This window comes from Cuculus canorus, chromosome 24 (genome assembly GCF_017976375.1).
Source record: "Cuculus canorus isolate bCucCan1 chromosome 24, bCucCan1.pri, whole genome shotgun sequence".
In the NCBI taxonomy this organism is placed as follows: domain Eukaryota; kingdom Metazoa; phylum Chordata; class Aves; order Cuculiformes; family Cuculidae; genus Cuculus; species Cuculus canorus.
Window position 1 is genome coordinate 2,669,635 of NC_071424.1, and position 50,551 is coordinate 2,720,185.

Below are 50,551 nucleotides of genomic sequence, written 5' to 3' on the forward strand. Positions count from 1 at the left end.
TTTCGGGGCTGCCCCATCCCTTGGGGTTGTTCAAGGCCAGGTTGGAAAAGCCTTTGAGCCTCCTGATCCAGTGGGAGGTGTCCCTGCCCGTGGCAGGGGGTGGAACTGGATGGGCTTTGAGGTCCCTTCCAACCCAAATCATACCATGATTCTATGATTCCCTTTCCCCACAGACATGGAAGCACAGTGAGCTGAGGCATAGGGAAGACAGTTGAGAAGCAACCTGGGTTGGGGACGTCTGGGGTCAATACCCCGTGTCATTCTGGGGACAGCGTGTAACTCTTTATCCCTTGCTTCCCCTTCTCTTATGCCTGGAGCAAAGGCATAGCAGGAAGGGCAGATAATGGAGAGGGAGAGGAATAGCCTGATGTATCACCAGGTCTGAAAGCAGAACGCTCCTCAAGTCCCCAGAGTTGAAAGCCAACGAGAATATGTAATAAAGCGCAGTTTCAGGCTGATAAAGTTAGAAGTAGAACATTGGAAAGACACTGAGCTCAAGGAAAACTCAGACCGATTAAAGTGCTTTAAATCAGTTTTCTTGGTTGTTTCTACTTCACTTGCAAGACATCGTTATAATTACTTGGCATCAGTAAGCCATTACTCAGAGGTTCTGGACCAGGGTAGCAGAAGACATGATTGTCTCATAAACCTAATGAGCCATATTGATCACTGGAGGATAAGAACCGAGCTATAAACAGCCCATATTCTGTATTTGTCTAGTTGTTGGATCTGTATTTGCCGCCTGCGCTTGACAGTGAGTTATGTGGGGATGCTGCGTGCTGTTACTTCTCGCACAAAGCACAGTTAAGCAGTTGCATCCCCTTCCCTTATAACCAAAATCCATAGCGGATGGAAAGTGATTTTGAACCCTGCTTCAAATGCTGTCTCAGTCTAAGATGGTGTTGGTGGGAAGCACAGCCTCGTACATTTGTGAGCGGATGACAGCAGCCGTGCAGGAGTTCCAACTCCTCGGAAGTCCTTTGCAAGAGGAAGGTCCATCACCCATCAGTACAGCGATGCTCTGGGCTCTAAATCTCAAGAGATTTGTTGTTCTTGTTTATTTTTCTCCCTGAAATCAAGGAAAACAAACCTTCTGGGATCCTCCGTACCTTGTGTTACACTGGCTGCCCACCTTGAACTCCGAGGGGCCCACGGCGTGACTTTGCCTTGTGTGGTTCAGGGATGGTGCTGGTGAGCAGCAAAGCACGCAGGAGCCGGCTCCGCAGGCTCAGCTCTCCCCTGCACCACAGCGCTTCCCAAATGGCTTTACCCTTCCCGCTCTTACCGTAGCTCTTTTTTCATTGGGAATGACCCTGAACTGCAAAATTTGGGCCTTACTCTGCATTTTGTACCTTCAAATGAGTGACCTTTGATGTTGTGTTGATTAATTATTCATGTACTGGGAGCCCTTTGGTGCCCCAGATAGCGATGGGGGCACGCGGGAGTCCCGGCCCCGGGGACCCTGCTGTCCCTGCTGGAGGTGGAAGCCTCAGGTTTCCAGCTGGGTCGGACTCAGCACATCGCTTGTCACCGAATCCCAGGGTTTCGTTGTTCGGATCAGTTTGGATGCTCGAGGGACGGAGCTCAGCCTGGCCAGCAGCACAGGCTGGTCCTCGCCTGCTCCCCGGAGATGTGTTTAGAGATGCTGGCTGCACAAAACAGTCAAAATGAGGCAGTAAGAAATTAAATATGCTTATTAGAGCTAAAAATAGCAGCTCTGTTCTTTGGTGATGCATGAAAAAAAGCCCCTTGTACCAGAAAAATACTTTGGGCCGCTGCCAGGCAGTACGCACAAGGAACCTTTCGCTGCCTCGCGGGGAGCGGGTGGCTCTGCCTCGGAACCAGGGAGGGCTTAATTTTAGCAGCAGATCAATGTAGGCTTCTCTGCTGGAGAAGGAGACGGCCGGCTGTCCGGGCAGCGTGGCAGGTGCAAAGAAGCCAGCGTTAAATATTCATCAGTGTTAGACAAAGAGCTGTTTCATCTCTGTCGCTTGGGTGATGCGGATGGAAAATCTGTGTGGGTTCTTGAGGGGCAGCAAGGCTGAGGACGGGCTCAGCGCCTCGGGGGCACACGTGGCACGGCGCCGTTGAGGACACTGCCGTCGTTGAGGAGTTCCTCGTCCTCCAGCGAGCCAGAAGCCTCGGGCTGACGCTTCGGTGAGTTGTGGTGACTGATGGGCCCATGGATGAGGGGACAAACGTGGGTGGAGGCAGCACATTCTCATGCAGGGTGTTGGGTACCACTTTGAATCTGCTGTCTGAGGAGCTCAGTGATCCTGATAATTAATTAATTAACCTCAGCAATGCCCCCTTTCTTGCACTGCCTGTACTGTCCACCAACACTACTGTCTTCATATTGTAGTGGAGACCCCATCGCTGGATACATTCCAGGCCAGGTTGGATGGGGCTCTGAGCAATCTGATGTGGTTAAAGACGTCCCTGCTCCTGCAGGAGGTTGGACTGGATGACCTGTAAAGGTCCCTTCCAACCCAAACCATTCTCTGATTCTCTTCCATGATTCTATACCTGATGTGGGGAAACTGAGACCGGCAGGAGTGACACATCTCTTCTGTGCCCTCCAAAAAGCCACAGATCCTGTGCTGTCTTAGTCACCAATCCAGTCAGTTAGCATGCATTGCTCCTAAAGACTTGTGCCGATCAGAAAAGCTGCTTTTCCCCCAGTAGCTGCTCTCCATCAGATACAGCTTTGAATCCTATTTCTGTCTGCGTGAGGCAGCAGAGACAAACTAGCTCCACCGCCCTGGGCAGAAGGTGCAATGCTGCACCCCTGTGGGAACTGACAGCCTTGGACATCAAACCTGAGATCGCTGGGTGGGTGCACACGAGGTTTTTGTGATCTCCAGCATCCCCTTCTATGGCTCAGGCACTGAAAGAGAGGAGGGGGAAAGTGTAGGTGTTGTATCAGACTTCTTTCTCAGCCCTGTGGCAGTGGTGGTGCTGCAATTCCTTGTGATGAGGAACAGGGAGAGCTGAGATTTCTCCAGCTTGTGGGGGTCCTGGAGTTGTGTTTTGTAGATAAAGAGCAGTCAGCGTTGTCACTTCTTGCAGACAGGTTAATCCTCTAAACCTGAAATGCGTTTCATCTGGAAGTAGGTGTATTTGATCATACAAGGGGGGGGGGAATATTAAATAGGAGCCCCATGCTAATAGGAAATTATGCAAATCACCTTATATGTTAGACTGATAAAGTTTGTGGTTGCAATTTCAACTCACGTTGCCTAAATGCAAATTCTGAAGTAATCTGCTAAATGTGAGCAAGCCTGACGTGCATGATAATATCAAGCCAGTTCCCCAGGTCCCCTGTGCTGTGGGGCCGGAGCAGTGCTCTCGGCACGAGTGTTTGGCTTCTTGCAGCGGCTCCAGGGGTCTCTGGAGCAGCCGCTGTGCCCCCAACATCCCTTCTTGCCCCGCCTGTGGTCAGTGAGGCACGGTGAGCTTCTCACAGACCCTCCAAAGCGCCCAGCAAGACGCAGCACTCGGAGCTCTCTGGTTGTGTTAGGGCAGCTTATAATCACCCATTAGCAATATGAAGGATCTTCCCTTCTTCTGCTGCTTCCTTCTGCGCTGGATGGAGCAAAAATGTCCATTAGCTGCTCTTAATTCAGTTCCTACTGATACAGAACTGAACCTCCCATATTCAGTTTCCTCAGCGTGGAGAAGAGAAGGCTCCGTGGAGACCTTAGAGCAGCTTCCAGGACTGAAAGGGGTGCCAGGAAAGCTGGGGAGGGACACTGGATCAGGGAGTGCAGGGATGGGATGAGGGGAATGGCTTTGAGCTGAAAGAAGAGAGATTGAAGTGAGATCTTAGGGAGAAATGTTCTCCTGTGAGGGTGGGGAGGCCCTGGCCCAGGTTGCCCAGAGCAGTGGTGCTGCCCCATCCCTGGAGGGGTTCCAGGCCAGGTTGGATGGGGCTTGGAGCCCCTGATCCAGTGGGAGGTGTCCCTGCCCATGGCAGGGGGTTGGACTGGATGGGCTTTGAGGTCCCTCCCAATCCAAACCATTCTATCATTCTGCAATATTACACCTATCATAACCGCACGATACATCGTTGGGGATATTATCCTCAACTGCTCCCGCTCTCTGCCTGGGAGGGGAGTGTGGGGACCTTCCACACTGGTTCACAGGCCCATTGGCTGCCTCCACAGTGGCTCTTGGCTTTACTTGCGTTGGCTTTGTGGCAATGTGTCCTCGGAGCAGCCTTTGCAGGGGTGGTTTTTCAGGAAGACCTTTCCACTCAGCTGCAGCAGAGCTGCCAGAACAATTCCGCATGCATGCTAGCGAGCCCAGGGGCTTTGGGCACTGAATTACCAAAGGCTCTGAGATGCTGGCAGGCTGTCTGGCATTTATCAGGGCGGCCACACGAGCGTCCTCTCGTTATTAAACTGAATGAGTCATTTTTTCAATAAAATATTCTGGATGCTAGAAAAAGGGTTTCCTGGGTAATAAAAATCCAGCTGTATTTTCTCAGCAGATGTAATAAAATGAGAACTTGACCAAGTTCTGAAGCGGCATCCGAGATGCCATCCATCACGAGTGAAGAGGCTGGAGCTCCCCGTTGCGCGGCAGCGTTGGATGCTATGGTTGCTTTCCCGGGATCTAGTGATTTCCTGAGCCGTGTAAGAAGGCTTGAGCCTGGCTCCTCTCAAGCTGATTTAATGCTGTTGTGACTTTGCTGAAGTGCAGGGTAATTTATGCTTCCTGGGAAAAGAATATGCATTTAATGAGAGTTTTAAACGTCACAGCTACCAGATTGAAACAGTCGCCCCGTGTCTGTCCCCGGTGTTTCTCACGCGTACCTGTAACGCTTTATCTCGTTCGCTGCTGTGTTCATATTTAAGCAACGACTTGCCCTTGCGCTCCATCTCCTGCCCTGACATCTCACTGGGGCCATCCCGCTTCACCTCTGCTCCTCCATCTGGGGGAGGAAATTTATCTCCACCGGTTGCCGTATTAATGTTTTAAGATCTAACTCTGAAGAGTAAGAAATATTCTCGAATGTCTGGCCCTGCTGCTTCCTTCTGCCTTGTATTATTAAACACGTTAGGGGGGGAATATCAGCCTCAGCTTCTGCTGCTGCCCAGGTCTGGGTTGGGTTGCATTGTTTTCAGAAATAGTCTTTTCCTGCACTGCCATTGGGAAAACAGCAAGTGCCTGAGAGAGGAAAACTAAACACATCCTGGTGTTTGACTCCATTGTTTATCTTGTGTTTGAACCTCTTTGCTGAGTGCCCCTGTGGAAGGGCTCTTGGTTTCCCTCCCATTTATGTCCAGCAGCTCTTGGCGGTGACCGTACCCTTCAGTGTTGTGCTCACAGGGTCTCACTGAGGGATTGAGGGCACCCTCAGCAACTTTGACAATGACACCAAACTGTGTGGCACGGTCGACACGCTGGAGGGGTGGGATGAATCCAGAGGGAACTGGACAGGCTGGAGAGGTGGGGCGGTGTGAACCTCATGGAGTTCATCAAGGCCACGTGCAAGGTCTTGCACCTGGGTCAGGGCAATCCCAAGCATAAATCCATGCTGAGCGGGAGAATGGATTGGGAGCAGCCCTGAGGAGAAAGACTTGGGCTGCCGGGGGAGGAAAACCTCGACATGAGTTGGCAATGTGCGCTCACAGCTCAGAAAGCCAACCGTGTCCTGCGCCGTATCCAAAGCAGCGTGGCCAGCAGGCAAGGGAGGAGATTCTGCCCCTCTGCTCTGCTCTGGTGAGACTCCACCTGGAGCCCTGCGTCACTTGTGGAGTCCCCAGCACAGGAAGGTCAGGGATCTGTGTCTCCACCTTGCTGCCCACCAGTCGTGCCCAGGGTTGCACTGGAACAGAGTAAACACGTAATTAGTGAATGTGATGGAAGCGTCATGCCTGTGAGCAGCACAGAGCAGAAATTGTTCTTGTGAGCAGCCTGCAGGACGCTGCACTACGGTTTAATCGGGTATGAAATCACATTGATCTCATAGCTGCCTTCCATAAGTTATTTATAAGTGAAGTTCTAATACAGACTGGGGCTCTTATTATTCCTCCTGACTTGCCTCATTGCCCGTGGCCTTTAAAATGTTCCTTTCACATCTTCTTCCATTCCCCTTCGCCAGCTCAGCAATAATGAAAGCAGGACCTGTGCCCTCGGTGACTTCTGCTCGTCTGGCAGAGCCGCATTAGCACTGGCTGACGTCTGGAAAAACAGGCTGTGAGTTTGCCGAATCTCCTCTGCCTCTGGTTCCCAACATCCCTGCAAGCAGCTCTGCATCTCCACAGCATTTAATAAATGGGACGAAACCACCTCGCGGTACGCTCGTCCTCGGTTTAAGTAGCCACTAGTGAATTAACCCAGAATTTCTGGCCATAACATGGTTTTCATTTGAGGGGAGGGAGGAGTTGGGTACAGCAACTGCTGGTGGTTGAGAGGCTGCCGGAGGACGGGTGCTGCGAAGCGCTTGCCTCACTGTTTTCTTTCTGCCCCATTGATCCCCATTAGGAAAACCCTCAACGCGGTGCTGCCTACCGAGAGAAACCCTTCTCGGCACATTAACGTAACAGCAAAGCTGGCACACGGAGAGCCCGGGAAAGCCAAGAAACGTGGAGTCAGAGGGAGCTGCTTGAGGATTTTGCTGTTGCTGGCAGACGGTGCGGAGAGCGCAGAAACGCGCAGAGGTTAGGGACAAGGCGAGGGCCAAATTTCTGCGTGCAGAGGACACGGCATGAATGCAAGTGGATAATCTGGATAATGCAATGCTGGGATGTGAGAGGCACGCATGGGAGCAGCTTTTGGAAAGCCTGGACTCCCAGCTTCGCCTGGGCTGTGGCAGGAATTTAGTGCTGAGCATCTTAAAGGTGGGGCAGGACCAGAACCCCACCCCACCTCAGCTCTTGCAAAGCTGGATCCAGCCTGGTCCCAAAACCATTCCCATTCCCCTCTGTTTCTGTGAATTCTGCTCCTTCATAGCGAGGTCCAAAGCCAAACAAACCTGCCTGTGTGGTGGAGGCCATTTGCTCCCCAGCGCTCTCAGCGTAGCCAGGCACCAGCGGGCTGAGGTGTTAAGTCAGTGCCTTCCTTTTGGATGTCTGGGTGTTTGTTTTAGTGTTGGTGGGTGCACTGTGCTGTAGGACCATTAATCAAGGATTGGGATGCTTACAGCCCGTGTAGAGGCATCTTTTATTAACTGCTGTTTAAATTAAGATCGTTTTGCTCATCACAACGGGTTTGACCAAGCCTCCCAATCCCAAATCTCTGAGCTGTGCAGCAAAGCTGGGGAACCTTACCCTGCGTGTGAATGTTGCAGATGGAGGCTTTCTTCTGCTGTGAAAAATGCAGGAAGAGACGCTCCAAGGCTTCAGACAGTAATGTAAAATAATAAATGAGTTTCCAGGAGGGAGAAATAAAACAACAGTAACCAGCTTGCAGGTGCAGCTCAGCTCAGCTCCACTCAGCTGCCTCAGAGGTCCGATTCCCTCACCCAGGGCTGGAGCCCCAGCTCAGCCCTTCTGATGCTGCTTCTGTGGGGCGCAATGTGCTCCTCATTGAGAGGAAAAAGGGGTGTAGAGCTGTGCTACCAGACGGCCAGTGAACACAGCCCAAACCAAGAGCATCTCCAGATGCATCCTAGTTGAAAATCCAGCCTGGGTCCTTTCTCCAGGGAGCACCCGTCTGCAGAGGATGAATGGTGCGCAGCCCTGAAAGGTTACCTTGGCTATTAATTGCTGCAGAACACCTTTGGATAGAATATTTATAAGGAAAAATGTTAACGAGTTCTCATCCCAGCTAGATGTGCCCCAGCGTGGTGCAGCCCCGGGGGGGTTGCAGGGCCCTTGTGAAAAGAGCACAGGCCCCCAGCACACGCTGCAGGTTATTTTCTCATCATAAGCCTCTCGATTAAAAAGGAGGAAAAAAAATCATTGTGATTGCAATGTCCAATTGTCAAATATGGTCAGCCTGGAAATCAATCCAATAAAAATGGAAAGCAGGGTGCTGGGGGCAGGGAGGGAGCCTGGCGGAGGCAGGGAAAGGGTTTGTTTGGAGACTTTAATTAAAATGCCATAAGAGGTTTTCAGGACGCACAGCACCTCTTCCTGCTTTGGTGAAGAGATAAAAGCATCTCAGTAAATGCTGACACACTCTGGAAAGGTTTTACTGTTCCCAGGATGCCTGGGAGATGTCGTTTGCAGAATCCTCCTCGGGTGCAGAAGGGCCTGGGGCTGCTTCCAGGGAACCAAAGCCACAGTATCCCTTCGACCCACAGCATCCCCTTCCCTCCCACTTGAGAGGGATGACTGGAAAATGTTAGCCAGCCACCTCGCTGCTTGGTCAGCTTGGGGACACTTTGTCCTTCCCGTTTCTTGTCCTGGTTTTCATGCTTCTCTGCTCTCCTGCCTGCGGAGGCACAAAAATCAATCAGGGTCCCTGGGCTTTGGCAAGCAATCGTCCTTAAGAGAAAGCAATTTCCCAACACGCAGAGTGCAAGGTAATTCAAAGGAAGCGAGACCATGGGCTGTGGTGTTGGGTGAGGGTCATTTCCGAGCGTATTTCTGTTTTCTACTTCTTTTATGCCCTGCTCTGGCAAGAAAAGCATTATGAGCTTTGCAGAGAGAGCCCAGCGTGGTAAATGAGGTGGCAAACAAACTCCTGCTCCTTATCAAAGCGTTCAATCACTGTCGGGAAAGTCATCCACTAAACCAGCAGCTCCCGGAGTGTTTTTTTCCAGTAAATTGCTAACGAGGTTAAAGAGAGCTGGGTGACATTTCTTCTCACTGCCTGTAATTAATGTTTTAGGTGCAGCAAGCAGCTCCTTGCTGAGGCCAGCGAGGCTGGAGAGCCGGCCCGTGGGAGGGAGGCGATGCCATGTGCTTGGAAGCTGTGGGATGCAGGGACGGGCCCTGCACTCCTCCAGCGGTGCCTCCAGCCCAGCGAAGGGACGTCACGTCTGTATGAAAGGCCAGTGGAAGAGTAAATGCTCTTGGAGAGAAAGAGCAATTATCTGAAGAGGTAAGAAAGCTGGGGATAGGTCCTGGGCTGGGTCCGTGCAGGGCTGGGCGAGGAATTCGTCTGTCTGCTTCACTGGAGATCGCGTGGGCAGAGCAAAGCTGGGGGTGAACAAGTCCTTACTGGAGAGATACCAGCCAGGCTGCTCAGCTGCAGAGGGACACGGGCGCAGGCAGGGTCCTGAGGGGGGTTTGTGTTTAAATATTTATGTATAAATACATATGATACGTGTGGATAAAGGAGCAAAATTTGTTTCCTTTCGATTTAACTACATCCCTTCAGCGGGTATCCCCCCATTTATCAGAAATGCCAACAAAATGGATTTTCGTAGAACAAATCATTTATCGGATCAAAGTTGCACGAAGGTTGCAGCGAAAGCAATCATTTGGTAACAACAAAGAATCAGCTTCCCAAATGAGAAATCTCCCTCTTGTGTCGTAAACCAGGCATTTCTGCGTTACCTTTGGAGGAGCGATGGCTCTTAAACCTCACATAATGTAACATGAGCCTCTCTGAAGTGCTGAGAAAGCCAATTGAGATGTAGCCAGAGTGCCAAGGAATTAAAGGAGAACACTCAGCAAATGAAGTTGCAAATTGCTTGGTTGGAAAAAGGGTTTTCCAAACATCCTTTGAACTGGAGCTGCTTCTCAGCTGCTCTAACACCCTCGCTCCAGCACTTTGCACACTTTGTTGGAAGGGAGAACGCTGGAGGGACGTCAGCAGTGACAGCCCAGCTTCACAGCAGGGGAACCTTGGCCAAGAGTCACTTTCCTACTGAGCTGAGCGTCTTTTCTTACAAGGTCATAACGGAAGCTGGGAGCAGCACCAAGATCTCCCGCTTGGGTTTTGCAATGACATTCGTACTAACGATGGGTGCCTGCAGCTCCAGCTCCTATGGCCCAGGCAAGGGCTGGGCATCGGCCAGCCCAGGAAGGGCCAACTCTGCACAGGGACAACTCTCTGTGGCCAGATTTCCTCAGGGACAACTCTCCACAGGGATAACTTTTGTAAGGACAACTCTCCTTAGGGAACCAGTGGAGATAGGGCCAGACTTAGGGTTAGAGTTGTCTCTGCAGAGAGTTGTCCTAGACCCTTGGCAGCCTAACTCCCGCACAGCATGCTCCATGCTTAGAATGATAGAATGATTTGGGTTGGAAGGTCCATCAGGACCTCCAAGGAAGGACCATCAGCTTCATTAAGGTTGTTGGGTGGAGATCTTTGCAGCTCGAAGACAACAGGGAAAAACATAAAACACTGAGGAACAAACCTGATAGCTAATGGTGACAATAGCAAGGAGGAAAACTCATCAGCCGCTAACTGATGGGTCATTAAGAAACCCCAAGCTCAGCCTCTCTGATAAGAGAGGGGAATTGACAGTTGACAGATGTTGGATGAGGCTTTTTGGTGATCCTGGCCTGACTCCGGGTGGCTGGTCCATGCTATCAGGGATGCCAGACTGGCAGCTCTTGGGCTGGGAGCTCCTCCGTGATGAGGGGCTGAGCAGCCACCAGACAGAACCACGGCCCCAGAGGATGGATCCAGCGCTCCCACAGCCCATCATTCCTCCCCGGGTGAGCCGATGTTGGTCAAAGGACTTTTTAGTGCTGAGGATAATCTTGTGGACCACAGTGTTCCTAAGGGAGGGTATTTACTCAAGGGATAGTGCTGAAAGGGCTTTCCCTTTTTTGCATCCTTCCTTTGGCAGACTGAGCCTTTGTTTGCTTACATATCATATATTTTTATGAAATGCTTCATTCCCGTTTCCCTCAGGCATAATTGGATTTTTCTCAATAAGCAACAGAATAAAAAAAAGGGGGTTTATAGCATCTCTTCAGCATTACTTGTTTAAAAGCAAACAATACCCCAACGCTTAAAACCAAGGGTGCATTTTTAAAGCAAGGCAAGGCAGTAATTTCTACTTTAAAAGCCCAACAAGTTTTATGGAGCTATTTTACACGGCTCCAAGAGTTTCAAGACAGAAGAAAAAAATTACACTGTCGAAAGCAGACCGTATTTTTATAGCAGCAAAATTTCTAGAATGAGACTATAGTGTCGCACGCTATGAGCAGATACAGACAGCCCAGAACCACCTGCATGTCCTTGTGCTTATCCTGGTGTAAGGGCAGGTACTGCGGTGATGCCACCCTCACCTTGGCACTTGGCTGCTGTTCCCTTACATCAGAAATCTACCCTGCATGCCCTCTCGGGCAGGTACCTTGTTTTTCTGCCCAGATTTGACTCACCTGGCAATCAGCTGCATGCTGAAAATAATACACAAAAAAAGGAGGTGGCCAAACCACCTGTGGTCATGGGCTCCACCTCTGCAGCTGGGTTATTCCCCCCAAATCCAGACCATCAGGCAGCCAGATATATTTTTCTGTATGGTCAGAGGGTCTCTGCTAAGAAGTGTTTTTTCTCCCACCTGCGTTTCAGGGCTGCAGTTGTTTAGTTTCTCCCCCTGAGACTACTGAGGATGTTTCAGACTCTCTTCAGCTGCGCTGGGGTCATGAATGTCCTCACCCAGCCCCAGAACAGAGCCGCTTTTGGTGCCAGATGTTCCCTGATGTAACTCATGCATCTGTGACCTTTACACGCTCGATTCATCACCGCTCAGTCAGCAGCCTCATGCAAAGCTCGTTCCACACAAAGCTCTCTTTTCTCCTGCGTTTCCAAGAGTGGGATTGGGCAGTGACAGAAATGTTTGCAGCAGTGTCAGGAAAGAAATGCCAAGCTAGAGATGTTATCGTACAGGCCATCTATGCCAACCTGGAAAAATAAACTCTTCCTTGCTATTTTCAGATGCAAACATAAATAGCGTTTTAGTTCTGTGCTGTGGTACTTGGGAAAGTAATAAAGGCAACCGTTCCAGCCCTCGGCAGCGAGCGCTGCGGACACGCGGGGGAGCTGCGGCCACACCAAGGAGGGAGCGCTTCCCAAACCCACTCGTGTTCCAGCCGTGGGGATTCCTGGCCGGCCGCTGAGCTCAGCTCCAGTGGGCTCAGGGGCTGAAACTCCCACTGCGGTCCTGAGTCGCGCCTGCAAGCATTCACCTCCAGTTTTAAAAACCTTGGAAGCATTTGATTTCAAAATGCTGCTGACTTCTTAAAGCCAAGGCAGAAGTGGAGGTGGTTGGGAAAGCCTCCATCAGAGCGTGACCATTGCCGTGTTGTGGGAGTGGGAATTCCTGGCCCTGACCCCTCCAATGGCTCTGAGTCTCTACTTTACATTTTCTCTAAAGCCCTTTTTTGCAGGGAGATGAGGTGCTGTGCCAGCTTCCAGCTGAGATCTCCCTGGCAGGCTCTGTGTCCTGCACTCGCAGGATGTGGTGAGTTAATTCCGCTTCTGTTTCGCCTGCTTTCCTCCATCTGTGGCACTCCATTATCCCCCTTCCCCTTTCTCCAGCCACAGCCAGTGACCCTTCTGGAGACGCAGATCCCCCTATGGCCGCAGCTACCTCTTTCCCTGGAGCTGCCTGGCCTTCTCAGAGCATCCTCCTGCTCTTACACCTTCTCTGGCCCTTCCTTGCTCTTCCAAGGGCTTCACCCAGCGCCATCCCTTCTCTAGGGGGAATGGAAAATAGTGCATAGCAAGGGAAGAAAAGCCTGCGAGGCAGGAACCTTGATAGGAGCCACTCCGTTTTTCATGTACATGATGAAAGGGTGTCTGCCTGAAAACCATATTCCAAGGATAAAAGAGGAGACAACAGGTGGAAAGCAGAGAGCCAGGAGCAGCACAGTAATCACAATTAGAGGGTTTAATGTACCTGCTGCTGCTGGGCAATGCCACAAGGGCGCTTAGAGCCCAGCATGGTTCAGGACAGGTAACCCACAGGCATTCTTTTCTCCTGGGCTCAGAGACAGCGAGACCAGAGGCACTGCTGTATTTATTAAAGCTAGGAATGAAGGCATTGTGCTCAGACAACCCTGTCTAGACAAAATCATCTTCTTCTGAATATACTAGAGAGGAGACTGCCACAGTTAGTGGTGAGGTTTAGTACTGGAACTGTCACTGTGTAATGTATGTGATGCTTTTTTTTTTTTTTTGCAGTGGATTCAGAAATTCTTTCGATTCAGAAATTGCTGCTTCGGAAGCTGCTGGTTTCGTAGCCCATCACAGCACTGGAGATGGGCTGTAGCAGCCTCCAAACCCAGCGCTCCCGGCAGAAGAAAAGGCCACGAAAACCCGTTTTCAGCTCGTCAGGACTGAGTGCGTTAGCCATGCCGAGAACATCACGTAGGAAGGGCAGAGACAAAACAATATGCCATGTTCCCCACAGAAGGGTTAGTTCTCGTTTCAGCTGCGACGCTGGCTTAGCAGACTGCTGGGTAAGCAGCCCCGCCAGTGAAAAACCTGCTGCCCTCAACAGCATCAGCTGCTCAGCATCTGCCCCGCTCCAGCTTTGGCACCCACGGGCGACACTGCCTCCAGCAACAGCCTCCACCGTGGTCTGGGCTTGTTCCTAGAGATAAACCTAAACACACTGAGCTTTCCATGGCACCTGCCTGCAGTGCCAGTGTTTGCCATCGCAGCATCGCCCAGCCCTTGTGAAAGATGAAAGTTGTGGCAAACACGTAACGTGCCCACACTGCTGGCCTGCCCGGGTGAGTCACACTGCACAACAGCGCGTGTTGTTACACTCCTTCGCAAATAAAACACAGGTGTAATGAAACAGCCTGAGGGAAACCATCGGTGTTGAGAGAGTGGGGCTGAGCTGTGCCCCTGTGCTCGGCGCTGGTGAGGCTGCACCTCAAATCCTGGGTTCAGTTTGGGGCTCTTCACTACAAGAAGGACAGTGAGGGGCTGGAACGCATCCAGAGAAGGGAACAGAGCTGGGGAAGGGGCTGGAGCCCAGGGGTTATGGAAACAGCTGAGGGACTTGGGGTTGTTTATCCTGGAGAAGAGGAGGCTGAGGGGAGACCTCATCACTCTGTGCAGCTCCCAGAAAGGAGGTTATGGGGAGGTGATTGCTGGTCTCTTCTCTTAAGTGATGGGATGAGAGGAAACGGCCTCAAGCTGCACCAGGGGAGGGTTAGATTGGATATTAAGAAAAGTTTATTTGCTGAAAGAGTGGTGAAGCCCTTGCAGAGGCTGCCCAGGGCAGTGGGGGAGCCGCTGCTGCGTCCCTGAAATGGTTCAGGAACGGTGTGGCCGTGACAGTGGGGGAGAGGGCTTACCTGGCACAGTGGGGTAGCGCTGATGTTGGACTGGGTGAGCTGAGAGGGCTTTTCCAAACTTGATGATTCTGTGAGGCTGTGGGGGCTGAGACTGGGTCTGGCAGGACTGGGACTGGAGATGCTTAGTCCAGGGGCTGAGTCTGGGACCAGAGGCTGAGTCTGGGGTCTGAGACTGGGGCTGAGGAGGCTGAGACTGGGACTGAGGCTGAAACTGGGACTGAATCTGGGACTGGAGGGTGAGACTGGGGCTGTGGAGGCTGAGACTGAAACTGGGGTTGAATCTGGGACTGGAGGGTGAGTTTGGGACTGTGGAGGCTGAGACTGGAGAGTGAGACGGGCTGAAACTGGGACTTGGGGGTGAGGCTGTGGCTGAAACTGGGACTGGAGAGGGGGACTGGAGCTGAGATTGGGACATGAGGGTGAGGCTGGAGGGTGAGACTGGGACTGAAGGGTGGGACTGGGACTGGAGGGTGGGACTGGGGCTGAAACTGGGACTGGAGACTGAGTTTGGACTGGGGAGGCTGAGACTGGGACTGGAGGGCGGGACTGGGTCTGTGGAAGCTTAGTCTGGAGACTCAGCCTGCGGCTGTGGAGGCTGAGGCAGTGCCCCCTCCCATTCGCCGGAAGTGACGCGCCAATCACAGCCTCTCTCTCCCCGCGCCGCGAACAAAAGGGCTTTTCAGGCGCGTGGCCCCGCCCCCCTGCCCGAGCACACGCTCCCATTGGCCGAGGCTCCTGGCCCCGCCCACCCGCACCTCCCCCGCTTCCCATTGGCCGCTCGGAGTGCCGCCTCCGCTCCCATTGGTCCCCGCCGCCGGCCCCGCCCCCTCGGCCCCGCCCCCGCCGCTCCCATTGGCCGCGGCGCTGTCGCTCGGCGGGCGGGCGGCGGCACCGGCGGCGGCAGGTCGGTGCGGGACCGGGGCGGCTCCGGGCACTGAGGAGAGCGGCGGGCGGCGGTTCGCGAGGCCCCGGGTCGGGTCGGGGGGCGGCCCCCGGGATCCAGACCTCCCCCCTTCCGGTTCTCAGATTCCCTGCGCCGGTAGCCAGACCGTCGCGGTACCCGGACCCCCCCTGCCCGTTCTCAGATCTCATCCCGGTACCCAAACCCTCCCGGTAGGCAGACCCTCCTCCCGGTTTCCAGACCCTCCCCCGGTCATCCCTCCCTCCCGGTGTCCAGATCGCCCTTCCAGTACCCAAACCCACCCCTCCCCCTTCCGGTTCTCAGATCCTTCCCGGTAGCCAGACCCTCCTCCCGGTGCCCAGACCCTCTCCCCGGTAGCCAGACCCCCCCTCCTCCCGGTACCCGGACCCCCCTTCGTTACCCAAACCATCCCCGGTGCCCAAACCCCCCCCATCCCCGGTAGTCAGACCCTCCTCCCGGTACCCAGACCCCCCCCTTCCTCCTCTCCGGGGCACACAGGGGGCTGCAGGACCTGGGTACCGGTACCGGGGGAGCTGCAGGACCGGGGGGGGCTGGGGGTGCTACACTTGTTGCCTTAGGTTTTGATAGAGTCTGCGGGACTGGGGTGATAGGGTGGGGGATGCTGGTCCCGGACGCCTCCTCCTGCATCCCCAGGACCCAGCAGGGTCTGTAGGACCCGGGGTCGGGGCGGGGGGGGATGCTGGTCCTGGACACCCCTTCCTGCTCCCTGGGACCCAACAGGGTGTGGAGGGTGGGGGGATGCTGATCCCAGCCCTCTCTGCAGGACCAGGAGGATGGGGGGATGCTGATCCCAGCCCTCCCTGCAGGACCAGGAGGATGGGGGGATGCTGATCCCAGCCCTCTCTGCAGGACCAGGAGGATGGGGGGGGGGGCACTACTTCTGCTCCCCGTTACCTGGCGAGGTCTGCAGGACCAAAGTGGTGGTGGGATGGTGGTCCTGGACCCTCCCTTCCTGCCCTCTGGGATCCAGCAGGACCAGGCAGCCCCGTGGTTGTTCGGTGGTTTGGTTATTCAAGGACTTCACGTGAAATTTGGGTGTTTACTTCATCCCAAGTAGCAGTTCAGGGACTAAGCAGATGCGGAGGGTTTGGGGGGTCAGTGTCCGTCCTTTCAGCTCTGGGACACAGAGGTGGAGACATAAATGCTGCTCATCACCTCATTCCCTCCAGCTCTGATGCAACGCCGGCTGGCGTTGTGGATGCACAATTATACAGCGTGTTGGCTTTTTACGATATAAAGGCATGGTGTAATTATTTTAACTGGAGCATCACGCTGCACATGCAGCAGCGTTTTTAAATACTTGCCCATCCAGAGTTTTCACACTGCTTGTTTAGGTTCTTATATGAATGTGCTTACACCCATGCAAGCTCCAGGAAAATATCAATTCCTTTTCAGGGACAGGAAAATAAAATGAAGCTGATTTGGGATTATAGACATAGAGGCTTTGTGCATTGGCGTGGCCGTAAACCCCCCCGGCTTATGAAAGGAGAGGAAACATCCTCCTCCAGAGGAAAACAGGAACGACGAGCTGCGTTCTTCACAATCTCTTTAAAGAAGTAGAAGAGTTGGCAGCGTATCTTGAAGCTTCCACTTGACAGAGTCCCTCAGGCTCCGGCTGCTCCGTGGTCAGTGCCCGCTGCCTGGTGACTCAAGCTTGCTCAGGGGTCAGTGGGTGAAGTTGGTTAACTCGATTCGTGCTTGTATGTGTGTGAGCCCGAGCGAAATATAACCTGGAATGGTTTCATAATCGTCGGAGCGTGGTTCGGCGCGCGGAGGAGCTGCCATGGGCTGGAAGCTTATCTCTCTTGTTCCTGAAGTGGCACATGCCAAAGATAACAGCCCCTGGTTTGTTAGCTAGCATGATTGCACACACACTTAAACTTGATATTTGTTTTCAGTTAAATACTGGCAAATAACTTCTGAAAGAGGAGTTTTTGCTCTTTCAGGGGTAGGTGTGCATCTGCTGTGGACACAGCCCAGAGCATAGCTGAAAGGAAGTTTACCTTTAGGCAAGCAGTGTGTTGTTATCTTTGTTTATGCTCCAAACTCTTGCTTATTGTCCAAAAATGGTGGTATATCTTCGCCTCGGGGAAAATATTTACACCATCAGCCAAACTGCTGTGATCCTTGCGGTTTGTGATCCGTGCGGTTGCACTGGTCAGGATATCTCGCTGAACGCGGAGGGGGGAACGTGCTAGCCCGGAATGCCCTGGGTGGTTTGAGTTCTTAATGCTGTGATGCTCTTCTCTTCTGGTTAAAGCCTTTGAAATAATGGGTCAGGCTCTGAGGAGCTGATCCGCTTGGCACAGCTGGACTGTGGGCAACGAGGAGAACTGGGAACTGAACAGGGCTGGCGTGATCTTTTAGTAAAAAGCAGGAGGCACAGGGATGTTTAACTGGAAAGCAGTCTTAGAAAGGTCAGCTCAGGAGCCTGTGCCTTAAGGACCAGGAAGGGATTCCGATTCACATCGGGTAGGAGGAGCTCTGATATGTGCTTGTTAGCTCCGTGACCCAGAGATGCTTCTTGTTGTAAAATAGTGATGTGATAGGAATAGAGCTTTTTCCCATTCTCCAGCTCCCTGGTATTGAGTGGCGCTAGGAGGGATTGCCTGGGATCTTTCCGGCTCCAGTTTAACGGGGATCTGCCAGCCGTGCTCTCGTGCCTTGGAAAATTCGCTGTAAATCAGTGCAAGATCCAGGCGCAGTTCAGTGGGGCTTTGGGGGTCCACTCGCAGTCGATCGCCTCCGCAGCACAGGATAAACTTGCAAACAGGGCACGGAAAGGTCTTTTATAGCACGCAGCGAAGCTGAGGCTGTGCCGCTTGCGTGGCTTTAATGTTACCTGTTTTTATGTGAATTATCGCCGTGCAAACTGGCTCCTGCTCTTTATTCCGTAAGGATTTTTACCCAGGTATTTTAGGACAGGACTGTTTATGCTGTTGAGCTGATTAAAGACTACAGCCAGTGAAGGACGTTAAGAATAGCACAGCTTATTTCTGTAACACCACGAAGTACAAATCACAATGGGAGTGTTTAGAACACAGAATAGAAATGATCGCTGCCCGGACTGACAGCTCTAGAATGTAAAGCCACAGTTGGTAGCTGTCCTCGCCTTCCAAGCGTGCCCTTCGGTAGCTGTTGGAGAGGTGCAGCTGCAGGCTTCCGTGCCATCTTTTTAAGAGAAAAGCACAGCTGCAATCACAGTGAAAGTCCACCTTCAAAATTTACTGCCCCAGGTGACGGAGTTGGATGATACACTTTGTTCTGAGGTCTCAATAAATTAACTTTTTAGTTCTGGCTTAAAATGTCACAAAACGTATATAACTTGAGGAGTGGTGAAAAAAAGTCGCTGCCGTTTGCTCTCGGCACTGATTCAGTCTGAGCAAGGACCAAGATGGTTTTGAAAGGAAGCCGGGCATCTGCTGAGCCAGTCATTCAGGTGTTCCAGATCCCAGACCTGGTTTAAGTACCAACACAAGCACGGTAAATGTTAACAGCGAGAAACAGCTCCTCTCTGTCTCACTCTGTATGGCTCCTTATTTATGCATTAACATGAATTTGCTGCCAATGTGACCCTCTCTCCCTTTTTCTCTGAGATGAACACGTTGTAAATCCTTCTCCTCCCGGTGCTGTCTGTTAGCCGTACTCCCCACGGTGACAGAACCACCAGCGGATGAGCCCGAAGCTGTAGGAGATGGTCAGGTTCACATCCTCTCCCTAAAGGTCTGCCTGCTGCTTGGGAAGTGTTGAACTGGGACCAACGCTGCCCTGACCCGCTGGAATGGGATTTGAGCCAATACAGGGAGTTCCCTAAATCACACTTCTGTGTCAAGTCTCGTTTCGGGCTTTTCTGATATGAGCAGATTTGCACAACAACACTTGTGTGTTTTCCTCTTTCTCCTTAATGGATCTGCAGTTGGGAACATCCATGCAATGCTGATGGATCCAGGGTGTCCAGTGAAATGGGGTTTGGAACACGCGTGGTCTCTTTCCACCAAAGCTCTTTTGAGCAGGGCTGGCTGGAAAAGTGTAAGAAACATTCCTGCTTTATGGAATTTCACACCTGAGGCAAAGATGTGACTGCCCAGTGAGAAACCTGCCTGCATAGCAGAGGGGCACGAAGGAGATTGCTGATCTCTTTTGCTCTCTGAAGGCTTCCTGCTCCTCCCTATAAGCAGAACTTTCTGTTCCCAGCAACTGGAAAACTGCTTTGGCAAAAACAAGACCAAACTTGCTTTAGTGCATAATTCTCCGAGGCAGGGTTATGCAGATGAGTTGTAACATAGCAGTGACTTCAGAAAAATTAGGAGTTCGGGTGAGTGTTTGAGCTGGATAGGTTCCTCTGGGAGAGGGAAAACTAACCCTTTATCCCTTGCCAAGGAGGCGGGTAGCTCCGAGTAGCATCATCACAGAATCGCTGACATTCTTTGTGCTTTCGGATTGATACCAAGAGTGGCAAAAGCTGGATGTGACCTGGACTCAGTTTATTTGATTGTGCGAAGCACGCGACTGTGTCATAATCGGGTTTATTTGCATCAGAGACAAGGATTTAGTCTGTGCAATGATTGCCATTGTTAATCAAATAATGTAATAAATTGGCTTATTATTAGAGAATGCTGTGGGTATCTGCAAAGGTGCACGGAGAGAAGAGCTTTTTGTATGTGCCATTCAGATGATGGATCTTTGTTCTTATGCAGGCAGTACAATTATATTTAATAAACGATGGTAGTATTGAAGCAGTTTGAAAGAACAGTAATTAAATGTGTGTTTTGTGTGGCACTGATTGTTTTGTAAAGTGGTTTGGAGCTGTTCCATTCGGAATGTTTGATGGCATTCCAAGGAAACGGCTCATAGCTCCGAAATGTGAATTTTACCATTGAAATCGTGTAGGTGGTCCGGTTTGGTCCACTTTCATCTCAGCTTCAGCCTGGTTTCAGGGCTATCTGCTGCTGTGGGATCCACATGTGTAGCTTATAGTAGTCTGGCTTTGCAATATCCATGGTTTTCCCTCTCCTGCTAACTTCGGTGACTTAGTGAATGTTACACCATCGTGTTAGCCCATGCGTTCCGCCTGCACCGTCTGGGTGCGCAGATGTTTGTGACCCCTTGGGAAAAGGGGACAAATGCATCCTCTACAACGGGGCTGGGACGTGGAAGAGAATATCTTGGCTTTTTGCATTCTCCCCCTGGGTGATTTGCAGTCTGAAACAGTGGATGAAGTTAAGTGGGGATGATGTGTCATAGCCTGGAATACTGATTTCCACGTACAGAGAAACCCCAGGTAAACTGTGTTCCATTTTTCAGGTTTTCAGGATGAATCTGGAAAAACTCAGCAAACCAGAACTCCTGACGCTGTTCAGCGTTCTAGAGGGAGAATTAGAAGCGAGAGATCTCGTCATCGAAGCCTTGAAGGTATGTCCTAAGCGCCGCGATGAGAGACAGCAGTGACAGCAGCGCTGCTGTAGCCTCTGCCGAGCTCTTGCATCCAAGACCAAGTTCAGAAACAAAGATTCATTGCTCGTTCAGTTTCCCCTCTGAATATCAGCGATATTAGGTCACAAATTCTGCCTCTTGGAATTCATTATTGAAAGCTGGCTGCAAGAAGCATTGCAGTGTTAAATACAGCATTACGCGTGCGCTTTCATCCTTTCTGATAAAGAGCAAAGTGTTTCTGCTGTCATGAGAACTGTGAAGGCCCAGCAGCTGCCTTTGTTGGTTTGTTCTCCTTTAGTAAGGAGGACTTCTTAGAGCAGGAACCCTTCTTGCCAGGAGAGATCACAGCTGAATCTGTCAGGGGGAATAACTTCCCGCTAGGAGAAAAGCATTGTGGCTGTGTGTTGTGCTGAGCCAGTGGAAGCTGGCGCTGTGCCGAGCGCTGGAATTGTGCTCTGCTGCTTCCACTTGCCCTTCTCTGGCACAAGGATTAGCGCAGCCTTCCCGCGAAGCAGATACCAGCTAAAACCAACCCATCCAAAAAGTCAACTTCAACCTCCGTCAGCACAGAGGAGGTCACGGTGTGTGCGCTCGTGTTGGGCCACGGCACGGGTGGTGGCGGAGCAAACAGAACCTCTCCTTTCAGGGACAGAAAGAAAACTAGCGTCAGAATGGTGTAAATGTGTGCAGCGTTAGCTCTCCTGCTTTCCTTGCTGGGTAGTGTGGGCTGTGGCCGGTTCCCTGCGTTGATGTCGAGCCTAGGGAATGCTCTAAAGATGCATCGTCCCCGTGTAGCGATGCTGCTTCTTGAGGGATGCTTAGCTGACATTCAGCCTGGGTAAGGTGACACAAAAAATAGTGGTAAAAATGATAGAAGGGGTGGATTTTGGAAGAAATGAGTTGTGACAGGGTTGGATATTGAAGGCCGAGTTGTGACAGGGTTGGATATTGAAGGCTTTTTCAAGCTGACCTGTCGCTGCTCATAATGTTTAAACATTATGCTGCGGGCACTTGGTTTTCCAGCAGCAGCTTCTGTAGCTTGATTCCAAATACGGACACATTTGGGGAGGGAGATCCTTCCCAAAACAGTCGGGATGCTTCTGTGTTTATTGTTTTTACATTTAGACATTTACATTTACATTTAGACTCCTCTTTTTTTTGGAGGAGGACAAGTATCGTTGCCCTCTCAAAGCTGTCCGTTGGGTGGAAGGCTCAACTTCTCTCTTGGAACGGGCTGCAGGTCGCTCCTCTGTCCTGGGATCAGTATCCAGTTCTGTGTGGTCAGGATGTGTTACCAAAGCAAGCATCGCTTTAATATAGCAGTGGGAAATGTGTGTAATGGAGCATAGAGAGACCGAGGGGAAGGAATGTGGCAGCTCTGTTCCGAGGGCTTTTTAATATGTACTTTCCAATAGCATAATGCAATTATCTCCTCTGTTGAGATTTCACCTGCAGTTCCCTCTTGCACGCGGAGTTTAATATGGTTAAAATACCCTTTGGCATAATTTGTCAAGTACTCATAACTGGGAACAAATGAAATGAAATTGAAACCTGTGCTTGATAACGATGTGATATAAAACACCGAGCTAATCGCAGGTCAGTGCTGTGTTCCCTCCTTCTCTAAGGGGTGTGTTGTTGTGTTGTGTCTCCTGAACACAAGGAAAGCTTAAGGGGAAAGGGAGAAATGGCCAATCACTGCTTCATCTGCAGGTGGATGGGGCCTCTGAGCAGGAAACTCACTTTGCCGTATCCTTTTGTTTGGAATATAGAGATAGATGGGTCGAAACATCCAGAGCCTCAGTGCTCCCCAAGTGATACAAACGGCGTGTTCTGCTTCTGCAGTTGGATTTCTTTGGAGCCTGATGGTTTTACATCCTGCGTATGTTTGAAGTAGGCGGAGTGGACTCTGTTGAAGGGTTGCGTGACCCTAACAGTGCCGATGTTTTTTTCCAGCGGGGCAGTTCGATACGCAGATGCCGGTGGTTAAAAAGCAGAGCTTTCTCTGCATTTTTATGTCCCATCTAGTGAGAAAAATGCATTTCCCCTCATGGGTTGATTTGACTTCTAATTTAGGTTTAAATGTTTCTGAGCTCTCCGGGTGTTGGTGGCAGATCCTTACGTACGTAGTCGGAAGGAACAAGCAGAGAAGATGATCACCTTAATTTGTCAACTCGTAGGTTGATTATAGTACAGCAATAACTGATACTCTGCATGCTTAGAGAAGAGCATTTAGCATCTGGCGTTGAGCAGAGAGAATCCATGCATTCAGATGACAGAGCCTACAATGGTTTTCTTCTCCCTCACAGGCTCAGGCCACTTGTTGGCCGGCTCCAGCTCTGCGTCAGAATCAGCCTGGTTTTCCAGAGACCACTTACTTAATTTCCCCTTCACTTTCATCTCTTTCCTTCACCTTCCTTCCCCAAGTCTTTCTCCTTTCCTCCATGCCGTGTCCTGCCCAGGCAGCATCTCTCCTCCACAGGCGCGGAGAACGGCTTCAACACCCCATATAATACTCATCGTATAAAGAGCAAATGTTAGGTCACCTCTCGTCGATGCCGTATCACAACTTGCTCTTGCTGTTTGTTTTCTGTGGTTTCCTCTTTCCCTGCGTGTTGTTTTTGTGGGAGCGCTGGCTGGCTGCGGCAGGGACCATCCTCTCCCCGAGCGATTGCGGTGGGACTCGACCTCCCGCATTCAGTTCAAATTGCAATATTACTTCAATTCCAGCACTTCATGATGAAGTGTACAAATCTACTAGATTCAAAATATCCTTTCCAGTGCTGGAGTTTGCTTCCTTGATTTTAAAACCCCTTAGAAAACAAGCTTTTTTTTTCCCCCTGCCCAAAAGCAGCTTCCTGTCCACTCCATAAACCTCAGCGTTATCCTCAGAACAGACCTTCAGTCTTGCTTCTTATTGTGCTCCTTTTCCTGTAGTTCTAATCACATTTAACTAATCCAAAGGAACAGAATTGTGTAAGACTGAGGGCTGGAGGCTCTGTCCTTATTGCCTGCATGAAGCACAGGTTGGGCTTCCAAAATAGCTCACTGTGAGTGGAAACAATTCAGGATTGAAATAGGTCTCCATCGCTGGGTGAAAGCACTTCGTTCCCTGCCCCCTGCTCTTCAAATGAGGGGTTTCCATACATTAGGAATGAAGTTTTGTTTACTTCTAGGCAAGAGGAAACAGCTTCCTGGCTTATTCTTTTATGCTAATAAGGCTTTAGGCAATTTACTCCAGAATAGAAACTATCTGTTTGGTGTTAATGACATCGCTCTGCTTCTTAGTTCAGTGATTCGCTCTCTGAAGCAGCATTAATGCGCAGCAAAGTTAAGTGTTTGTTTGTCAGTGGATTTAGAAATTAAGGTTACAGTGCAGTTTCAAGAACAAAAAGTCTTGTTCAAATAGAAGAAAGCTCAGAAATACAAAACCCTACTGCAGATGCGCTAAATCCTTCACAGATGGGGCAAAATGGGCTTTTGCATCGCTTATAAAGCAGCTTAGATCCAGCAGCGTTCCCGTGGGTGCTGGCCTGCTGGAATGCCAGCTTTTCTTACAGCTTTTCCAGCAAGTTTGGGGAATTTTATGTTTATTTCTTGCTTGGAACGGCACAGTTTGCCAGGATCTTTTGCCAGACTTGTTCTCTGCACCTTCTTGCTGAAGGAGGGGCGAGGTGTGGGCATGGCTTCCCCGCTGGAATGGCTCCAGCTTTCGATTTCAGCTGCCCGGGTGTTGCCGAGCTCCTGCTTTAGCCGTGACCAAAGTGCAGTCCGTGAGCACAGGACCGTCGTCCCAGGAGTGTTGGGACCAGTGCGTGGCCAAGCCCACCCTGGGCTTTGTCCCATCTGCGCGATGGACCCGAGCTTCCCAGGGAAACACATTCCTGGTTTGTGTTGCTTGGCGTTTCCGAAGCAAATCTCTTCTGTTTTTCAGAGCCGATACCAGGTCGTGTGTGGGCAAATCTGGGCGGCGCTCGTTCATCTGGTCTGTTCACTCACTATAATGATGGCAATTAAGACACATCCAGTATTTGAGCGATGCGATTTCTCCCGCGTGGCACTCTGCTCGGCACAGCTCTGGAGCCGCAGCTCGGGGGGAGCCTCTGGATCCCTCTGCAGCCTTTTGACATTTATTTTTGCGCAAAGCAAGTGGTCCCACCCCCGTTTCCCCTCGCTCCAGCAGCGATGGCTGTGACCTCAGCTTCTCTTTATTCCTAATATCTCTCTGGGGAGAGGAGCTAAGGAGGAAGTTGGAGGCAGTCAGAAGCTATTTAAAGACTTCACGAAGGAGGAGCTTCTCTGGAAATTCTTGCCCGAGAGCGGCACAGGCAGTGGCTGCAGTTAATGAACAGCGAGCGTCCTGCCGAGGGCTGCGACCTGAACGCTCAATTACAGACAGGAGTAATGCTCTGCTTTGTGTCCAAAAACACACTTGAAACAAGTCTTGGAAATTCCCTGTTTGATATTCCAGTAAAACAAGTTGTTGGGACTATGGAAGGCAGAGAGAAAAAGCTCTCCCATAAACAAAGTTTTAGTAAAAGGAAAGCTTTTAGTAAAAAATAACTCCCCAAAGAGATGGTGGGTAACATTCATCAAAGAGACTCCAAATCCCAAGAGGAAACAGGAGCTTTTCCCTAACAAAGTGAAGCCTTTCCTGCACAAGGAGGCCCCTCAGGCTGTGTCAGGTATTGCTCCTGGTCCGTAAAAACCAGGATTATCCCTCTCCAAATGCCTGGCAGTGGTCAATGACCTGAGCGTGAGCTGCTTCGGTCCTCACTGCCTGTGCCCAATCCTTGTGATCATCAGGAGGTTTGGTTTTCAGAGCAGTTCATGTGCGTAGCTGCTTCCTTTTTTTGAAGAGCAGCCCAAGCTTGAATGTTGTCTTTTTCCTGTTGGGGGAGGGCAGTTTGATAGATTCCAAAATCACCACAAAAAAGACCATTTAAATGCTTTGGGGGTTTGAATGTTTGGTAGGAAATTCATAAATCTGCATATTCGAGATGGTGCAGGTGGAGATACCAACTTAGGGATCTTCTAACTGCAGGGGAATGAGTCTTCTTTCAGAGCACAGTTGGTGTTGATGGCAGTATGTATCTCATCTCTGGCTTTCCGGATTAGATTTTCCACTCCTAAGTTAACAATGCTTTTTGTAACCTTATTTCCTTATTATTGAAGCTTGATTTCCTATGGATTTATGTGTTTTAAGAGACTGATACTGGGATCCAAGTTGATTTTTTCACTTTGGGCTCCTTAATAGACTGATTCTCTTCCATCAGCAGATTGCTTCTGCTTTAGAACTTCAACAAAACCTGGTTTTAAGACCAAATTCCAGTTCAGACGGGACAAAAATCAAAACCCTGGGAAGTGTTTATCCATGAGCTCCAGCGTGACTGGAAGTTGAGCTGACGAGTGGCCTCAGTGAGGAGTGTAAGACATCGTCCCCCTGTCTGACAGCTCGGTACCTGGGTGTTCTGGCACGGTGACTTGATTCTAAAAGAGGTGTTCTGGTTATTTTAGCGACTCGGTGAGACCGGTGTCGCGGAGGCATCGGGGCAGCAGCCTGAAAATCCATTTTTGCATTTCCAAGTGCACGGTGGCCCAAATGCCAAGGCACTGATTTGTTTGTTATAAACTGGCTGTGGTTGGCGTAGGGTGACCTGTTTAGTAGTTGTCATATAGATGACTTAATTCTTTGCGCTCCGCTGGCTGCTGGGCTTGAGACGGTCATTAGGGTGGTGGTAGTTTGTGTTTATTGTGCTAGTGCAGGAAAACACTGAGCTGCCAAAGCAGCAAGGCAGAACTTGTCCCGTTCCAGACAGGAACTGAACCGCCCCGCTGAATTCAGAGAGGTCAGAACCCAGTGCAGAGGAGCAGAGGGAAAAGCTGGTTTTTAATCCACCTTCAGTGCTGCAAAAATCAGAGCTCGTAGGTACTGGCTGTGACCTAATCCCGGTTTTTTTTAGGCTGTGAAGTGACCCGCACAGAGTGGGTGGGAATAAAGGAAGAGCAGCTCCTCTGTCAGAGCTGTCAGGCCAGCTGGATGAATATCCCAGGCTGTATTTATGGACTTCCTAGTGTTTGAGTCACTTAGAAATTCCCTATTCTTATGGTGGGGTTTGGTTGAGTTCCTTTTCTGAGTTCGTCACAGTCGCTGAAGATTCCCTATCCCACAAAAAAAGAAAGGCGCCTGTAGTTTTTCCTGTGATTCATTAAACCAGGAGTGGCTCATTATCCAGGGCTGCCCTCCCACTTCCAGAGTTGATCTTTTCCTTCCTCTTCTTTTCTGTATGTGAAGTTAGAACAATATCTTGAGCTCCATCCACTGTTCCTGATGGATATTCCCGATAAAGAGGGAGGGCTCTTTGCCCTGTGAGCTGTTTCTCTGTGTGTGTTGGGGTTAAAATACACTGCAAGGGTTCACGATTTTAGGTGAAATCACTCATCAAATGTCTCAGAGCCAAGACAGATCTGCTCCCAGAGCTCTTCCAATTCTAGGTCGGGTTTCCCTCTAAGGTCCTTTGATGCATGGATTTCTGTTTTCATACAGTTTCTTATCGTGCTGATAAACAAGTAGATAATTTTTTAATATCTGTGTGTTTATAATGTTTTGGTTTGGTTTTTAGAACTTTGCGGTAGTCATTTGGTCAGATAACGCTGTCGGTATCCTAAAAAACAGATTTCCAGCTGGAATGCCGGATTCTAAATGCTGTAAAGCCTAGGATGTGTCTGTTGCTTCTGTTCTTACACCAGAAGAAACAGAGTCATTCCTGTCCTGCTTCTTGAGAAACTCAACTTTGTTTAGTCTGGATGAGAACATTAAGGATTTTATTAACAATTTACGGATTTATAGGCTACTGCGAGAATAAAACTCTTTAATTGCTCAAAATGGAATTCTTTCATGGTGACATAGTTGAGGAAAACACACAACTGTGCTTCCACTGATACAGCAGTAAATGATTAAATCTTTCATTGAGCAAGAATTGATATTTACCTTCTTTCCTTTCGCACAGTTATGGAATGTCAGTCGTGGACACAACAGGGAGCGGCGGAATGAGGATGTTGGGAGGCTGAATATAGTGTGGAGATGCTGTGTTTTCAAGCCAGACTGCCCTTTGGTTCCAGCTTGTTTGGGGCCACTTGGTTAAAACACATTGTTCCACAGTGAGATGTTCATCAAGCACGTGCTTCACATACCCCTACGCACGATGCCTGTGGACAGTAGGCATTTGCTTCTGTTCCAGCCATGGAAATGTGGGGTTTTTGCAATGTTTTTCAAGACTTGAGTACTTTACCTGGAGAGCAGGAGCAGTTGTGGAGCGGGGGAACATCCAGCTGCGCTGTGCTGATGTGGCCAGCGAGAGCTAGGTTGATCCATCTAGATTTTATCATTATTCGTGGAAGACCATCAACTTTTGTCCATTTAAAATGTATTAATGAGCTTTTTTATTACCTTCCAGCCTAGCTGAAGCGTTTAGTATTGATAGTTTGAAATCCCTTCTGCTGAGGGAAGGATTATTATCCACACCGCGCAATTAACTTTTCATACTATTGAGTTACTTGCTCGGAGTCTACCAATAGAAGATGTGCACCTAGGAGATGAACAACCTGGTGTTCATCCCTTGTTATTGGCGTGCTCTGAAGTGGTGAGGTCCTGCTGGGCTCTGGGGGTCCCATGGGTCGCACAGACCGTGCGGGCAGATGCCTCGGCCGGTTTGTCCTGTGAATTGCTGTCTCTTCTCTTTTAACCGTGGATCTTTAACCTGACAGGCTGGTGTTTTTTCCTGTCTGAATACCCCTATTCTTACAGCAGATAACAGGATGTGAATCAGACTTCGCTTTATCCTGAAGTGGAAAGCTAGGGAAGAGAAATATTAACTAAAATCGCTTTCTCCTTTAGGTAATTTTCTATTTTAAGTATAGTGAAATGCAAATTTATTTCTGTATTGCAGGCCCAGCACAGAGACACATTCCTCGAAGAACGCTATGGGAAGTACAACATCAGTGATCCCTTAATGGCTTTGCAGCGAGATTTTGAAGCCCTGAAAGAGGGAAATCATGGTGAAAAGCAACCAGTATGCTCCAATCCCTTATCTATTCTGAAAATGGTGATGAAACATTGCAAGAATATGCAGGAAAGGATGTTATCCCAACTGGCTGCTGCGGAAAGCAGGCACAGAAAGGTAGGTTTGGCTCCATGTAAGATGTGCTAAAGTTAATCGTTGTGTTTTGATAATACATTAACTTCAGCAAAAACGCTTCGATGACTTGAGTTTTGGTGACTGAAAGGACTTTGCACCTTTGTTTAAACTTCTTGCTTGATACAATACAGCTGGAAAGCTTGTTAATTTTAACTCCAAAATTTGAAATGTATGTGGAGTGGTTTTGTTGGGACGCACAAAAAAAGGAACAAGCTTATTCACAGCTGGGAATAAGCCAAAGCATCTCTGCTTACTGTGCCAGAAGCAACCGTCCAGCTTGAGGTCTACATCACAGGCACTGTACTTAGGTATGGTCACCTGTGTTTTATCCTGGAAGTCACAGCAAGGCTCTGTGTTTCACTTCTCAGCCGAGTATCCAGCTAAATCATGCTATTACAAGGAGATCTTTTGCCCCTTCCCCTTCTGTCCTTCCTGTTTCTCGTTAAAGCGTTCCTTGTGTATTTAAAGACACTTTAGCACACTTGCAGGTGTGGCATTTTGGGACATGGTTTAGCAGGCAGGGTGGGGTTGGGCTGATGGTTGGACTGGAGGAGCTTAGAAGTCTTTTCTGGTCTTAATGATTCTGTGATTGTTTGGAAGCTTAAATATCAGAAAGACTGAGGAGCTGCCGGGCTCGTGGTGAGAGTGTGTTGGGAGAGCCCAGCGTTTCGGTGGTGGGATACGGCAGAGTCTCTTGGGAAGTTTGTATGCTGGTTTTTTTTGTTGTTGAGTTAATAGAATTCCAATTATTCATGTAATTCAGTATTAAAGCTGAAGGAGCTTCTTAACCGGGTCCTTATGGCAAGCAGTTTCACTTCAAGAGCTCATCTTGTTCTGAAGTGGAAGAACAAATTAATGTTCTTTAAAATAAACTTCGAGCTGCAGCTCTCAAATCCACAGTAAGGAACTAGAGGAGAAGCCCATGTGTGAATCCCTGCTGGATCCACAGCGAGGATCATCCTGGAGCTGCCAGTGCCCCGTTTCTCCTGGGTGCACGGTCCCAAGGGTGGTGCCTCCGCTCCTGCCGGGTTTCGCATTGATGGTCCTGCCAGGGAAATCTGATTGGGGCAGCATCCAACCACAGGCAGATAGCATGAACTTCCCAAAGTTATCCTGAGCCTGGAGGACAGCACGCAGTTTAGCTATTTAGTAAGAAAATGAAGACGCAGTCAGTGTAAGGTTTTTCCTTTTCATAAGCTGACTCAACTGTGTGGTCTGACACAAAACCCCTGGGACTGTGCTTGTAACTCTGCTTAAGAAAATCAGCTACGATCGTCTTCCCAGCCGTTCCCTTTGGAGCTGACACACAGCTGCATGCGGTGCTGCAGATCCTTTTCTGAGGTGGTTGATCTCCATTGGTTTTGCTTTCATAAAGCCAACATAAAATGGGCTCCTTTGAGCACCGATGGATCTGTGGGATCTCTGCACCATCAGCCTCGGTCGGTAATGGAAAAGTTTCCATCACAGCTTTCTTTAGTTTCACAAGAAACTGGATGTTCACTCGCTGTTCACTCTTGCACAGCAACATTTCCCAGCTAAGGGTAAGGAAAGGTCTCTATTTGAACCCATGGCCGCTCGCAGCGAGTGCAGCAGTCGTGCTGAGCTGCGTCTCGCTGTGACAGCTCAGCACGTGGTCTGGAACATCGCTCGGACTCTCCGCTCCCACTCTGGGTTCCAGAGCTGTGGGGACAGTCACAGGTTTATTGTGTCAGACCTCATATACCAAACCGTAACATAGCGCTGTTACTTGTCCAGAAGCTGCTTTTATGAGATTTGGAGTTGAATTTTGACCTTTGAGGCTGCAGGTGTTGCTCTCCTGTGTTATTTGACTTTGGATCATGTGTGACAGCGCTGATCTCTCCGTGAGTTACACGAGCTCGTAAGGGTGCTGGGCCCCCAACTGATGGGAGTTGTTTGGCAGGTGATCCTGGACCTGGAGGAGGAGAGGCAGCGGCACGCCCAGGACACGGCGGAGGGCGATGATGTCACCTACATGCTGGAGAAGGAGCGGGAGCGGCTCACCCAGCAGGTACGCTCGGGTAGCTACAATTATCCAGCCCACGGAAACCCGAGGCTCCTGGGTGGTGAACTCGGTAGCAATGCCTGATTGCACCTTCGTTGTTGAACCAGTAATAGGAACCTCCCTCTCCTGTAAAGCTTCTACTGTTTCGATATGAACACCAGCCTTAACTTTGGGGCATGTTTTGGTAGCTGAGCAGTGCTAAAAGCTGTTCATAAGCAATCAGATGCTTTGAAACCTTATTGGAGCCTGCAGTCAGAGAGGTTCTCAAGAACAGGACTGCGCTTGCAAGTGGTAGAGCTCTCAGGTACTCAAAATTCAGACCAAGTCATCTCCTGGGGGTGTTATTCAGAGATGATAATAAATATTTAAGCTACTGTTTTCTGTTATTTGAATGCTGTAGATTTTATTAAACATAGATCACACATCGGCATTTTTAAGTCTACAGGTCTTTAAAAGGCAAAGTGACAAAGCAGTGAGTGAGGTGGAAGGAAGCTTCGCTCCGGCTCACCTGTTCCACAGACTGGATGGGTGTCTCAAGGTCAATTGACTTTCATACATGAGTCATACAAGACTCTTGCAGATACCCGGGGCAAGAACCTCTTCCATAGCCGTGCCCGTCTTTTGCCAGCGAATTTCATCGAGATACAGAGTAACCCCGTTCATTTTGTGGTGTTATTATACTTCATTTAGTTTCATTTACTTTTGTGGTTCCCTTATGGTCTTTTTATTGTTCTTCTCTTCCAGTTGGAGTTCGAAAAATCGCAAGTGAAGAAGTTTGAGAAAGAACAGAAGAAGCTATCCAGCCAGCTGGAGGAGGAAAGGGCGCGATACAAGCAACTCTCCTCCATGCTTGTAGTGGAGTGCAAGAAAGCCACCGCCAAAGCAGCTGAAGAGGGACAGAAGACGGCAGAACTGAGCTTGAAACTGGAAAAAGAGAAGAGTAAGGTGAGTAAACTGGAAGAGGAGCTGGCAGCCAAGAGGAAGCGGGGTTTACAGATGGAAGCACAAGTAGAAAAGCAGCTCTCAGAGTTTGACATTGAAAGAGAACAGCTGAAAGCCAAGCTGAACAGAGAAGAAAACCGTACAAAAGCACTGAAAGAAGAGGTGGAAGGTCTAAGGAAAGCCCTGAAAGAGCTGGAGGCTTCTTGCCAGGAGCACAATCCTGCTGAGCCTTCACAGCCAAGCCCCGTGGTGGTGTCCAGAGCTATTGTAACCGACAGTCCCACGGTGAAGTGTGTGTCTTGCCAGACCGAGTGTCTGCAGGCAGACCGGGCGAATCCTGCCAGCGCAAGCAAAGCTGTGCCTAACGTGCATTCCAGCCCTACAACACCTACTCATTCCTATGCCAAATCCAATGGTCACTGCGATACCGACGTGCAGATGGGTGGTGAGCTCCTGCAGACCAGCGCAGCAGAGACCCAGGCTCACAAGGAGAAATCTGCCAGTGCAGCCCCGGAAAACGCAGTTGAGAATGGAAGTTCTCCTGTAAGAACAGAGTCACCAGTACATCTAATGTCCCAGCTCCCTTCAAGCGGGGTCTCGCTGTCCCCCAGCGGCACGGCTGCCTCCTCCCTAACGCCTTCTCCCTGCTCCTCGCCAGTGCTGACCAAACGCTTAGTTGGAGCTTCGGCGAGCAGCCCTGGTTACCAGTCATCCTACCAGGTGGGGATCAATCAGCGTTTCCATGCCGCCCGGCACAAGTTCCAGTCTCAAGCTGAACAGGAGCATCAGTCGAGTGGGCTGCAGAGCCCACCCTCGCGGGATTTGTCTCCTACCCTAGCAGACAACTCTGCCGCCAAGCAGCTGGCCCGCAATACGGTCACTCAGGTCCTTTCCAGATTTACCAGCCAGCAGGGACCCATTAAACCTGTCTCCCCTAACAGCTCACCTTTTGGCACAGACTATCGAAATCTGGCAAATGCCATCAGCCCCAAAAGCGAGTCTGGCCACTCTCCAAGCTCTGGCAAGGTCTCCAGCCCACTGAGCCCGTTGTCTCCTGGCATTAAGTCACCAACCATTCCTAGAGCAGAAAGAGGGAACCCTCCACCCATTCCTCCAAAGAAACCCGGCCTCGCGCAGTCTCCCGCTGCTCCTGCTCCGCTAACCAAACCCTCTTCCCAGGCATCCTCGCTGGGTGCTCCCCTGGACGTGGCGAGTAGCTGCTCCAACACCACCGTGGTGTCGAACGGCAAAGACCTGGAGATCCTCCTGCCGACAAGCAGCTAATCTCCAGACAATGGGACATTCCACGGCTTAGCATCTGCAGCTAAGACAGCTAAGACACTGTTTTTCCACTCCATGTTATTTATTTCCATAGTAGCAGATTCTGTCTGTATAAAGCAGTTAGTATATTTTTTTCCTTTTTTAATAGGTAGGAAGATATTTTTGTTTATGAAGAACCCTTAACTACAGCTCTCAGTAGCCTCGAATGTCTCATTGTAACGGTCAGATCATTAGATGTAACAAGACCCATAATGGTGTGGTGGGACCTGACTATGGAACTCTTAATGGGACTGAAACGCTACTTTTAAATTATGCAGAAATATCTTTTGCAGACTTTTTACTCCAGATGAACCTTTTCTATAAAGTGCCTGAACTAAGCCTGCGGTATGAATGTGATTCCCTGGAAAAGGAGAGGAGGGGAACCGTCTGGCTGCAGAAACAGAGTCTTCTGTGAGTCCTGAATGTCAAAACCAACACTGGTTTTCTTTTTAATTCTTCTCCATTTGCTAAAATAAGTTAGCGAATGCGCTAGGAATTCTGGAAGGTGGCCACCAGCCCAACACAGCCAGCCACGCTCTGTCCGGTGGGACACAGCTCCCAGCAATTTGAGGAACCACATGATGGTTTCTTAGCTGTAATACAACATCAATTACTCTTCTCTCAATATTCACTGTCCACGCAGTTCTTTCTGCTTTCCTGCAGGGATGCCTGTGTGCTTTGAGCGGCTGAGCACTGGTTTCTGGTGCGTCACCATGAATTTTCAAGCTCTTCAAGCATTCTACTGTTGTGTGTAGAACTTCTGAGAAATGGATCTTGCCGTCGCTTGACAAAGATCTCGCTATTACTTGAAAAAAAAAAATCACCAGTCCACACAATACAGGTTTTTAGCAACAGTAAAGTGGGATCTTCTATAAACAAGAGCAATAATTTTGTTCCTCATCTGTATCGGTTGTGTCCAGCTGTCCTGGATTTGACTCCCCGGTCAGCTATGGGATCTTGCTGGCTTTCCTTGGCCGCAAATACGGAACCAAATCATTGCTGTCCCGTGTGATGGAGTATGTAGAGATGTGTAAGTAGCTCCACACACATACCTATGAAATACACACTGTGCTAGGAAATCCTTTATCCGTTCTTGTTCTGCCTAACATGAGAAAATGGGGAAATCATCGAGATTAAAAAAACCCACGTAGTGGGGAATTGCCTAAGTTTGAGGCAAATCAGGTGTGTGGAAAGTTCTGTGGGTCCAGGAGGGGAGGAGCAGATGGTTCTTGTGCAGAAGCGTTTGCCGCAGGAAGCGTGGTCCCTGTTGCAGCCACGCAGCCCTTTGTTCCGGAGCTCAGCACGGCTGGTTTCCGAGTGACTGCGGCGAGGAGTGCAACCCGGATCAGTGGCAGAGGCAGAGTGCAGAACCCCGAGTCCAGGATCTCAGGTGTGATGTCTGAACCCATCCTATATTTAGGAACTGGACTTGCTCGGTGTCAACCCATGCTCAGCTCTTCCCTCTGCTGTAGCCACATCCATGCTGAGCGCAGCTTCCCACTGCCAAGGACTTTTTCTCCTTTAATATAATCAATATTTCATTAGACAACACCCATCCACCTTTCCTGCAGGGAAGATCCCTCACGACAGCGGGAAGGACGCGCTGCTGTGCCTGCCCTGCCAGGTTCCTGCCAGCTCCGAGTCTCCTTTGAGGGCATCGGAGCTCTTGTGCTGCTATGAAGTCTGCGGTGACCTTGCTCTCTTCCCTCCCACGCAGCCGGGGGAGGGATTCGGACCACAACGAGGGGTTTACAGACCTCTGGTAGCTTTGGAGTCACAGGATCACGTGCTGCTGTCCTAATCCAGCTGAACAGGCTGTGTCCTCGCAGCAGGGGGGGAGATAAACGGGCAGCGGCTCTCTTGGAAGCACATTTATTACTTTTTTTAACTTGTAAGTATCCACAGCAGATTTTTTTTTTGCTCTTGATGAGAGCAATTTTACAGCTGATGGGCAGATGGATTTTGGCCCGGATTCAAAAATGAGGCTTTTGTGTATGCCGCTTTAACGAGTTTCTTTGCTTTTACATTAATCTAACTGGTATTATCCCCGTTCCCTGTCGATAGCTCTATAGGAAGGGACGCGCTATGATGAAGTCTGTTAGGAAATGCACTGAGTACAGGTTCTTCTAAAACAGAATACGGGAGGGGACGCGCAGAAGAATGTATTTTAGCTCGTAGCCTGTCTTCTGGGAGAAACGTAAGCACAAAGTATTGCAATGGATCAACGTAAGACATTTAGAGTTAGTATTTAACTGTTGGTGTAGATTCGGTGTGGAAGCAACTCAATATTTCTTCTCTCATCTGTTCTGAGCAGCCGTTTGCAGTTTGTCACTGGCTGATGGAGCATCATAAAGTGCGAAGCGTATACACTAGTATTAACTCATTAACACTTGTAAACTTGTAAAGCCAAACGTACCGAGCTGAAGTCTTTAATCTGTTTTTTTTTTTTTTATAGCTGATGGCATTAAACATGGTAAACGTTCATATTATCAATAAAGGATTTTATTTTTAAGGCGTGGAGATTGCTAAAGGAGGTGTGTGGCATCGGGACCGGGTGTGGATGGAGGTTGTGGGGCAGGAACAGGTGACAGTCCATATTCCGAGGGAGCTGCTGCTTTCATTGGTGCTCTGAAACACCAGAAGAGAGCCGGTTTTCATGGAGCACAGCAGGTTCCCAGCAGTTGTGGCTGCTGTCACCTGTCCCACTCCCCCTCTGGAAGGGGTGGGAGGTGCTGCCCTGTCCTCTGGCACAGCTTTCGTGGGAACAATACGGTTTTGGAGTGGAAACGGTTTTCCTAGAGCACCTTTTCGCCACGATGCTGTGATATTGAACCAATAATACTTTGGGGGTATAGTAAACACTGGGTTTGGGGGAAGGAGGGAAATATATTTTCAAACAGGAGACAGGATCTCACATGGGAATCCCCTCGGCAGCAGCGTTCCAGGGCTCGATCGTGTCGCGGGATACAGTTGAGTATACCAGTCCAGCGAGGGCACTGCCCACGGGATGCAGTGTGTCCGTGCGAGGAACCGTCGGCTGTTCCCTGCAGAGCTGGAAGCTGCTCCAGGTGCTCCCAGCGCAGCCGCAGGGTAGAGTCGAGAGCGGTTTTGTCTCCCTGGTGTGTACCTCAGCAGCGACTTGATTTTCTTATCTTTACATCGGTTGAGTTGAACAGGTTTTGCAACAAGCAGCTCTTTGTCCTTCTTGTCAGGCTCGGGGATGTTTTGGAGCAGCACCATGTGGGTGATGGTGCCTGGGAGCAGCAGCCACCCAACAGCCGCTGTGCCCATCGCTTCCACCGGCGCCGAAGCCGCAGAGCCCTGCCCAGACAGGAACTGGAACTGGTCTGTCTCGGCCACAGCCCTACTTGCTTTTTATAGCAACAGAGGTGGAAGGTCCTTACCCAAGTCTGGAATGCCTACAAACCCTTTGATAAACACCACCGTGCTCCGTCTCTCCGATAAGTGTGCTGTGAGCAAGGGTGTTAATCCCAACTCCAGCCATGGGGGAGTCTTAAACCCAGTTCCAGTGCCCTGAGCTGAGCCCAGCGCCGCGTCCGTGCTCGCAGACGCCTTCTGTGCAGGAAAGAGTGAGTCAGTGCCTCGTGCACAAGGCACCCATTCATCCCTTCCGCTGGAGATGGACCACACCAGCTCTGCTGTGCACTGGGCAGGGCAGGAGAGCAGTGGCCACAGGGGTTTCTGACACCTTCACGCAGCTCAGGAGGCTCCTGGGGACACAGTTGTTGCCACAGTGCGATGTGCAAAGCGGTCCCTGCAGTTTGCCAGGCTGTGGCTGCCCAGAGAATGGTTTGGGTTGGAAGGGACCTCAAAGCCCATCCAGTTCCACCCCTGCCATGGGCAGGGACACCTCCCACTGGATCAGGGGCTCCAATCCCCATCCAACCTGGCCTGGAACCCCTCCAGGGATGGGGCAGCCACCACTGCTCTGGGCAACCTGTTCCAGGGCCTCCCCCCCGCAAGATCTCATCTCAGTCTCCCCTCTTTCATAGAGCCCTCATGGGACCCCTTTAGGGCCTTTTAGGACACCTCTTGGACTTGAAGGACCCATTTCAAGACCCTCAGGACCCCTCTAGGACCATCTGGACCCCTCAAGAGACCCCCCAGGACCTTTCTAAAGGCCCCCAGACCTATCTAGAGCACCCCAATACCCATCTAGGGCCTTCAGGACCCTTTTAGGGACTCCCAGCACATTCTAGAAACCCCTAGAAGCCTTTTAGGACCCCCCAGGACCCCTTGAGACCCCCCTGGGATCCCTTTAGGGCCTTTTAAGACCACTCTTGGACCCACTGGACACCTCTTGGACCCTCTGCACCCATCTAGAGTACTATGGGACCCTTTGAAGGCCTCCCAGGACTCCTCTAAGAACCTCAGGACCTTTCTAGAGCCTTCTAGAATCCCTTGGCACATAATTAAGGCCTTCTAGGACCACTTTAGGACACTCGGGACCCCTCCAGAGGTCCCTGGATCTTTTTTAATGCCTTCCATGACCATTTTAAGTCTCCCGGGTCCCGTTTAGAGGCCCTGGGACCCCTTTAAAGCCTCCCAGGACCTCTCTAAAACTCCCAGGACCCCTCTAGAGCATCTTGGGACTTAAATAAGGCCTTCCAGAACCCAGCTAGTACCTCCAGGATCCCTCTAGAACCCATCTAGTACCTCCAGGATCCCTCTAGAGGCCCCTGGAGCCCCTCGGATCATCTCCATGGACTCCTCCGGACCCGTTCCAACAGCTCCATGTCCTCCCTGTGCTGAGAACTCCAGAACTGGACCGAGAACTCGAGGTGAGGTCTCATCAGAGCAGAGCAGAGGGGCAGAATCCCCTCCCTCTCTGCTGCCCACGCTGCTCCCCCAGTCCCTTCTCCCCAGCGCTCCCAGTCCCTTCTCCCCAGCGCTCCCAGTCCCTTCTCCCCAGTGCTCCCAGTCCCTTCTCCCCAGCCCGGGGCGTTCGTTCCCGCAGCGCACAGGCTGCAGGGCAGCCCGCGGCCACAGGAGGGCGCCGTTTGCACAGGAACCGCCCGGGAACGGGGCGAGGGAGCCTGACCAGGACATCCCATCCCAGAGCATCCTATCCCAGAGCATCCCATCATAGGGACTACCTTCACACAGCATCCCATCCCAGAGTATCCCAGCATAGGGCACACCTTCACAGAGCATCCCATCCCAGAGCATCCCAGCATAGGGCACACCTTCACAGAGCATCCCATCCCAGAGCATCCCATCCCAGGGCACACCATCACAGAGCATCCCAAGAGAATCCCATAGCAGAGCATCCTCATCCCAGAGCATCCCATCACAGGGCATCCTATAACAGGGCATCCCCAGAGCATCCCATCCCAGAGCATCCCATAAGAGAGCATCCCATAAGAGAGCATCCCATCACAGGGCACCCCATCACAGAGCATCCCATAACAGAGCATCCCATCTTAGAGCATCCCCAGAGCATCCCATCACAGAGCATCTCCATCACAGGGCACCCCATAATAGAGCATCCCCATCACAGAGCATCCCTAGGGCACCCCATCACAGGGCATCCCATAACAGGGCATCCCACCACAGGGCACCCCATAACAGAGCATCTCATAACGGAGCATCCCAATCACAGAGCATCCCATAACAAAGCATCCCCAGGGCACCCCATCGCAGGGTACCCCACAGCGGAGCATCCCATCAAAGAGCACCCTCAGAGCACCCCCATCACAGGGCATGCTGCCACCAAAGAGTATCTCCATCACAGGGCACCCCAGAATAGAGCATCCTCAGAGCACCCCATGACAGAGCAGCCCATCACGGAGCGTCCCCGTCACAGAGCACCCCAGAACAGAGCACCCCTCATTGCTAGATGCCCCACATCTCAAGGCGCACACCAGAACACCCTCCCCATCACAGGGCACCCTCATCCCTGGGCACCCCGTGGCAGGGGACCTCACATTGCAGGGGAGAAACCCACCAGGGGACAAGGATGCTGATGAGAGCACGGCCGGTGTGAGCATCCCCCGGGAAGCTGGGCTGTCCCCCCGCCACCGTGACCCACAGTTCTGCTGGGAGAAAGCTTTTCCTTCAGGATGCGTTCATCCTGCACCATCGTCTTCGGGCCACGGTGCCTGCGGACACCTTTTGTTTGCACAATCCAACCCGCAAGCCAGACCTGGCTCTCTCCCTCCGGCAGCGCGCACGCAGCCAAGGAAGGCTTCAAGCGCTGAGTGTTGTTGTGAAAAGTTTTCATGCTGCAGGTTTAGCACAAGCAAACATGCCAAGAGGCTGAGGTCTGCTCACCCCGCTCGCCAGCCCTGCTATTTCAGCCTCAGCCACCGCTGCTGATAACCCCTGGGCGCCGTCCAGGCGCCTCGTCACCCGCCAGCCCGGAGCAACAACCCACCCCGGAGCAGCAGGGTAAGGGCTCCAGGGAAATCGGTCTCAATCATCTCTTGGGGTGAGGATAGAGAACGTGTTTGAAACCCAAATGCCACATTCCAGGCACAAATGGTGTTCCCAGGGCTCGGTACTGGGGCTGGTTCTGTTTAACGTCGTTATCCAGGGAATTGAGTGTTCCTTTACTGAGTTTGCGGGTGGCACCAAGCTGGGTGGGAGTATTGATCTGCTGGAGGGCTATCTGGGAGCCACAGCTGTCCCTCACCTTGATTTGGGCCAAGCAGAGGCATTTAATGCAGGCAGCATGGTGGGAAAATCATGGAGTTGTTAAGGTTGGAAAAGACCTCATCCAGTCTAACTGTCAACGCAATACCGACGCATCTACTAAACCATGTCCTGAAGCTCTGCATCTACATATGTTTAGAACCCCACCAGGGATGGAGGCTCCACCAGCACCCTGGGCAGCCTCTGCCGGGTATTCACCACTCTTTCAGTAAAGAAATTGTTCCTAATATCCAGTCTGGCGCAGCTTGAGGCCATCCTCTCATCCTATCACTTGTCACTTGGGAGAAGAGACCAACACCAATGTCACTACAACTTCCTTTTAGGTAGTTGTGGAGAGGAATAACGTCACCCCTCAGCCTCTCCTCCTCCTGATTAAACCATCCCAGTTCCCCCAGTCGCTCCTCACAAACAGAAGCAAGGCCTGGCCACGAGTGAGTGGGGGCCAGGGCTGGATCCCAGGGTGGGTTTCTGGGAGCCCCTTGGCGTGCAACCTGCCCAGACCCTGCCAAGCCTCCCAAAAGCACGACTCGGGAGCATCCTCATCCTCCTTGGCCAGCACAGAGCCTGGCGCTGCCACAGCTGCCTCTCGTCTGCAGGAGCCTCTCGGGCAGCGCAGCCTCACCAGGTCATTAATCTTTTGTCACGAAGGAAGAGGGAGAACCAGCAATTAATAACCCCCCGGCTAAGGCGGTAACACAGCCCTGCGGTCGCCGCCGTGCGCATCGCCCTTGCACCGGCTGCGACTCGGGATGTGCCGAGCGCCGGGCACGGGCGCAGTGCAGATGTTATTGTAGGGGCTGCGTGCGGGGACCGAGGTCAGAGCTGGTTGACGAGGAGGAATCGCCGCCGGGAGGATGTTTGTTTTTGTAGCAGCTGGATGTGTCTCGGGAAGGGATGGGAACGTCTCCTGTCACTCGTGGGCCGGGAGGAGGCTGGCAGGGCAGGGATAAAGCTCCTGACAAGTTTGGACTAGCAGGCGAGTTGATTAGCTGAGAGATGAAAATTCACAGCTCTGCTCTCGCAGGGGCCGCGAGCTGCTGGAGATGTGTTTATGTGAGGGGAAAGCGCTGCCCCACCGCCGGCGCTCAGCACGAGGAGATGGGCAAAGCGCCTTGGGTCAGGAACGGGTCCGTGGTGCAAGGACCTGGCTCTGCCACAAACCGTGGTTTTGTGGGGGCAGCGGGAATGAGGGGGCCCAGGGTAGGGTTATGGGGTGGTACTATCACAACTTCACAACCGTAGGAGCAGGTCATTGCTGGCTGGGCAGGCAGCATCACGAAGGCTTGGATGTGGAAAGGGACAACTCTCCATGGCCAACTCTCCATGGCCAACTATCCACAAGAACAACTGTCCATGAGGAATCATTAGAGTTCGGTTTAGGGTTAGAGGTGTCCTAGGTAGACTTGTCTCCATGGAGAGTTGTCCCACGAAGAACTGGCCCCGAGAGTTGTCCTAGACCCATATGTTTGTGTCGCATGTCCTGCCATGATCGTTGGGACCTGGACACCCTGCGCTGCATCAGATGTTAATTTGCAGCAAGGGGTGGAGAAGAAGCCCAGCACGGTGAGAGTGCAGGCAGGGCTGTGTCTGATGGTGCAGATTACGCCGTGAGAGACAGATATAAACACGTACAGCTGGAGGCAGAATGAATCGATGCAGTACCTTATAGAATTGTCTTGAAAATAAGGTAATGACTGGCTCTTGGAATGCTTTGATCTTATCAGAAAGACAAGGAATACACTAATGGCTTTAATTAGACTTCGAGGATGAAATGATTTTGGCCTCCCGGCTGAGCTGGGTTCTGGGATTGACCACTGGTGGGGATGGAAAGGCTTTAATTAGATTTAGGCTCTTTGATACCCACAACGGTGTCTGGATGGGTGATATAGACTCACTGTCGTGCTGGGGCTTGGGGCCGGTGCCTGGGTGTTTAGGAACCTATTTTCACCCTACTTTCCCATTTGTGCTTGAGCTCTACAGGATCTGCTGGTTTTATTTATTAACTTCTAAAGAAAAGTGGAAAACGAGTTGTCAGAAAGCAACGGAGAGCTGGTAGCTGTTTAATTTCCCAAGAGCGGAGCGGTGGCAGCTGCCAGGTAAGCAGCGGCGGGTTCTCACAGCTCCATTATCTCATGCGATGGCTACAGGGAGAGCAATGGCAAGGCTTCTTATCTCTCTAGGAACTTAGCTTCGCCTTGTGCCCCAGAACACATAGAATAAGTGGTATTTAATGGTCTGACTCAGTGCTGTGAGTCACAGTTGCTCATCGCCCGCGCTCCGGTCCAGGCTGTGCAGTGCTGGGTGGGGAGGCAGCCGGGGGGCTCTGCCCCACGCTCCCAGGGATGGGATCAGCAAGGATGTCACGGCTTTCGTGAGGTTCTGCCTCCTCCTCCACAGTGGGGCTAAGCCCTGGAGTGTTCCCAAAGGGCCCTACGCCCGTGTCCCTCGGGGTTTGGGGGGCAGGCAGTGTTCCCAAGCCACACCTGGCTTTCCCTACCCATATTGGCCGGTTTTGGGGGCAGCGGCAGCCCAGATGCTGAAGCTGAACACACAGCAGTCGCTCTCCTGAGGCTGTGTTTATGTCTTCCCCATTGTAACTAGGGATTTGGGTTATTTGGGTAGGTTGACATTAGCTATCATGTTTCCCTTATGTTAATTTGTTGGGCTTAGATGAGCTCCCGAAATGGATTTAATAACAAGAGCTGCTGCCAACGAAAGTGCAACCTTGTTCAACAGTTACTGTACAGCCAAATAGTTCTGACGCCAAGCCTTCAGGCGTGGCGTGAGCTCCTTGTAAGTAGCTGAGGTTCTGTGTAAGTACAGGCGAGAGCACGGCGAGGTCAGCGCTTGCCCTGCAGGAGTGGCCGGGGGCAGCTCCCCGCTCTGTCGGGGCATGAGCCACCCTGGAGCATCGTGACGGTGCTGGGAACGGGGAAAACAGCAGCAGCTCAGCCTCACAGCTGATATTTGGTGATTCTGACCCAAACGGTGGGGCCACAGCAGCAACCCCAGCGAGCAAAGCTGAGCCCCCTGCTTTCCAATGTCCCAAATGATGCCCATCCTGTATCCCCCATCCCTAGTGATGCCCATCCTGTATCCCATACCCCCAGCGATGTATCCCCCATCCTGTATCCCCCATCCCAAGCAATGCCCACCCTGTATCCCTAACCCCACCCTGTATCCCACATCCCCAGTGATGCCCATCCTGTATCCCACACCCCCAGCGATGTATCCCCCATCCTGTATCCCACACCCCCAGCGATGTATCCCCCATCCTGTATCCCCCTTCCCAAGCAATGCCCACCCTGTATCCCACATCCCCTGTGATGCCCATCCTGTATCCCACACCCCCAGCAATGTATTCCCCGTCCTGTATCCCCCATCCCCAGTGATGACCACCCTATATCCCCAACCCCACCCTGTATCCCCCATCCCCAGCGATGCCCATCCTGTATCCCCCAACGCAACCCTGTTTCCCACATCTCCAGCCATGCCCATCCTGTATCCTCCATCCCCAGTGATGCCCATTCTGTATCCCACATCCCCACCCTGTTTCCCACATCCCCAGTGATGCCCATTCTGTATCCCACATCCCCATCCTGTATCCTCCATCCCCAGTGATGCCCATTCTGTATCCCACATCCCCATCCTGTATCCTCCATCCCCAGTGATGCCCATTCTGTATCCCACATCCCCATCCTGTATCCTCCATCCCCAGTGATGCCCATCCTGTATCCCACATTCCCACCCTGTTTCCCACATCCCCAGCGATGCCCATCCTGTATCCTCCATCCCCAATGATGCCCATTGTGTATCCCACATCCCCAGCGATGCCTATCCTGCATCCCCCATCCCAGAGGGGTGACCCCGCACTAGTAAGTCCGCTCCCAGGGCTGTGGGGCCAGACCCTGCCAGCTCCTCCAGCCTGGAGGAGAGGAGGATGAGGAGCTGTAAGTGGATGAAGGACAGCCCCCCGATCCCATCCTGCTGGACCACCCCACCGCGGTGCTCCAGGTTGTGACAAATCACTCGTGTGTGTGCAGAAAGCTCTTCGCCGCGGCGCAAACACACACATGCTTGGTAACACAATCTCTTAAAAGCAAAATCCCAGAAATTCCTTTTTCTTCATGGAAAATGTTGCCTGGGGGAGAAGCTCATAATGAAGGATGAAAGCTTAATCCTTGAGGTAGAGCAGGGCCGAGGGGGGGGAAGAGTATAAACATGACAGTTGTTGCTCAGCGAGTTGGAACGAAAAAGGTGAAGGGATAAAAGTTGGGGCTGGGCAGGACGGCGTGGGGTCCGGCTGCGGGGAGCACGGCAGCACCTCCTCCCCGGCTGTGCCACAGCTCTCCTTGCAGCGTTGGCTGTGACAAAGGGTTGTCCTGGCAGTTTAAGACACAGAAAATGTTGTTGCATTCTGGTAGGTGAGGATGTGGGGAGAGTCAATTCCGCTCCATACCTATGTAATTCACTGGCAGGGACAGCCCAGAGTTACCGAGCATCAGCAGCAGCAATGCTGGGAAGGGGCTTTAATCAAGATCTGTCTTTGACCGTCATAAAATAAAACACAACGTGTCTACAGGTTGATCTTTCATGTCTTCTGGGCCACCCATCGGTGTGGATGGACTGCCCAGGACAGCATGGACATTCCCGAGTGCTGGACGGACACTGGCCCTGCAATGGAGCAGCGTCCTCACCATCCCCGACATCCTGGGTCGGGGAGGCACACGTTGTCCCCAGACCCTGTTGTCAAGTGGTTTTCTGCAGCGCTGAGAGTTCTGATGACAGAGAGACTGACCCAACGAGCCCAAGGAAGGCAAACAGGGAGAGATCAGAGGGGAAAGAAGCTTAGAAAAATGCATTGAAGGAAGCAGCTTCTCGACACCTCCCCGCAGTCCTCTGCTCTAACCAGTCCACTTTAAAGCCAGAGAAAATCTATTTAAATCAAAGGTAACCCCCTGCCGCAGCGCTGCTCTGGTTAAGCCGAACCTCCTTGCTGGTGGCAGCAGGAACCATGGCTCAACGCTGACCCGGGGCAGCAGCTGCATGAGAACACAATATGCAGATGGAGACCGAGGCCATGGTAGCCTTGCATGGGTGGTCATACTCAGGGCAGTGGAAGGAGTCAGGCTGACGGTTTGGGGCAGAAATGGGCATTCTTGGTGGCTCCTCGCTGGACTCAGCTCCCCAGCACTCTGGGCACCCCGCGTCCCATCCCGAAGCTGTGCATGAGCTGCAGGTGCCATGCAGCGGAGACATCAGACGTGGCAGAGCCCATCCCAGGCTGATGTTGGTCTTATTTTCCAGGTGTTCGCATGGGCCTCTGCAGCAAAACATGCATCCCTGCAGCACCGGCACTCGCTCTGCCCCAGCACCCGCTGCAGCCCACACACAGGACCTCAGAGCCCCTGCACGCCCAGCCCAGCACGTTGTCCAGACGGATGAGGTTTGCCCTGGGCTCCCCTCGGGCACGGGAGGTGCTGGATCCTCACCATCCCTTGGTGTGGGAGGAATTTCCCTGGGGTGGCCACTGATGTGACCACCCTGCAGCACCTCCCCACCCACTCAGCATCACCGCGCGCTGGGCTGATGCAGTCAGAGAGGCAGAAACTGGGTTTGGCGGTAACCTGACACGCTGCAGGTGTCCTGCGAGCCCGGCCACGACAGCCTGGACCTTCTGTGCCGCTGGTGAGTGACTGTGATGCCAAGGGGACACCGCTGCCCTCCTGGCTGCACCGCAGGGTGCTGTGCCGTCTCTCCTCTGCTCCAGGGCACCTGCAGCGCTGCGCAGCATCAGGCCAGCTGACAGCTTGGCCGGGATGCCAGCGCAGCTCCCGGGTCTGGCTCGCTCCGCATCCCGGAGTTCTACACATCCTCACCGTGGGTGCCTGCCCATCGATGCCACCGGGGTTCCCCTCCTGCCTGTGGGTTTGCTCTTCCCAGCTGCCTCTCTCACTGCAGAATATGGTCCCCGTAGCGTGCTCGCCACGGTGGCTTTTGGGAGATGGGAGTGCTGGGTGCCAACTCCCTGGGTGCCAGGATGCCACGGTGATGGGCAGTGAGGGCTGCCACTGGGCTCCTCACCAATCTCAGCCCCCCCAGTTCCCAAGACAAAACTCTCCCCAGTCTATGAAAGAGGATTTTTGCAGCCAAGCAGTTCCTCCCTGACTTTTGGAAGTGGTGCACTTGTTCCCTGCATCCCTAAGCCTTCAGCATCCAGTCCGAGAGGGACAAACAAACCAAGTCCAAGAGGGACAAACAAACCAAGTCCAAGAGGGACAAACACACCAACTCTTGTGTCTTTTCCATTAGGAATAGGAGCGACGGAGGTGGGTTACACTCTCCAGAGCCCAACCTGCTCTGCCTTTGCTCACCGTGCAGCAACGCCGTTTTCAGACCTGGATTCCAACCCTCTCCTCTCTCGAGGCTGTGAAGATGTATTTCCTCCTGTGCCATTTCTCCTCCTGGCAGGCAAGCTCCCAGGTGGGTCTGGAAAATGTCAAAGTGGGAAATAAAGTTGTTCACTGCAAGAGAAAAAAAAAAAGAAAGAAAGAGATGAAAAAGGGGAAAACGGAATCACAAGCAGAGCGGTGTTAGCCCTGCCAGGAGCTGCCGGAGCACGGGCAGGAGTGGGTGCTTCATGGGGCAGCATGAGAACCATGGTACCATGCACCATGCTGTCTGCGCAGCCTGGGAGGGAGCGGGAGCACCAGCCAGACCCCTCCTGCCCAGGAAATTGGTTTCCCAGAGAAAATTAGATGTTGACAAAACAACGCTTTTTTTTTTTTTTCACCCAAACAAGCTTGCTCTTCATGGAAAATATTTGTATTCACTATTTCGCCCTTCACGCAAGCAGCTGGGAGGGAGCAGCCGTGCAGGAGCAGCCCCGATCCGGCAGGAGGAACCCCAGGCACCGAGCCCCCATGGAGCCTGAGAAAACCACCCCATCCTACCAGTTCCTTGGTGAAATAATGTCCATCTGCAACCAAAGAGGTGAAGTGGTTTTCGCCAGGGCTGTCGGAGCTCACTGAGCCGCTGATCCCGGTGCGCCGGGGTGGCGTTTGCTGCCTGCGTGGTGGGTGTTGCAGGGACCCTGTGCTTCGGGCTCCTCGCTGTGTGTGCTCTTCACATTGGCAAAGTGGAGCTGCCAGGAGAAGGACCCCAATCCTGACGCTCCTGCTGACACCACACTTATTCCAGCCTGACATGAGGCCAGGGCTGCCCATGCAGCATCACCTCCAGGGATGCTGAGGGATGCAGAGGAGGGCTGTGCCGTCTCCAGAACTCTACAAAGGGGGAAAAACCCCAACCTAAAAACCCCAACCTGAGCTCTCTGGCAGGAATTTGCTGCACGCTTTAAGGAGCACAAACCACAGGCAGGTGGGATCGCGGTGAGAAGCGTAGGGGATGGGATGCTCCACACTGCCCTCAGCCTGGGCAACACCTCCTTGCGTCCAACCAGGTGGTGGCACACGGCGATGGGAGCCACACGTGCCGTGGTGGGAGCCACACGCACAGCAATGGGAGATGCGTACGCGGCAGGAGGAGCCACGCACGCAGTGGCAGGAGGACTCACAGCAGCAGGAGCCACGTATGCAGCGGCAAAAGCCACATATGCAGCGGCAAAAGCCACATATGCAGCAGTGAAAGCCACATGTGCGGCGATGGGAGCCACATACACAGCGGTGGGAGCCACGATGGGCAAGAGAGGCTCAACCTGCGCGTGTCGGCACGCCTGAGCTCCTGGGAAAGGCCAGGCTTGCCCGCAGGAGCACCTGGGCTGGGCACAGATGCTGCAGATTAGAAAATGAGAAGCTGGGAGGTTTCTGTTGAAGATATTTTTCCGTTCGTGAGGCCACGGGGTGGAGCGGGCGGAGGGAGGGGGGCAGCGCCTGCAGCAACAACAAAAGGCAGAAGGGGAGGGGAGCAGGAGGGAGAGATTTTTGATTCATACTCAAAAATTACCCAAACTTTATTGCCAAAATGTCTACATTTTTATGTGCTTAAGCACAGTGAGTTATGGAAATCTTAAAACAATGGAATGATCTCCTTCATTGCGCTCGATGCGCTCAAAGCCACCACCCCTCCTAACCCAGTGGAATCTCTTTTTCCATTTTATTGACTTAGAAAAATGCCTCTGCTATCAACACTGTCCGTGCGCATCTCATAAATAGCAGGGTGGGACCCGCGGCTTTCGGTGGGTGTTTTTCATAAGCCCATCTCTGCCCCAACCCTTCCTCCACAAACAATTTTGTGTTTGTTCGGTTGATTTGGCAAATTTTCTATCAGAACTTGCCTGACCAAGAGGGGCTGCAGATTCCTTGAATTGACTCCAAGCCGACAGCTTTCTGGTTCCCCCACTCTCATCTTCGCTCTGTGGGAGATCCTTATGCATCAGTCACATCCTGAGCTTATCAATCCCCTGCAACGCAATGGGAGAGCTTTGCAGGGTGCCTTATGTGCTCGGGCTGGCAGGTAAGGGACAGCAGGGGTCAAAGCCAGGGCCAGCGACCCAGCTCGAGCCCATTCCGCAGTCCTGGACACATGGAATAAAACAAGTCGAGTATTGCTTTAGGTATCTCATATTACTTTGCACTCTGCTCCAGGCAAGTGATGCCCGCGGCCAAAGAGAGGGCTGACAGCAACTCAGGCTCCCAACTGCAAGAAGAGCTTTGGGAGGAATCGAGGCACTGATGGGAAGCCCAAATCCCTTCCTGAATCCCATATTTCCCAGGTGCCGACAGCACAGCCCGGCCACGCTGCCCTGCTCGCTGTGTGAGCCGCAAGGAACCGTCGTCAGCCCTACAAACCAATATGGGTGTTTATGATATTCCCAAGTGCCACTGCGTGAAGATGGTAATTCCCTGACAGGGAATGTTTTCCTTAGTTTTTAAATACAGTCAGAAAGCTGCAAGTGAGGAGGCAGCGGTGGAGCACCAAGCACGGAGCAGAGGAACGCAGAGCATGGACAGTGGAGCGTGGAGCAAGAAGCGATGGAACAGAGAGTATGGACAGTTGAGCATGGAGCAAGAAGCGATGGAGTACAGAGCATGGAGAATGGAGCATGGAGCAAGAAGCAATGGAATACAGAGCATGGAGAATGGAGCATGGAGCAAGAAGCGATGGAACAGAGAGCATGGACAGTGGAGCATGGAGCAATGGAACACGGAGCATGGACAGTGAATCATGGAGCAAGAAGCAATGGAATACAGAGCATGGACAGTGGAGCATGGAGCAAGAAGCAATGGAACACGAAGCATGGACAGTAGAGCAAGAAGCAATGGAACACGGAGCATGGACAGTGGAGCAAGAAGCAATGGAACACGGAGCATGGACAGTGGATCATGGAGCATAGAGCAGTGGAACACGGATGAGCTGAGGAGCTGAGGAGCATAGAGCCTGGTCAGTGGAGTGTGGAGCAACCTCTTGCAGCTCCTTGGCCGAAGCGCCTGCAGCCTCGTGAGCCACCCACAGCTGAACTTCCTGGGAAAGCAGCTTGGATTTGAACAGCTGAAAGTTAAAAGTTGTTGACCTTCTGGATAAAATTTATCCATGCATGTTTCACATCCCCGGGATGAAACCATTGCTTTGTCATTACTTTTTGTGCAGGAAACCTCCTCCGTAGGAGTCGGGCGCTTTGCTGAGGACACTGCAAGCTGCAGTTCGCTGACATTGTGCTAAAAACAAACAAACAAACCTTGAAAGGCAGTGAAGAGCAGCAGCAATCCTCCGAGGAGGAGCATCCAGGAGCAGGGATCAGTCAGGACATCAGCACAGGACACACCACTGGGCTGCAACTGATGCCTCCACAGCTCATAGGGTGTAGGTTCATCATTGGAAAACAGGAATTCAGACTCTGAGGATCTTGTTAATTTATCATCCGACCTCCCAAATCCCTCCTGCCCCATAAGAGAGCTCGTCTCAGCTCCGAGCAGAGCAGAGCAGCCCAGGCTTTCCCGTGGGCGCAACTGCGGGCGATGCTGCCCCAGGTACGGCAGTCGCGGCCTCGCAGCCGCAGCTCTGTGGGTGTTTGCTGCGAGAGCCAGGAAACAAGAGATGGGAAGTTTATAAACACGTCACGGATGGTTTACGGAAAGCGGTTATGAAATGCAATTAAATGTTTTATGAAGTGTCCTGATTGCACTCCTCGGTCACTGTATGATTTTGGCCATAAATCAGAAAACGAGCAGGAAGTGGAGAACCCAAGGGAAGGGGAGGGCCAGGAGGGTGATGGAGCCACAGGGGTGTCGGTGCATTCTCCTCGGCACTCGCTTGTGGGACACCAGTGATTTGGGAAATTCCCAGTCCTGAGAGGGGGGGAATTGCTCCTCATGTCCCAGTGCTCTGATGTCCCATTGCTCCGACAGCTTGGCAGCCCCACACCCCAACCAGAGCCATCCCCCAACCCTGCCTGATTTTGCTTTAGTACATAACAGAGGTTCTATGCAGATGGATGAAGGAGGTGATGGGGGAGCGGGATCTGCCAGGCTAAGGCTGTCCTATGACCCCATGCAGCTCAGAGAGCTGCAGGACTGCACCCAACCCGGCAGCTCCTTCGCCTGCAGCGGCTCCGCGGTGTCAGAGGTGACCGGACACGCAGGTGGGACAGACCAGCCACCGGCCCCGGCACCCGCGGAGCAGCGGGAAGTGTTGGCTGGAGAAGAGAAACCAGCATCAAGGAACCAAAATGAAACCACACTGATGTGCGTGATTTATGGACCGATTCGGGGCTGCAGGACGTACCTCGTGAGGGCTCCCTGACAGCAGCAGCCGACGGTCGGTGTTTACCAGTGTAGCAACCGCAGAGCTGGGCAAGAGCTCGTTTCGACAGCCTGACCCGCATCCTCCAAGC

General features: G+C 51.8%; 2 protein-coding genes across 11 annotated transcripts; one reads left to right on the forward strand and one right to left on the reverse strand.

Moving 5' to 3' along the window:
• The first annotated feature begins 9,097 nt into the window (after positions 1 to 9,097).
• CTTNBP2NL (CTTNBP2 N-terminal like) lies at positions 9,098 to 33,613 on the forward strand. Of its 8 annotated transcripts, XM_054087723.1 has the most exons (6): positions 9,098 to 12,319; positions 13,042 to 13,595; positions 20,416 to 20,523; positions 28,491 to 28,721; positions 30,661 to 30,768; positions 31,507 to 33,613. In XM_054087723.1, exons 3-6 carry the CDS (start codon positions 20,425 to 20,427, stop codon positions 32,986 to 32,988), a joined length of 1,920 nt encoding a protein of 639 aa, XP_053943698.1. In that variant the 5' UTR covers positions 9,098 to 12,319; positions 13,042 to 13,595; positions 20,416 to 20,424; the 3' UTR covers positions 32,989 to 33,613. The 8 variants fall into 8 exon arrangements, with proteins under 8 accessions (XP_053943698.1, XP_053943700.1, XP_053943701.1 ...); XM_054087725.1 differs by lacking the exons at positions 9,098 to 12,319; positions 13,042 to 13,595 and adding an exon at positions 15,033 to 15,072; XM_054087726.1 differs by lacking the exons at positions 9,098 to 12,319; positions 13,042 to 13,595 and adding an exon at positions 15,162 to 15,281.
• Positions 33,614 to 45,699: 12,086 nt separating this feature from the next.
• LOC128854424 (uncharacterized) lies at positions 45,700 to 49,412 on the reverse strand. 3 transcript variants are annotated; one of them, XR_008453510.1, is made up of 3 exons: positions 47,996 to 49,412; positions 46,653 to 47,591; positions 45,700 to 46,188 (listed from the first exon to the last, which is right to left on the reverse strand). XR_008453510.1 is itself a non-coding variant. In XM_054087715.1 (2 exons), exons 1-2 carry the CDS (start codon positions 48,064 to 48,066, stop codon positions 46,724 to 46,726), a joined length of 939 nt encoding a protein of 312 aa, XP_053943690.1. In that variant the 5' UTR covers positions 48,067 to 49,412; the 3' UTR covers positions 45,700 to 46,723. The 3 variants fall into 3 exon arrangements, 1 of the variants encoding a protein (XP_053943690.1); XR_008453509.1 differs by having other exon boundaries at positions 45,700 to 46,223; XM_054087715.1 differs by having other exon boundaries at positions 45,700 to 47,591.
• Positions 49,413 to 50,551: the final 1,139 nt, after the last annotated feature.

What these genes read in the sequence shown, in the direction of transcription:
- CTTNBP2NL (XM_054087721.1), top strand. Translation starts at nt 18,967, where the DNA reads ATGAGCAGATTTGCACAACAACACTTGTGTGTTTTCCTCTTTCTCCTT. An exon ending in GCAGGGCTGGCTGGAAAAGT is followed by an intron (nt 19,141 to 20,415) that starts GTAAGAAACATT and finishes TCCATTTTTCAG; the next exon opens with GTTTTCAGGATGAATCTGGA. An exon ending in CGGAAAGCAGGCACAGAAAG is followed by an intron (nt 28,722 to 30,660) that starts GTAGGTTTGGCT and finishes GTTGTTTGGCAG; the next exon opens with GTGATCCTGGACCTGGAGGA.
- LOC128854424 (XM_054087715.1), bottom strand. Translation starts at nt 48,066, where the DNA reads ATGAGAGTGGGGGAACCAGAAAGCTGTCGGCTTGGAGTCAATTCAAGG. An exon ending in CTGCAGCCCCTCTTGGTCAG is followed by an intron (nt 47,592 to 47,995) that starts GCAAGTTCTGAT and finishes TTGTTGCTGCAG; the next exon opens with GCGCTGCCCCCCTCCCTCCG.